Below are 72,089 nucleotides of genomic sequence, written 5' to 3'. Positions count from 1 at the left end.
TACAAAGAGCTGACTCATTGGAAAAGACCTGATGCTGGGAAAGACTGAGGGCAGGAGGAGAAGGGGATGACAGAGGATGAGATGGCTGGATGGCATCACCGACCTGATGGGCATGGGTTTGGGTGGACTCCAGGAGTTGGTGATTGGACAGGGACACCTGGCATGCTGCAGTTCATGGGGTCACAAAGAGTCAGACATGACTGAGCGACTGAACTGAGATACATAAAACAAACATCAACAGAACTGAAGGGAGAAAGACAGGAATAGTAGGAGATATTAATACCTGACTTCCAATATAGAATGTGCAAACAAAAAACTTTAAGTACACAGTGGATTTGAACAATAACAGATCAAGTAAACTTAACAGGCATATACAGAACATTTCACTAAAATAGAATACAGGTTTTCACAAGTGAGCACGTATCATTCTCCAGGATACATCACATTAGGTCATAAAATATTTATTTAAAAAATAAGAAGGTTGAAATTATATCAAGTATCTTGGTTGACCACAATGTAATGAAGCTAGATATACATTTTAGAAGGAAAACTGGAAAATTCACATATGCGGAAATTAAATAACACTCTCTTGAACAATCAGTAGATCAAAATGACAGTTAGAAACTATCTTTGGATAAATAAAAATAGTAACAAGACATACCAAAAACTGGTGGGATGCAGCAAAATTTTCACTAAGAGGGCAGTTTATTGTGATTAATAACTTCATTTTTTTAAAGTACATCTCAAACAATTTAAATTTACACTTCAAGGAGGCAGAAAAAATAAGAAATAAGGTCAAAATTAGCAGAAAGAATAATAAAGTTTAAAGTAGAAATAAAATAGGGAATAGAAAAATCAATAGAACTAAGAATTTTTACTTGAAAAATAAACAAAATTGGAAAGCCCTTAGCTAGATTCATTAAGAAAAAAATGAGAGAATGAAAAATGAGTAATGAAAGATGGGAAATTATAGCTGATAACACAGAAATGGACAGCATTAAAAGAGAACACAATGATCATACACCCCAAAATGGACAACCTGTAAGAGATAGATAAATTTTTTTGACTCTGTGGGAGAGGGAGGGGGGGATGATTTGGGAGAATGGCATTAAAACATGTATAATATCATATAAGAAACGAATCGCCAGTCCAGGTTCAATGCAGGATACAGGAAGCTTGGGGCTGGTGCACTGGGATGACCCAGAGGGATGGTATGGGGAGCGAGGTGGGAGGGGGGTTCAGGATGGGGAACACATGTACACCCATGGTGGATGCATGTTGATGTATGGCAAAACCAATACAATATTGTAAAGTAAAAAAAAATAATAATAATAATTAAAACATTTAAAAAAAAGAAACATACACCCTACCAAGACTAAATTATGAATAAATAGAAGATTTGCAGAAACCTACAACTAGTGTGGAGATTGAATCAGTGATCAAAAATTCCAACAACAAAGAAAAGCCCAGGAGGACTGGATGGTTTATCATGAGAATTTTACCAAACATTTAAAGAATTAAGGCCAATGCTTCTCAATTCTTTCAAGAAAAGAAGAAAGAGGAATACTCCCAAAATTATACATGAAATCATATCCAATTAATAAAGCCAGACAAAGACACTGCAAGAAAACTAAACTACATGCTAATATCTTGATGTATGCAGATGCAAAAATCTCCAACACAATATTAGCAAACTGAATTCAACAGTACATTAACAGTATACACCATGGACAAGTGGAATATTTCCTTGGGATGTTGAGCTGGTTTAGATTTTGCAAATTAACTGTTACAAATCTGGTACATGATACATTAACAGAATAAAGGATAAAAATCATATGAACATCTTAATAGACACAGAAAAGTCATTTAACAAAATTCTACATCTTTTCTTGGATTTCAGTGTACAAATTTTTCACTCCTTGTCTGAGTGAAAACCACAAAATATGGATGAACGGACTTATAAAAATATATCTGCATACCCATGTTCATTGCAACATAATTCTTAATAGCCAAGACATAAAAACAATGTAAGGATCAATATGTGAATGGAGAAAGAAATGTGGTATAGATACACAAGGGAAAGCTTTTCAGCCATAAAAAGGAAGGAAATTCTGCCATCTGTTTCAGCATGCATAGACTGTGAATAAAATGCAAGTAAAATAAGTTAGAGAGAGAAAGACAAATGCTGTATGATTTCACCTATACATGGAATGTAAAAAAACTGAGCTCATATAAATAGTGTATAATGGCAGGGGCTGGGGGCTAGCTATTCAGTTATGCAACATGATTAAATTCTACAAACATATTGTATGAGTTTATGCCTATAATTAACAATACTGAAATTGTGCACTTAAATAACTCTTGAAGTAGATCTTAAGTGTTCATATATATACAATAGGTAGGGTCTGAGATATGCATATGCCTTCTCATTTTGTCTTACCTGTAGAAATGAAAAACAAATGTTTATTTTAAAATAATGCATTAAAACATTATCGTTAAATAATATAATACAGTTTGGATAAAATTTAAGACTATTCTTATTCAACATGTTCTAAACATACACACAATACAAGGACTTCATAGTAATTATTGAGACAAATAAATGACATTCCTGCCATGGAATTATTAGATCACTAAAAGGATCATGACTACACTGTGCTCAAAGGTCAATTATAGCACTGGGGAGGTTGCACTGAATTTATGTCAAGCTGTAATAGGCAATCAGGAAGGTCAACCTTGATGAGGACTGGCACAGAGAGAGATTAGCAGTGACATTTCAAATGGGCTTGATTCAAACCTCTCCCTTTGTCTAAGTTCAATGTTCTTATGAATTTGCATAAACAGGTTAGTATAACAAGTAGAATTTGTACACATTAAGCATATGTCTTATTAGCAATATATTTATTGTATCCATCTTATTTTTATATCACATCAAGCAGTACATCTCAGATTTGATGAAGACTAACTTGATAAACACTGAAATAAATGTATTTAATTCAGAAAATTGGGCATTTTAACAGATAGAAATAATAAATTTAATAATGCCTGCTAAAATATATCTATCTGACAAATATGATGATTTTTCATTAAAAAATATTTGAGATGATTTGACATATAACACATATGTGATGCATACTCAGTCACTTAGTCATGTCCAGCTGTTTGTGACCACATGAACTGTAGCCTGCCAGGCTCCTCTTGTCCATTGAATTTTTCAGGCAAGAATATTGGACTGTGTTGCCATTTTCCTACTCCAGGGGGTCATCCCAACCCAGGGGTTGAACCTGCATCTCCTGAGTCTCCTGCATTGGCAGGCAGATTCTTTACCCCTAGCGCTACCAAGGAGGTCCACTCACATATTATATCATAACAAATATTTTAAAATATAAAAAAATTCCCCCCATTTGAAATTCAACCAATTAACTTTTGGCAAGAACTGTACACAATAGCATAATAATATCAAGGATACTAGATAGATATCTTTACAAAATAATTACATAAGTATTGTAAGTGTGCCCAGAGTATCAATATGTTAAAAAGTTCACACGTGATTTTCACATGTCACCTAACATGAGAATCAACATTCTGTAAAAATATAGAAATCATGAGGAATCCAGAATAAACAATTGTCATTTTTTCTTAAGAATCATTCTTCTCATCATTTTTGTACTCAAAGTGAGACTGTGGGTTTAATACAAATATAAATGTGTGCCAAATTATTAAGTATCTCCATTTTACATGATAAATGCATTATAATATGCTTATCTCATATTGAGAGGGAGTTCAATGATCAATGAAAAATGGTAGTCTGTGAATGATTTTTTAAGCTAAACTAAAGTAACTTATTTTCATAGAGAAACAGGTTATATCATGATAAAGAGAAAGTGAGATGCAGGATAATGAAGAAGGTTTGCTGCTGCTGCTAAGTTGCTTCAATCGTGTCAGACCCTGTGCGACCCCATAGACGGCAGCTCACCAGGCTCGGCCATCCCTGGGATTCTCCAGGCAAGAACACTGGAGTGGGTTGCCATTTCCTCCTCCAATGCATGAAAGTGAAAAGTGAAAGGGAAGTCTCTCAGTCGTGTCCGACTCTTAGCGACCCCATGGACTGTAGCTACCAGGCTCCTCCATCCATGGGATTTTCCAGGCAAGAGTACTGGAGTGGGGTGCCATTGCCTTCTCCAGAAGAAGGTTTACTGACATATTAAACAACTTAGTAGTTTAGCAACAGTTTGTCAAATTGTCAGAACTCCCACTGCTACAGTTCATAATTAAAGCTTCCTAGAGTTCTAAAAAAGCCATGGTTCGGGGCATAGCATGCACAAATTTCACAGTTTCAGGAGGAGAAACAAATGTGGGTAAAGTAGTTTTCTTCCTTCTTGTTTCTCAAAAGACTACTTTTAGTTTAAAGTACATATGTACGTATGTGTCAGGGGACTGTGTAATTTCCTCAGTTCTGTCTCATCACAATAAAAATTTGAAGTGACATCGGGCCAGCGTTACAATTCAATCTTATTTAGAAAGTAAAGGAAAATGCATCCTCAAGGCGTTAGGGCATGCCGACCCAAAAGACGCATAAAGCAGAGGCCTCTGGCTCAATTTTGGCTCTTCTTTTTATATGTTTTTTGTTTTTTTTTTTTTCCTCCTCCCCCTGAGCCTGCCCTGTGTAAATTGGGGAAACCAGGAGTCTGTTTGCTTCACTTGAGTTCCTGACTACTCTGGTCCTCAGACCTTCCTTTGTTCTATTTTTGCAGGCTTTTCCCTTTGTCTTTTAGCCACCACCACTCTGGACTCCTTTTTCCTATTCTAACTACCTAACATATGGATGAATGAATTATTGATTTGGTTGGCTCCTATTAACAAGGACATGCTAGAATTCTAACAGAATGTATAACTGAATAGTCTATCATAGAACCAGTCTGACAGTTCACAATATTTTAAAAGTGGGTATCAATACATTTGTTTTGTGATAATTTTCAACTCGCCATGAGAAATTTCTCAAAGATTTAGAGTTACAGGTCCAAACTGTGCATAAGTAACTTTACTCTCATGCCAGAACAAAGACTATAATTATCATGTGTAGTTCAAATATAGCACAGTGAGTAGAGACCTAGCAAAAAAAAAAAAACAAAACAAAACACTGTTTTCTTAAAAAAAAAAAAATAGTCAATGATTCTTTATATGTAGCTGCTGCTGCTGCTAAGTCGCTTCAGTCGTGTCCGACCCTTTTCGACCCCATAGACAGCAGCCCACCAGGCTGCCCCGTCCCTGGATTCTCCAGGCAAGAACACTGGAGTGGGTGCCATTTCCTTCTCCAATGCATGAAAGTGAAAAGTCAAAGTGAAGTTGCTCAGTCGTGTCCAACTCTTAGTGACCCCATGGACTGCAGCCCACTAGGCTCCTCTGTCCGTGGGATTTTCCAGGCAAGAGTACTGGAGTGGGGTGCCATTGCCTTCTTCAGTTTATATGTAGTGTCAACTACAAATTGGTGCTTACCATCTACCTTTACTATGATTAAACCCCAGATGCATGTCATGAAGGGAGTTCACAGTGGAAATCAAGAATGAGGCACTCTTGCTCTGGAAAAACTGGCAAAACAGGGTAGATAGTTAAATATATTCAGGAGCTGATTTTATGAGCCCAATTCTTGAATCTCCTCATATTTACAAAATAATTAAATTCCTTCACAGTGACGTTTGCTCCTCATGACTAATAGAAATCTTCTGCAAAATGATGTGCTTGATTTCATGTATTCTCCCTTCCCCAAAATCATGTATATTGGCCTTCCCCTACCTCTTTGGGGGCTTCCTTGATAGCTCAGTTGGTAAACAATCTGCTTGCAATGCAGGAGAATCCGGTTCAATTCCTGGGTTGGAAAGATCTGCTAGAGAAAGGATAAGCTACCCAATCCAGTATTCTTGGGCTTCCCTTGTGGGTCAGCTCATATAGAATCCGCCTGCAATACGGGAGACCTGGGTTTGATCCCTGGGTTGGGAAGATCCCCTGGAGAAGGCAAAGGCTACCCGCTCTAGTATTCTGGCCTGGAGAACTGCGTGGACTGTATAGTCCACCGGGTCACAAAGAGTAGGACACAGCTGAGCCACTTTTCACTTTACCTCTTTGGAGCAGTTTCTTAGAGCGATATGAAATGCTGCCTCTTGGGCAAAGTTCCTCATTTTGCCCCAAATAAAACTCAGCTCACACACTCATATTGTGTATTATTTTTCAGCTGATAGTCGAATTTACATAACGTTCCAGAGAACATTTTATTTTAATAAAAAATATAAATTTATTTTATTTTCATGTGTTGATTTATGAAACAGGCATCCATAAGTTTTTTGTATTTTAATATTCTAACTATGGAATTTATGTGTAGTCACAAGAAATACTTTTTTAGGTCTTCCCTGGTGGCTCATAGGTTAAAGCGTCTGCCTGCAATGCAGGAGACCTGGGTTTGATCCCTGGGTCAGGAAGATCCCCTGGAGAAGGAAATGGCAACCCACTCCAGTACTCTTGCCTGGAAAATCCCATGGAGGGAGGAACTTGGTGGGCTACAGTCCATGGGGTCGTAAAGAGTTGGACATGACTGAGTGACTTCACTTTCACTTTTACTTCTTTAAGAAGTGCATGTTTCTACCTAGATCCACATTGAAATTTTTTTAATTGACTAACATTTATTGGGTGTTTACAGTAATGGGGATATTATATTTAGAAATAGGTGTTAAAATTGTTTTTACGACCATTCTGTTTTTGTACATGTATCCTGATTATTGATTAGTATTCCATGAGTCCACTGGTATTTTCTGATACAGATTACAATCTCCGCAGTCAAGGAGCCCATGTTTGTGTCTATATCTGTAGATATAGATATATAATAAGACTACAACATCCTTACCACTCTTACATTTTGTCATCTTTCCTCAATCACTTTGTTTTCTATTCTCTGTGCTACTCATATTTTCAATTGCATGGTAATATTTCTACCTAAGGGTTTTTCTAGAGTGTTAATATTTCATATGAGAGAGACTGAAAGGGCAAAAATGATGTGTTCAGGTGATAAATCTAGAAATTTTACAGCTGACTGCATGGGGATGGATATTCAGAGAAGTGGTAAAGAAATAATCACGTCAATGTTGGATCTATAAATAATTGTAAGCCTGGTGACACTATTAAGTGAGACAGGGAGTTATCAAAGGAAAACAAACAAACAAAAAGTGAATTTGCCAAGACAAACTACAAGTTGTTTAAAAAAAAATGAGGCATTTTCACTGCTTCCTTATTTTATAAGAAGTGAATTGAACATACAAAGATCATTTTTTTCCTTTGCTGTATAATAGAAAGTTTTGAAATCTCTATTGAATGACTATGACATCATTTTTTTACAGGAACTCTATTATAACAATGGTTTCTTTCAAAACATTTACTTTAAAACATTTCTGTCTCAAAATCATATATGTTGGAATTAGGCTATTTTTCAAATTTACTGTGGCATGAATACTCTAACATTTAATTTTGCATTAATGTATGGTATTTTACATGAAATTATGAGTGTTTTGAATGAATATAAAATACTGAAAAATAATTACATTCACAAAAAGGGGCATAGAAGATGTGAATAACCAAATTATATTCCTTCAAACAACTGTTATGTGGCATGCATTAAATTAATCTTGCCCAAAGTCCAGTTAATCCTGAGCAGATAGACTTTGATATGAAAATGATATACCTTTTACTTCAAAAACATGTTGTTTTGGGAACACAGGTACAAATTATCTTGGTATTTGTTAAATGTATTCAGAACCAAATATTTGTATGTGTGTTAGTCATTTAGCTGTGTCCAACTCTTTGTGACACCACGGACTGTAACCTGCCAGTCTCCTCTGTCCATGGGATTCTCTCATGGAGAATACTGGAATGGATTGCCACTTCCTTCTCCAGTGGATATTTCTGATCCAGCGATCAAAACCAAATTTCCTGCACTGCACACATATTCTTTACCATTTGAGCTATAGGGAAGTCCAGATATATTTGTATAATCCTTTTCAATTAATATAATTCTAGGTTAAGCAGAAGGAACAGATGTCCAATTTATCACCATTAATATTTATTAGAATACCAGTAATAGCTTAACTGAATTCTGACAACTATGACTATGCCCATAATTAACTATGTTTCACTAAACTCTGTACTTTATGCAACGATGACTATAAATGCTTATCTAAAGTTTTCAGTAATTTGCCAACCCTGATGGAAAATATACTCAAAATATTGGCCTTTTGCAAGACAAAGAGATATTTGTAATATTTCATGAATGATAAATAAGTTTTAAATTAGATATGTAGGTAGCCAACATAAAACATAAAATACATTTTAAATCAATTTATAATAAACATACCTCATAAAAATTAAACACAATTTTACATTTAATGTTTAGCCCTATATATCTATACACATATATGCGTGCATATATGTATATTTGTGTGTACATGCATATATACGCCAGAGAAGGCAATGGCAACCCACTCCAGTACTCTTGCCTGGAAAATCCCATAGACTGAGAAGCCTGGTGGGCTGCAGTCCATGGGGTCGCTAAGAGTGTAACACGACTGAGCGACTTCACTTTCACTTTTCACTTTCATGCATTGGAGAAGGAAATGGCAACCCACTCCAGTGTTCTTGCCTGGAGAATCCCAGGGACGGGGGAGCCTGGTGGGCTGCCCTCTATGGGGTCGCACAGAGTCGGACACGACTAAAGCGACTTAGCAGCAGCAGCATATATATGTGCACATATGAGTATGTCTATACACACACACACACACACACACAAACACAAATATATAGAAAGACACATAATAAGGGAGGGATGGAGGTAAGAAGGATGGGATGAAAAAGGCTTTATTTTCCTTTGAGTTACTTTTCATGTAATGACAAGATATATTTATATACATACTTGGAATTGACATTCCTATGCCATTCCAGGGACATCATTATCAATATGTTAGTTTGCAAGTTTTTTTCTTTCCATTTTACCTCAATCGGAAATAAGCCACAAAGTAAATATCAGCCAAAGATTTGAACACATATTTTGCTAAGGTAATAATACATGAATGGCTAATAAGCAATAAGAAAGTATCACCAGTTATCTAGTGGTTTTCCCTACTTTCTTGAATTTAAATCTGAATTTGGCAATAAGGAGTTCATGATCTGAGCCACAGTCAGCCCCAAGTCTTGTTTTTTGCTAACTGTACAGAGCTTCTCCATCTTTGGTTGTAAAGAATATAATCAACTTGACTTCAGTGTTGACCATCTGGTGATGTCCATGTGTAGAGTCTTCTCTTGTGTTGTTCAAAGATGGTGTTTGCTATGTCCATTGCGTTCTCTTGGCAGAACTCTATTAATTTTTGCCCTTCTTCATTCTGTATTCCAAGACCAAATTTGCCTGTTCCTCCAGATGTTTCTTGACTTCCTACTTTTGCATTCCAGTCCCCTCTAATGAAAAGGACATCTTTTTGGGGTATTTGTTCTAGAAAGTATTGTAGGTCTTCACAGAACCATTTAGCTTCAGCTTCTTCAGTGTTACTGGTTGGAGCATAGGCTTGGATTACTGTGCTTTTGAATGATTTTCCTTGGAAATGAACAGATATCATTCTGTTGTTTTTGAGACTGTATCCAATTACTGCATTTTGGACTCTTTGCTGACTATGATGGCTACTCCATTTTTTTTTTAAGGGATTCTTTCCCACAGTAGTAGGTATAATGGTCATCTGAGTTAAATTCACCCATTGTGGTTCATTTTAGTTCACTGATTACTAGAATGTCAACGTTCACTCTTGCCATCTCCTGTTTGACCACTTCAATTTGTCTTGATTCATGGACTGAACATTCCAGGTTCCTGTGCAATATTGCTCTTTACAGCATTGCTTCCATCACCAGTCACATCCTCAACTGGCTGTTGTTTTTGCTTTGGCTCCATCTCTTCATTCTTTCTGGAGTTATTTCTCCACTGATCTCCAGTAGCATATTGGGCACCTACCAACCTGGGGAGTTTATATTTCAGTGTTCTATCTTTTTGCCTTTTTATACTAGTTTTAATATCAAGTATATATTATCTCAACTTATCAATGAAAAATGCATATGATATCATTAGTATAAAAACAACAACAAAAAAGAGTCATTGTGGCTATAATCATTAAGATCGTATTTGAGTATGATGAGCTCCTTTTCTGGTCTCCCTAGACATAAACTAGTCTCCCTACATGGGGAAAGAGCACCATGGAAACCAAAAAACTATCTGCCAGTCAAAGAGACAGGCCTGGAACAGATATTTCTCTCATCACATTCAAAGTAATTAACTCTGCCAATAACTTAATTTCAGATTCTACTTTCAGAACTGTGAAATGATACGTTTCTGTGGTTTAAGCCACTTAAGTAAATTACTTTGTTACAGCAGCACTAGCAAACTATTATAATATACTTATTTAACATAAAATAGATATATGTGGAAACAGGAAACATACATCAGACTTAATGGTGAGAATGAGTACTTCTAAGACTGAGAATAAGACTAGGATGTCCTTCTTTATCACCAGCACTTTCAAAAATTTTTGAGAAGTACCAGTTAGGGCAGTAGGGAAAGAAAAGTAATCAAGTCATTCTGATTTGAAAGCAAGGAAAAAACTCACTGTTCATAAACATGTTGTTTACTTAGAAAACTACGAATCTACAATAGAACTCCTAGAACTATTAAGCAAGCAAAGTACATAAGATACATAACCAATATACAAAAAAAGGTTGCTTTTCTATCTGGTAGACAGAGTGCCTAGAGAACTATGGACAGACGTCTGTAACACTGTACACAGGGCAGTGGCCAAAACTATCCCCCAAAAAAAGAAATGCAAGAAAACAAAGTGGTTTTCTGAGGAGACTTTACAAATAGTTGAGGAAAGAAGAAAAGTGAAAGAAAAGGGATAAAGGAAAATATATAATCAACTGAATGCAGAGTTACAGAGAATAGCAAAGAGAGCTAGGAAGGCCTTCTTAAGTGAACAATGTTAAGAAATAAAGGAAAACAATAGAAATGGAAAGACTAGCTATTTTTCAAGAAAACTGGCAATATCAAAGGAACAGTTCATGTAAGGATGGGCATGATAAAGGACAGAAATAGTAAGGGCCTAACAGAAGAATAGTTTAAGAAGAGGTGGCAAGACTACACAGAAGAACTATACTAAAAATTCTTCTTATGGTCTTCTTATTTCACTGCATATATGTACCACAACTTACTTACCCATTCATCTGTTGATAGACATCTAGGATGCTTCCATGTCCTAGCTACTGTAAATAGTGTTGTAGTGAACATGAGGATACATGTATTTTTCTTTTCTTCATTATGATTTCCTAAGGGCATATGCCTAATAGTGGGATTACTGGGTCATATGGTACTTTGGTCAGGAGCAGCAGCTGTGGGGAGATACTCCATGTCCAAGGTCAGGAGTGGTGGCTGCGCTTTGCTGGACTGGCCATGTGGAGATACCCCATGTCCAAGGTCAGAGAAATCCCAGTAAGACGGTAGGCACTGGAGCAGCTGTGAGGAGATACCCCATCCCAAGTGCAAAGGAGAAACCCCAAAAAGATGGTAGGAGTGGTAAATTCGCATTTAGAATCAAACCCCATTCCTGCCAGAAATGCTCAGAGGGCTCAAACTAACCTTATGTGCACCAGGACATAGGGTCCCCACAGAGACTGAGAACGAACAATGTGTGAATGGCTCCTGTGGAGGTACAGGTAGGCAGTGGTCTGCTGCAAGGACAGAGGCTCTGGATGCCACAGGCTTGGGTATGGCATAAGCCCTTATAGAGGAGGTCGCCATTAACCCCACCATAGAGCTTCCAGAACTTACATGGGACTGGGAAATAGACTCTTGGAGTGGACAACAGAACCCTGTGCACCAGGGCCCAGAAAAAAGGAGGAGTGACCACACAGGAGACTGTCCTGGACTTGCCTGTGGGTGTCTGAGAGTCTCTGACAGAGGAGTGGGTTGGTGGTGACCTGCTTCAGGGTTGGGGGCACTGAGTGTAGCAGTGCATGCATAGATCTTTTGAGGGAGGTCACCATCATCTTCATTACCTCCACCATAGTTTGGCCCCAGGTAAATAGCAGGGTAGGAAGGCCCTCCTGGTAGCTCAGATAGTAAAGTGTCTGTCTGAAATCCAGGAGACCTGGGTTCGATCCCTGGGTTGGGAAGATCCCCTGGAGAAGGAAATGGCAACCCACTCCAGGATTCTTGCCTGGAGAATTTCATGGACAGAGGAGTCTGGTAGGCTACAGTCCATGGGATTGCAAAGAGTTGGACAAGTGAAAATTGAATAACTTCACTTCACTTCTTCACTTCAAATAGCAGGGTGGGAACACAGCTCCACCCATCAAGAGAAAATTAGATTAACGATTTACTGAGTATGGCCCCACCAATCAAAACAAGACCCAGTTGCCCCCTCAGTCAGTCTCTCCCACCAGTAAGTTTCCATAAACCTTTTATCATTCTCCATCAGAAGGCAGACAGACTGATAAACGCAATCATAGAAAACTAGCCAACATGTTAGTTAGTTGATCACAAAACTAATCACATGGAGCACAGCCTTGTCTAACTCAATGAAACTATCAGCCATGCCCTGTAGGACCACCCAAGACGGACGGGTTATGGTGGAGCGTTCTGACAGAATGTGGTCCACTGGAGAAGGGAATGGCAAACCACTTCAGTATTCTTGCCTTGAGAACCCCATGAACAGTATGAAAGGGCAAAAAGATAGGACACTTAAAGATGAACTCCCCAGGTCAGTAGGTTCCCAATATGCTACTGGAGATCAGTGGAGAAATAACTCCAGAAAGAATAAAGAGACAGAGGCAAAGCAAAAACAATACCCAGTTGTGGATGTGACTGGTGATAGAAGCAAGGCCCAGCGCTATAAAGAGCAATATTGCATAGGAACCTGGAATGATAGGTCCATGAATCAGGCAAATTGGAAGTGGTCAAACAGGTGATGGCAAGAGTGAATTTTGACATTCTAGAAATCAGCAAATTCAACTGGACTGGTGGGTGAATTTAACTCAAACGACCATTATATCTACTACTCTGGGCAAGAATCCCTTAGAAGAAATGGAGTAGCCATAGTAGTCAAGAAGAGTCCAAAATGCAGTACTTGGATGCAATCTCAAAATCAACAGAATGATCTCTGCTCATTTCCAAGGCAAACCATTCAATATCACAGTAATCCATGTGTACACCTCAACCAGTAATGCAGAAGAAGCTGAAGTTGAATGGTTCTGTAAAGACCCACAAGACATTCTAGAACTAATACCCCCAAAAGTTGTCCTTTTCATTAGAGGGGACTGGAATGCAAAAGTAGGAAGTCAAGAAACACCAGGAGTAACAGGAAAATTTGGCCTTGGAATACAGAATGAAGCAGGGCAAAAACTAATAGAGTTCTGCCAAGAGAATGCACCGGACAGAGCAAACACTGTCGTCCAACAACACAAGAGAAGACTCTACACATGAACATCACCAGATGGTCAACACCAAAATCAAGTTAATTATATTCTTTGCAGCTGAAGATGGAGAAGCTCTATACAGTCAGGAAAAACAAGACCAGGGGCTGACTGTGGCTCAAATCATGAACTCCTTTTGGCCAATTCAGACTTAAATTGAAGAAAGTAGGGAAAACCACTGGACCATTCAGGTATGACCTAAATCAAATCCCTAACGATTATACAGTGGAAGTGAGAAATAGATTTAAGGGACTAGATCTGATAGACAGAGGGCCTGATGAACTATGGACAGAGATTTGTGACACTGTACAGGAGACAGGGAGCAAGACCACCCCCATGTAAAAGAAATACAAAAAAGCAAAATGGCTGTCTGAGAGACCTTACAAATAGCTGTGAAGTGAAGAGAAGCCAAAGCAAAGGAGGAAAGGAAAGATATAAGCATCTGAATGCAGAGTTCCAAAGAATAGCAAGGAGAGATAAGAAGCCTTCCTTAGTGATCAGTACAAAGAAATAGAGGAAAACAATAGAATCGGAAAGATTAGAGATCTCTTCAAGAAAATTAGAGATACCAAGGGAACATTTCATGCAAAGATGGGCTCAATAAAGGACAGAAATGGTATGGACCTAATAGAAGCAGAAAATAGTAAGAAGAGGTGGCAAGAATACACAGAAAGTGAAGTGAAGTCACTCAGTCGTGTCCAACTCTTTGCGATCCCATGAACTGTAGCCTACCAGGCTTCTCTGTCCATGGGATTTTCCAGGGAAGAGTACTGGAGTGGGTTGCCATTTCCTTCTCCAAGAATACACAGAAGAACTGTACAAAAAAGACCTGCATGACCCAGAAATTCACGATGGTGTGATCATTCACCTAGAGCCAAACATCCTGGAATGTGAAGTCAAGTGGGCCTTAGGAGGCATCACTACGAACAAAGCTAGTGGAGGTAATGGAATTCCAGTTGCGCTATTTCAAATCCTAAAAGATGATGCTGTTAAAGGGCTGCACTGAATATGTCAGCAAACTTGGAAAACTCAGCAGTGGCCACAGGGCTGGAAAAGGTCAGTTTTCATTCCAGTGCCTAAGAAAAACAGTGCCAAAGAATGCTCAAACTACTGCACAGTTGTACTTATCTCACATGCTAGTAAAGTAATGCTCAAAATTCTGCAATCCAGGCTTCAAGATTTTGTGAACTTCCAGATGATCAAGCTGGATTTAGAAAAGGAGGAGGAATCAGAGATCAAGTTGCCAACATCTGCTGGATCATCAAAAAAGCAAGGGAGTTACAGAAAAACATCAATTTCTGCTTTATTGACTATGCCACAGCCTTTTACCATGTTGATTACAATAAACTGTGGAAAATTCTGAAAGAGATGGGAATACCAGACCACCTGGCCTGCCTATTGAGAAACCTGTATGTAGGTCAGAAAGCAACAGTTAGAACTGAACATAGAACAACAGACTGGTTCCAAATAGGAAAAGGAGTACGTCATGGCTGTGTATTATCACCATGGTTATTTAACTTATATGCAGAGTACATCATGAGAAACACTGGACTGCAGGAAGCACTAACTAGCTGGAATCAAGATTTCTGGGAGAAATGTCAATAACCTCAGATATGCAGATGACACCACCCTTATGGCAAACAATGAAGAGGAACTAAAGAGCCTCTTGATGAAAGGGAAGGGGGAGATTGAAAAAGTTCCTTTATAGCTCAGCATTCAGATAACAAAGATCATGGCATCCGGCCTCACCACTTCATGGCAAATAGATGGAGAAACAGTGGAAAGAGTGGTTGATTTTATTTTTCTGGGCTCCAAAATCACTGCATATGGTGATTGCAGCCATGAATTTAAAATACACTTACTCCTTGGGAGAAAAGTGATGATCAACCTAGACAGCATATTAAATATCAGAGACATTACTTTGCCAATAAATTTCTGTCTAGTCAAGTCTATGTTTTTTCCAGTAGTCATGTATGTATGTGAGAGTTAGAGTATAAAGAAAGGTGAGCACTGAAACAACTGATGCTTTTGAACTGTGGTGTTGGGGAAGACTCTTAAGAGTCCCTTGGTCTGCAAGGATATCCAATCAGTTCATCCTAAAGGAGATCAATCCTGAATATTCATTTAAAGGACTGATGTTGAAGCTGAAATGCCAATACTTTGGCCTCCTGATGCAAAGAGCTGACTCATTTGAAAAGACCCTGATGCTGGGAAAGATGGAAGGTGGGAGAACGGGATGACAGAGGATGAGATGTTTGGATGGCATCACTGACTCAATGGACATGAGTTTGAGTAAACTCTGAGAGTTGGTGATGGACAGGGAGGCCTGGTGAGCTGCAGGCCATGGCATGGCAAAGAGTCAGACATGACTGAGTGACTGAACTGAACTGATGGCAGTTTTTTTCCTAGATTTTTTTTTTTTTAGCAATAAAATATTTTTATTTTTTTTTTATTTTTAAACTTTACAAAATTGTATTAGTTTTGCCAAATATCAAAATGAATCTGCCACAGGTATACATGTGTTCCCCATCCTGAACCCTCCTCCCTCCTCCCTCCCCATACCATCCCTCTGGGTCGTCCCAGTGCACTAGCCCCAAGAATCCAGTATCATGCATTGAACCTGGACTGGCAATTCATTTCATACATGATATTTCACATGTTTCAATGCCATTCTCCCAAATCTTCCCACCCTCTCCCTCTCCCACAGAGTCCATAAGACTGTTCTATACATCAGTGTCTTTCCTAGATTTTTTTAAGGAATCTCTATGCTGTTCTCCATAGTGGCTGCATCAATTTACATTCTCACCATCAATGCAAGAGTGTTCTCTTTTCTTCACAGTCTCTCCGGATTTTCTGTTTGTAGTTTTTTGATGATGTCCATTCTGACCCGTATAAGATGATACCTCATTGTAGTTTTAATTTGCATTTTTCTAATAAAGAGTGATGCTGAGGATCTTTTCAAGTGTTTATTAGCCATCCATATGTATTCTTTGGAGAAATCTCCATTTAGGTCTTCTGTCTACTTTTTGATTGGGCTGTTTGTTTTTCTGATATTGAGCTGCATGTGCTGCTTGTATATTTTGGAGTTGTGTAATTTTTTGTGTAATTCTCTTTCAGTTGTGTAATTTGCTATTATTTTTCCACATTCTGAGAGGTGCCTTGTAACCTTGTTTATAATTTCTATTGCTGTGGAAAAGCTTTTAAATTTTATCAGGTCCCATTTTAAAATTTTGCTTTGGTTTTCATTATTCTTGGAGGTGGGCCATAGAGGATCTTACAGTGATTTACATCAAAGAGTCTTTTGTCTATGTTTTATTCTAAGAGTTTTATAGTTTATCAGCTTACATTTAGGTCTTTAATCCATTTTAAATCAGTTCTAATAAGGTGGATAAACCCAGAGCCTATTATACTAAATAAGTCAGAAAAGAAATATTGGTTATTAATGCATATATATAGAATCCAGAAAGATGGTACTGATGAACTTATTTGCAGGGCAGCAGTGGGGATGCAGACATAAACAGACTTGTAGACCCCGCAGGGGAAGGAGGCAGTGGAACAAATCAAGAGAGTAGCATTGAAATATATATATATGGCAATATTTAAAATTAGATAGTCAGTGGAAATTTCCTGCATGATTCAAGGATTTAAAAATCTAGTGCTCTGTGACAAGCTAGGACATGAGGAGGGAGCTTCAAGAGGAAGGAAACACATGTATACATATGGATGATTTATGAGGATGTATGGCAGAAACCAAAAAAACATTGTAAAGCAATTATCCTCCATTTTTTTTTTTTCCTAAAAAAAAGTCATAATGACCTGGATAACCATGATGGTGTGATCACTAACGTAGAGCTGGACATCTTGGAGGGTGAAGTCAAGTAGGCCTTAGAAAGCAATACTACAAACAAAGCTACTAGAAGTGATGAAAGTCCAGCTGAGCCATTTAAAACCCTAGAACATGATACCATTAAAGTGCTACACTTAATACATTAGCAAATTTGGAAAACTCAATAATGGCCACAGGATTGGAAATGGTTAATTTTCCTTCCTATCCTGGAAAAGAACAATGCCAAAAGGTGTTCAGACTATCAAACAATTGCATTCATTCCACATGCTACTAAGATTATGCTCAGAATTCTTCAAGTTAGGCTTCACTAATAGGTGAACCAAAACTTCCAGATGCACAGGCTGGGTTTTAAAAGAGGCAGAGGAATCAGAGGTCAAATTGACATCATTCATTAGATCACAGAGAAAAAAGAAAAAAAAAAATTCCAAAAAAGCGTCTACTTCTGCTTCATTGATTATGCTAAAGCCTTTGACTGGATCACAACAAACTGTGGAAAATTCTTAAAGAGATGGGAATATCAGACCACTTTACCTATCTCCTGAGAAACCTGTGTGTGGGTCAAGAAGCAACAGTTAGAACCAGACATGGAACAACAGACTGGTTCAAAATTGAGAAAGGATTATGTCAAGGCTGTATATAGTCACCCTGCTTACTTATATGCAGAGCACATCATGTGAAATGCTGGGCTGGATGAATAATAAGCTGGATTCAAGGTTGCCAAGAGACATACCAACAACCACAGATATGCAGATGATACCACTCTTGTGGCCAGATGTGAAGAGTAAATAAAAAGTCTCTTGTTGAGGGTAAAGAGGAAAGTGAAAACACTTGCCTGAAACTCAAGATTCAAAAAACTAAGATCATGGCATTTGGTCCCATCTCTGTGACAAATAGAAGGGGACAAAGTGAAAACAGTGACAAATTTTGTTTTCTTAAGCATCAAAATTGTTGTGGATGGTGTCTGCAGCCATCAAATTAAGACACTTGCTCCTTGGAAGGAAAGTTATGAGAAACCTAGATAGTGTATTAAAAAGCAATGATATGACTTCACCAATAAAGGTCTGCATAGTCAAGCTATGGGTTTTTAAGTAGTAATGTATAGATGTGAGAACTGGATCATAAAGAAGGCTGAGCACTGACATATTGGTGCCTTTGAATTGTAGTGCTGGAGTAGACTCTTGAGAGTCCCCTGGACTACAAGGAGATCAAACCAGTCAAATCTAAAGGAAATCTACCCTGAATATTCATTGGAATGACTGTTGCTGAAGATGAAGCTCCAATACTTGGGCCACCTGATGTAAAGAGTTGACTTATTAGAAAAGATCCGACTGCTGGGAAAGACTGAAGGCAAAAGGAGAAGGGGGAGTCAGAGGATGGGAGGAATAGATAACATCACAGACTCAATGAACATGAATTTGAGAGGAGTTTAGCAAGTTACCGTCCACGGAGTCACAAAGAATTGGATATGACTTTGTGACTCAGCAACAGCTTTCTACCAACAATGAACAACTGAAACGTGAAATCAAGAACATACTACCACTTATTATAGCAGTAAAGAAAGTATGTAGGTATACGTTAATAAAACATGTAATATCTGCATATAGAAAACTAGAAACTACTCTTGAAGTAATTAAAGAAGCTCTAAATCATTGGAGAGACACTGTTTTAATTGAAGAAAGGGCTCCTCCATATTAACATTCTCATCATTCCATATTTAATCTATTCATTCAATGCAACCTCAACCAAAAACCCAGAACATTTTCTGTAAGCACTTGAACACTGTTTCTAGCACGGGGAACTCTGTTCAATGTTACATGGAAGCCTGCTTGAAAGAGGAGTTTGGGAGAGAATTGATACCTATAAATGTACGGCTGAATCTCTTTGCTGTCCACCTAAGACTATCACAACATTGTTAATTGGCTATACTACAATATAAAATAGAGCTTCTTAAAAATTTTAGATGGAAGGACAAAGGTATTATAATAGAAAAATAAGCTTTTGAAAAAATCACCTGAAAAAGAAAATCAGTGAGAGGGTTCACATAGTCTGATTTTAATACAGGTACAATAATGAATAGAAAGTGATATCAGCTACAGAATAGACATATAAATCAACAGAAACAAGATAGCAAAAAAAAAAAAAAGATGAACAAAAATAAAATGTATTGATTTTTGACTAAAGTACAAAGAAAATTCACTGTAGAGAGATAGTGGTTTTAATACAAGATACTAGACAAATTTGATGATTCTATATGCATAAAAATCAAGGAAAACCTTGACATCTTACACAAAAATTGACTCCAACTTAAATATAGTCCTAAAGGTAAATTCAAAACTATAAAAATTCTAAAGAAAAATTATAAGAAAATATGTGATTTGGGGTCCAGTTATGAGTTTTTAGATATAACACCACATTTACAAGGTGAAAAAAAGATGATAAATTGAAAACCAAAGGATTTGCTCTGGGAGCGACACTGTTACCAAAATGAAAGGGCACATCACCAATTAGAAGAAAATAATTGCACATGTTACAAAGAATAAAGGAATCATATACAGAAAAGCAAATAACATAATTTAACAAAAGAAAGCAAAAATTACAATTTAAAATGATCTAAAAATTTGAACTCATACAAATAAGTATGCTGAAGGCACATAGCATATTAACAGATTCTCAGTATAACCTGAAATGCAAATCAAATACAAATTAAAACCACAAGAAGATACTACTTCATATCTGAGTGGCTAAAACCCAAAGAAGTAACAACTTCAAATGCCAGCAAATATTCACACTAACAGAGACTTTTCTTCATTGCTAGGAAAATGTAAGATGGTAGAGCCACTTTAGAAAAGCTTGGCAGTTCCTGTCAGTGCTAGATACAGACACATACAGTCTGTCAGTTGAGCTCCTACATACTAACCCAACTAATTAAAAGACACCTGTGCACACAAAACTTGGATATGAGTAGTTATAGTATTTTTTCATGATTCTTAAAAACAGGAAGGAATCAACATGTCCTTCAACAGATAAGTGAATAAGCAAACTATACCTTACCCATATAATGTAAAACTACACAGCATAATAGCATAGGGAACCCTGCTCAATAAGGAATGGCAGCCTGGGTGAAAGGAGAATTTGGGAGAGAATGGATACATGCATATATATCGCCGAATGACTATGCTATGCACCTGAAACTATCACAACATTGTTAATTGGCTATAGTCCATCAAAAAAGAAAAGTTTTTTAAGTGAGTGAGCTATTCATTTCAAAAACAACATGTATGCTGGATCATAAGGCAGTTCTATTTCCAGTTTTTTAAGGAATCTCCACACTGTTCTCCGTAGTGGCTGTACTAGTTTGCATTCCCACCAACAGTGTAAGAGGGTTCCCTTTTCTCCACACCCTCTCCAGCATTTATTACTTGTAGACTTTTGGATCGCAGCCATTCTGACTGGTGTGAAATGGTACCTCATAGTGGTTTTGATTTGCATTTCTCTGATAATGAGTGATGTTGAGCATCTTTTCCTGTGTTTGTTAGCCATCTGTATGTCTTCTTTGGAGAAATGTCTATTTAGTTCTTTGGCCCATTTTTTGATTGGGTCATTTATTTTTCTGGAGTTGAGCTGTAGGAGTTGCTTGTATATTTTTGAGATTAGTTGTTTGTCAGTTGCTTCATTTGCTATTATTTTCTCCCATTCTGAAGGCTGTCTTTTCACCTTGCTCCCACTGCTGGGCATACACACTGAGGAAACCAGAAGGGAAAGAGACACGTGTACCCCAATGTTCATCGCAGCACTGTTTATAATAGTCAGGACATGGAAGCAACCTAGATGTCCATCAGCAGATGAATGGATAAGAAAGCGGTGGTACATATACACAATGGAGTATTACTCAGCCATTAAAAAGAATACATTTGAATCAGTTCTAATGAGGTGGATGAAACTGAAGCCTATTATACAGAGTGAAGTAAGCCGGAAGGAAAAACACCAGTGCAGTATACTAACGCATATATATGGAATTTAGAAAGATGGTAACAATAACCCTGTGTACAAGACAGCAAAAGAGACACTGATGTATAGAACAGTCTTATGGACTCTGTGGGAGAGAGAGAGGGTGGGAAGATTTGGGAGAATGGCATTGAAACATGTAAAATATCATGTAAGAAACGAGATACCAGTCCAGGTTCGATGCACGATACTGGATGCTTGGGGCTAGTGCACTGGGACGACCCAGAGGGATGGTATGGGGAGGGAGGAGGGAGGAGGGTTCAGGATGGGGAACACATGTTATACCTGTGGCGGATTCATTTTGATATTTGGCAAAACTAATACAATTATGTAAAGTTTAAAAATAAAAAAAAATTTAAAAAATGAACTAAATAATTAAAAAAAAAAAAAACATGTATGAAACTTCACTGTATTTGACAAATGAAGGAAACTAGACAGAAGAGCCTCTATACTTTATAAACCCATCCATACTCCACTTTGGAGAAGGAAATGGCAACTCACTCCAGTATTCTTGCCTGGAAAACTCCATGGACAGAGGAGCCTGGTGAGCTACAGTCCATGGGATCACAAAGAATCAGCCAAGACTGAGCACATCAGTAGTATTATTCTCCACCTGGAATAGGCAAAATGATAAGGATGGAAACCAAATGAGTTGTTGCCAAGAAGCTGGCCAGAAGGTACTGTCTGACTAGGAGTAAAGGGTTTATTTTAGGGTAGTTAAATTAAAATTCTTATTGTTTGTGGATTTTGTATTTGAAAAGTCATCTAGTAGCTAACATTTATTGGAAACCCCTAAATGAACACTCCAAACATTTCCAAGTTCACTGGAGACATACACAGTGATGAAAAATTTGTCACCAAAGCATACATTCCCAGCTATCAAAGTTCAGCTCTGCCTTTATGTTTTAGTTCCCATACTGTAAACAACTCCTTTTTTGTTGTCTATTCAATGCCACGTTCTTTATGTTGTGCTTTTTCATGTGTGTGATTTCAGTACTGAACACAGACAATGAGGGGCTGAAGTAGTGTTCCTAAGGCAAAAAGGCTGTCCCGTGTCTTACTGAGAAAAGAAAACACGTTTATCAGAAAAGCCTCACTGAGTTATTTTGGGGCCACATATTTAACATAAAGATGTATATGACTTATATAACTTCAAGAAAAAACTGTGCCACATGTGGCACAGTGGTAAATAATCTGAATGCAAATGAAAGAGACTCAAGAGACATGGGTTTGATACCTGGGTTGGGAAGATCCCCTGGAGTAGGAAATGGCAACCTTTTCGAGTATTCTTGTCTGGAAAATTCCATGGACAGAAATCTTAGTGGCCTAAGCCCACTGCGATGGCAAGTAGTCAAGCACACCCTCCACCCAACAAATAAATTATATAATGCTAAGTGATTCATATTTAATTAAAAATATAAAGAAGAGTTGATTTTCAGCTTTTTAAAATGCATGTTTTGTAACTTCTTATTTTTGGCTTCACTGCTAATGATTACTGATGCCATTATACTTTGTTTACCACGGGAAGGTAAAATTTCTGCAACTACAGTGGAATTGACAAAGGATTTAATTACTACCTCAGTTCATTCAGTTCAGTTCAGTTCAGTTCCTTTCAGTTGCTCAGTCATGTCCAACTCTTTGTGACTCCATGAACTGCAGCACAGCAGCCTCCCTGTCCATCACCAACTCCCAGAGTTTACTCAAACTCATGTCCATGAAGTCGGTGATGCCATCCAAACATCTTATCCTCTGTCATCTCCTTCTACTGCCTTCAATCTTTCCCAACACCAGGGTCTTTTCCAATCAGTCAGCTCTTCCCATCAGGTGGCCAAAGTATTGGAGTTTGAGCTTCAGCATCAGTCCTTTCAATGAATATTCAGGACTAATTTCCTTTAGGATGAACTGATAGGATCTTCTTGCAGTCCAAGGAACTCTCAAGAGTCTCCTCCAACACCACACCAAAAGCATCAATTCTTCCGTGCTCATCCTTCTGCACAGTCCAACTCTCACATCCATACATGACTACTGGAAAAACCATAGCTTTGACTAGATGGACCTTTGCTGGCAAAGGAATGTCTCTGCTTTTTAATATGCTGTCTAGGTTGGTCACAGCTTTTCTTTCAAGGAGCAAGCGTCTTTTAATGTCATGGCTGCAGTCACCATCTGCGGTAATTTTGGAGCCCCACAAAAAATAAAGTCTGTCACTATTTCCACTGTTTCCCCATTTACTTGCCATGAAGTAATGGGACCAAATGCCATGACCTTAGTTTTCTGAATGTTGAGTTTTAAGCCAACTTTTTCACTGTCCTCTTTCACTTTCATCAAGAGGCTCTTTAGTTCTTTGCTCTCTGCCATAAAGGTGGTGTCATCTGTATATCTGAGATTATTGATATTTCTCCCGGCAGTCTTGATTCCAGCTTGTGCTTCTCTCAGCTAGCGTTTCTCATCATGTATTCTGCATATAAGTTAAATAAGAAGGGTGACAATATACAGTCTTTACATACTCCTTTTCCTATTTGGAACCAGTCTGCTGTTCCATGTCCAGTTCTAACTGTTGCTTCCTGACCTGCATACAGACGTCTCAAGAGGTAGGTCAGGTGGTCTGGTATTCTCATCTCTTGAAGAATTTTCCAGTTTGTTATGATCCACACAATCAAAAGCTTTGGCATAGTCACAAAAGCAAAAGTAGATGAGTTTCCTAGGAATTCTCTTGCTTTTTCAATGACCCAACAGATGTTGGCAATTTAATCTCTGGTTCCTCTGCCTTTTCTAAACCCAGCTTGAACATCTGGAAGTTCACAGTTCACGTACTATTGAAGCCTGTCTTGGAGAATTTTGAGCATTATTTTACTAGCTTGTGACATGAGTGCAATTGTGTGGTAGTCTGAGCATTCTTCAGCATTGCTTTTCTTTGCGATTGGAATGAAAACTGACCTTTTTGAGTCCTGTGGCCACTGCTGAATTTTCCATATTTGTGGGTATAGTGAATGCAACACTTTCACACCATCATCTTTTAGAGTTTGAAAGAGCTCAACTGCACTTCTATCACCTCCACTAGCTTTGTTTGTAGTGATGCTTCCTGAAACCCACTTCACTTCACATTCCAGGATGTCTGACTCTAGATGAGTGATCACACCATCGTGATTATCTGGGTCATGATTACTACCTCAATCTGGATTAAAACTGTTCAAATGATGATTGATTGGCATCAGCACCAAAACTAGGACAGTCATCAAAATGAACCTAGATTCAAATATTCCTTTATTTGAAAAAATATTTATATATTTATATATGTTAGCTTCCCATAAAATTAGAGAAATTAAAAATAAATAGCAAGTACTTATTTCCATAAAGATATACATATTTTATAATATATAAATACTATATATATATATATATATATAATATATATTTTTTAACCTAAGGTAAATAGCACAGTGATAAGAAAGAAAATTCAGAAGTTATATAATTATTTTTAAAGAAGTTGATCAGTAACTGATTTCCCTAAATGAAGTGAGGAACAATACTGTCACCTTCGTAAAAGCCAGGGAATCATTACATTAGCAGTAATACTGTCTTGTTTTCTTGAATCTGATAGCAATGATAGAAGATATAGGTCTTGGAATTAGGTTCAAAATGTCCTATCATAAAAGTGAGTTTCTGTCAATCATGTCCTGACTATATAATATGATGGACAAGAATAAGTTAGGTTATAAAAGCTCAAAAATGTATCTGAACCCATCAGGATTGCTCAGTCGCTCATGTTCAACTCTCTGTGACCCCATGGACTGTAGCCCTCCAGGCTCCTCTGTCCATGGGATTTCCTAGGCAAGAATGCTGGAGTGGGTTGTTCTAAAACCAGCAGGTCCAGGTTCGATGCACAATACTGGATGCTTGGGGCTGGTGCACTGGGACGACCCAGAGGGATGGTATGGGGAGGGAGGAGGGAAGAGGATTCAGGATGGGGAACACATGTATACCTGTGGCGGATTCATTTCGATATTTGGCAAAACCAATACAATTTTGTAAAGTTTAAAAATAAAATAAAATTTAAAATAAAATAAAATAAAATATTTCTGTTGGCATAGCAACAGATTAAAGATTAAAAAAAAATAAAAATAAAACCAGCAGGATTTGGAAGAGTAAGTATCCATCTGTATACCTTTCCAGATTTTTCTCCTCTTTAAATTAGGACTTAAGGGAAAACTTGGTTTCCTAGTGGGAAATATAAAAATATAAGAAATATAGATAAAAATATTGTATCTTGGCTCCATCTAACTCACTTCTTTATTCTGTACACTTTATCTGAGAGAGATTTGTCTTTAAATTTGGCAATAATTTTTCAGATACCATGGTATATCTGATCATGTGTATGGCTCCAGTAAATTCAACATTCTCTGAAGAATTTGTTAAGAATTACAGTAGTTACTGTGCTGTGCTGCCAAATATTTTTACCTCTCTGCCTTCCTATTCAATGTTATTTTACCATTTATTACTTTATATTTGCTTGGTTCATTTGACTAATTTAAGCTAATTAACTGTAAAAAGCAGTGGTGTGAATCACTACCAGATAAGAAAATTTAATTGCCAATAATAATATATATATAAAAAAGTAAGATCTCTGTCTTTGCCACAGTGTCTGAAAAATGTCAGCCTACTGGCTCCTCCAATAGAATGGATGCCTAGAGTGAAGATATGTGGAATGTAGAAACTCATTTGTCTGAAATGGACAGTGCTAACAATGGTGATGGTTTAGTCACTAAGTCATGTCCGACTATTGCGATCCCATGGACTGTAGTCCGCCAGGCTCCTTTGTCCGTGGAATTCTCCAGGCCAGAATATTGGAGTGGGTGGGCTTTCCCTTCTCCAGGGGATCTTTCCAACCCAGGGGTAGAACCCAGGTCACCCACATTGCAGGTGGATTCTTTACCAGCTGAGCCACAAGGGAAGCCCAAGAACAATGGAATGAGTAGCCTATCCCTTCTCCAGGGGATCTTCCTGTCCCAGGAATCAAACCAGGGCCTCCTGCATTGCAGGTGGATTCTATACCAACTGAGCTATCAGGGAAGCATAAAGTTAGATTGAAGAGCAAGATGGAGCCAGTTGGTATTTAGGACCATGTACTAGGACATTCCACTTGCAACAGGAATTTGTTGGAAAGTCCCAATGAGCAGTCAAGTCTGACTGTATCTGCATTTTGAGGAGATTATCTGCTGCTTTGTAGAAAGCTAACTCTGATCAGGCAAAAATAGAAGGAAGAACATTAGGTCCTTCCATAAAGGGGCAATGTGTAAAAGGCTGTTGACACCAAATAGCTACTTATGATGGGAAATAGTAAAACAAACAAGCAATCAAAACCAGAAGAGTTTGAACTATATTTGGAGAGAGCACATAAAGCCCATTCCATTGTATGGGATAAATGATTTTAGCAGATACAGAAAAAGAACCAATCACAGGGTTAGGCCTGGGCAATTGTGCACATAGTGATATAATTTTAGAGAACAAGAAGTAAGGTGGAAATTTAGTTTCATTGTGTATCTATTCTAAAAATAATTCTCTTTAAATGTTAATAATAGATATAAATTCACAGCAAGAAAAATGGTATAACTTTTCTTCTTCTAAGTGCCCACCAGAGATATTACTTAGCAAAATATAAAAAGGTCTATCTCAAGAACACGGAGAAGGCAATGGAAACCCACTCCAGTACTCTTGCTTGAAAAATCCCATGGACAGAGGAACCTGGTAGGCTGCAGTCCATGGGGTTGTTAGGAGTCAGACACAACCGAGCAACTTCACTTTCACTTTTCACTTTAATGCATTGGAGAAGGAAATGGCAACCCACTCCACTGTTCTTGCTTGGAAAAATCCCAGGGATGGGGGAGCCTGGTGGGCTGCTGTCTATGGGGTCACACAGAGTTGGACATGACTGAAGCGACCTTGCAGCAGCAGCAGCAGCAGCAGCATCTCAAGAACACCCACCCTTCCAGAATATGTAAGTGAAAAAAAAAAGTGAAGGTGTCAGTCACTCAGTCGTGTCCAGTTCTTTGCAACCCCATGGACTGTAGCCCACTAGGCTCCTCTGTCTACAGAATTCTCCAGGCAAGAATAATGGAGTGGGTTGCCATTCCCTCTCCAGGAGATTTTCCCAACCCAGGGATAGAATCTTGGTCTCCCACATTGTAGGTGGGTCCTTTACCATCTCAGCCACCAGGGAAATCCTTGATTTATTAAGGACTGATTGACATAAAAGCACATCTAGATTCATCAATATGATAAAATATATATGCATTCAAATGTATACCATTAAGATCAGTGTTAAAATATAACAGCAATATTAACATTAAATAAAATTTTTATATTGCTATTAATTACTAATATATATTTGGAGACAATTTTTTCCTAATACTTTTATATATAGTTTACTAGCCTTTTCAACTCTACTATTAGGCAGGGATAATTAGCTTCATATGACAATTGAAAGCACCATCAGATAGTTTTAATGATTTGTTAATAATCATTTAATTTGGTAGAAGATATGCTATAAAGATTCAGAAATGATGACTATTAAACTAGCAAATATAGTTGCATAGCATGATGTATTTACTAAAATTCATCCATGGAATACAATCATAAACTGGAGAATGGAAGGTAAGTTCAAAAGAAAACAAAAATGAGTTTCATTCATCACAAAGTGTCCCATTTAATTTCTTATTTTCAGATCAAATTGTACAAGCATCACTGTTCCAGAAGGTAAATAGATATCAGTATCTCAGAGGAAAGAAATGACTAGAAACATGTGACAGATGAAGGTGTTTTTAGAGGATATTCAACAATGCTACACTATCTCTATTCTGGTGAAATCAGGCATGGCATATCCAAAAATAACTCTAAACTTTATTTTTCTGAGTGGCAATATTTATCAAGGGGAATATGGACATAATAATTAGCTATCCAAACTTATTTACCTGTGGGTGAAGCAAGAAGAAGGTTTTGTGTGATGGAAAATGAGAGGATGACACTGTTTCCTATTTATTTCTAATTTCACAAGATGATAGATTTGAAGACTTTCCAAATTCCAAATTCTCTAAAACTCTAAGTCTTACTTTGCTAAATCATAGTTCAGTATATCCGAAGGCCTTAATGTAGTATTGTACATGGTAGTAAGTATATATGCAATTGATGACAATACTGTTCATAGTCTTTGAGAAACCAGTTAGCAGATAAAAGGAAGATCATGTTGCCAAAAGTCTATCCAACATCCAATCTTTTTATTTTTGTAAGCAAGACAATATTTTTGTCAAGGTTATTTAAAATTCAGTTGTCATTTACTACCACATACTTCTAATTAAAATAAATTAGACAAGCAATTTTATTTCCAACAAGGAAAACTATTACATCTGCGAAGTCAAATGTGAGAATTTAATATTAAATATAGAACTGTAAATAAACGTATTGAAATAAAAGATTACTTGCAAAACTCTGGAGTCAGGAGAGGCAAAAGATCATGCATTTAACTACAAGTCATCTTGAATAGTGTTTGTTAGTGATATGCTTGTGATCAAAGCTAATTTTTTTCTGTAAGGGTATCCAAAATGCTCCAGTCATTCTTGGTTGAGAATAGCAATCATCATCCATCTCAACTTCACTGACAACGCTACTAGAAATAAAGGGAAAGTATATGTGCTTACTATGTTCCTTAGGTCAATTTACATGAAATTTCATTCAAACCAATTACTCTTCTTTCACTGAACTTTTAAATCTGGTAATACCTCTAAGTTTGGTTCTTAAATTGCTATTATAAACTTTAAAATTAGATTGTAAATTAGGAAAAAAGGTTTCTGATGATTTGAGATTGTACTGAGTCTATTGATCAATAAAATGAAAATTCAGCAAGAGCTTTAAAACAGTTAATTAACTATATTGAACCTTTTAATGCTTGAACATGACATGTTTCATTAGATTTTAATTTTCATTGAAAAATTTTCTAATGCACATTTTATTATTTGACACAAGAATTAATTGAATCCATTGTGGTCAAAGAGTATGCTATGTGAAGGTGATTTGCTTTGTATACCCAGCATATGACCAAATAAACAATTTTAATGAGTGAAGGAAGAGCTTTCAGCAAGTAAGTTTTGGATGTAAAGTTCAAAATATGTAAACCCATTAGTAAAGAAGTTCATTAATCACGCATTCAAATGCTAAACATCATTGATATATTTTTCTACCTCATTTATCAATCACTGAAAAAGTTTGATTAAAATTTTCAATTATGTGTCTTGATCTTCAGATTTCTCTTTTTTAATACTGCCAGTATCTTTGTTTTACAGAATTCAAACCTATATTATTAGGAACATATACATTTAGTAATGTCATGGGCTTCTGTTGATTGAAACTTAAGTCATTATCTCCCAAATATATATTCTTAAGATTCATTTTGTCCTTAATAGAATCACAGAACCTCTCATTCACTGGTGTTTACCATACAGAACTTCACAGTAGTTTTGGTCCTTTTAATATACGTTCTTATATTTACAGTATTCCTTGTAACCAGTATATAGTTGAGTCTATTTTTATCTTATCTGGAAATCTTTGACTTAAAACTATATCTTTAGATAGGTTTAGACACTCAAAAAAAGACAGAACTACTAGAGAGTTGCTATTTGCTTTTACTCAGTTTCCTCTCCTAAAGGTTGTACTTGTCAAAGACTGAGCTGAAAATCTCTTCCCTTAGTTCCTCTACATGTTGTTTCTTCCACAGACCACTAATGCCTTAAAAATGTGACATATTTCAATGTTTCCATTTATTTTTAGTTACTGAGGAAGGGAATTTAGCCTGATTACTACCAACAGCACCCTATCAGAAAATAAAATATATTCGTATTTAAACTAAGATTCAGGAGCCTTTCTATATTGTCACACAATTAATTTACAGTATAAGGGAAAACACTTGAGATCCTTATGAAGTATGTCCCAAAGTAATATATAATAATTCAAAGGGTAGATTATTCCACATAATAAGTATTGTTAATATCCCTTACAAAGGCACCAACTTTTTCTTACTTGGTATATGTAAAGGCATAATTTCCAACTGTGTAAGCAGGTATATTATTATATGTGCTTATTTTCCCACATTTTATTAGTTTTGCCAAGTAGTCAATCATGCATTAAAAGGGTAGCAGAGTTTTTGTAACCACCAAAGCAACCAACCTCAAATAGTGTCTTTAGAAATCACAAGTAATCTTCTTTATAAGTACAGCAAATTGTTTCTATATCTTTTTCACTATCTTCAAGATGCTTGAAATTTCATATGAAAGTCTTATTTATTTAGATTCAATATACTATGTGAGGTTATCACATGAAATAGAAAATAAACCATTACTTAAGCAATGCTGTCTGTGGGGACAAGATGAATGATAAACAGTTGTGGGCTGGTAAGACTAACTAAGCGAAGAAACAGGAAAATTTGAAAGCAATGAGAAAGGTGAATTAGTAAAAGAGGCTGGAGCCTTGAAAGCAGAACTTTCTCGTGTCCAAAGTGATAACCTGGGTCTTATTGGCTAATTCATCTGTCACTAGTTAAGTTTTCAACAGTTCTAAAAGACTGAGATGACAGATGCAAAACATTAACAAGAAATTCAAAGCATAGAAATAAGTGAAATATTTTCTGCCACTGATTGTAAAATAAAATGGGAATAGTTTTATTACAAGCACGAGTCACCAGTCCAAGTTTGATGCACGATACTGGATGCTTGGGGCTGGTGCACTGGGACGATCTAGAGGGATAGTATGGGGAGGGAGGTGGGAGGAGGGTTCAGGATGGGGAACACGTGTATACCTGTGGCGGATTCATTTTGATATATGGCAAAACCGATTCATTTTGATATTTGGCAAAACTAATACAATTATGTAAAGTTTAAGAATAAAATAAAATTTAAAAAAATAAAATAAAATAAAATAAAAAAAATATGGTGCAAAGCCAAATTTGTTTACTGTTACTGAGTTCTCTTGAGATGGTGAACATAAGCTGGAACAAGTGAATTTGCTGAACTGAGGTAACACTGAGCATGAAAGAGAGAAGAGAGATGAAGAGAAATTGGCAGTGAGAAAGATTCCTAACCTAAAATTTTAAATAACTTTTTATTCTTGAGATTACTTTGTGACGTGTTTCTATTTTTTTTTCTTAAATTGGCACACTGTTATTATTAACTCCACTAGATATTTTTAAAATAATTTTATTATTTGTGATTATTTTCACATATGGAAACTTTACACTCCAGATTATTATTTGGGGGGAATTTAAATGGACCGTATGTCTCTATAAACAGACTTAGTAGCTGAATTGCTGTCACTTTAAAGGTTGGCTTCTGATATTCTTCAATGTCAATTACCAAGTCATTTGCTTTCTCAGCTGGCTTTCTTTTCCTTTTCTGTTAAATCACAACTTGTTGTGCCACACTGTGATCTTCTCATTAACACTTTAGACACATGATTAGCACATTATTTATTGCTTTTATCTAATTGACTATTCAAAAAGATTAACACTTTATATTTTCTGTTGTAGTAATCAAAGATTAAGCTTGTCTCTTTAGCCTAAAGAAACTTTAAAGAGAGCTTGTCTCTTTAAACTTTCTTTAGGCTATCAGCTTGTCTGAGGGCAAGCAATATACCAAAAATGATTTATAGCTGTAATAAATGAACCATGATTTGATAAATAAAAATATATATCATAATATATACATATAAATACATAATATACATAGATATACAAATAAATATAGAGCTATAGACATATATAAAGATGAATATCTGTATATCTATATATATACTAGAAATTTATCTCTACATAGATATATATAACCTCTTTTACTGAATTTTCTTCAATAACGGTTTCATGTGCCTTCATATTAAAAGACAATGCTTGAAACTTTGTTAGGAATTCAGTGCACTTTTATATAAAATAAAATTGTATGACTATCTCATTTTACACAAATTCAGGGTAATACATACAGATAACCTTTTTATTAGTAGTATATGAATATTTTATGTATTTAATATTGATGCTGAAGACAGAGTCCTTCCTGTGTTATACTTTCCCATTAATAATTTGTTAATTGTTTTAATAGAAAGAGTCATTTAAAATGTGGCTTCTGTAAGTTTCACAATTACCACGTCTATATAAACGTAAGAACAGGGACTCCCTTAGTAATCCAGTGATTAAGAATCCACTTGCAAATGTAGGGGATATGGGTTTGATCCCAGGTCTTGGAAGATCCCCCATGCCATGGGGAAATTAAGCCAGTGCACCACAACTACTGAGCCCATACTCTAAAGCCTGCAAGCTGCAACAACAGAGCCCATGTGCCACAAGTACTGAAGCCCACACACCTAGAGCCCAAGCTCCACAATGAGAGGAGCCAGCACAATGAGAAGCCCCCACACAGCCACCAGAGAGCAGCCCCCACTCTCCACAATTAAGAGATTGCCCAGCACAGCAGCAAGACTCAGCACAGTCAAAAATAAAGAAAATTTAAAAAATTATACATGTTCTTAAGCAAACATGTAAAATAAAGATATTTATACTTTTGTATAAATTAAATAATAAAGGAACATAAAGAAATAAGAAAACAAATAACTTGCAAAATGGTTAACAAGTATTTCAATTTAGAGAAAGCTTTAAAAGAACAGAGTCCATATAGACAATTTTGGTTTAAATAAAAAACTGTGCATGGGAATGTAAATTGATACCACCACTATGAAGAAGAGTATAGAAGTTCTTTAAAAATAACTAATAATAGAACTAACATATAACTCAGCAATCTCACTCACTCCTAGGTATATATTTAGAGAAAACCAGAGTTCCAAAAGATATATGCACCCCAAAATTCACTACAGCACTATTTACAATAGCCAGAACATGGAAGCAACCTAAATGTTCATCAATAGAGGAATGGATAAAGAAGATGTGGTGCGTATTACTCAGCCACAAAAAGGAACAAAACTATGCTATTTTCAGAGACATTGATGGACCAAGAGATTGTCATATAGAGTGAAGTAATTCAGAAATAAAAAAAATAATATTGTATATTAATGAATATATGTGAAATCTAGATAAATGGTACGGATGAACCTATTTACAAAGCAGAAATAGAGACACAGATATAGAGAACAAAATGCATGGACACCAAGAGTGCAGGAAAGTGAGGTGGAATGAATCGGGTGATTAATATTTAAATCTATACACTGCTATGTATAAAATAGATACCTGAGAGACCTAAATCAAATCCCTTATGATTATACAGTGGAAGTGAGAAATAGATTTAAGGGACTAGATCTGGAAGAGAGAGTGCCTGATGACCTATGGACTGAGGTTCGTGACATTGTACAGGAGACAGGGATCAAGACCATCCCTGTGGAAAAGAAATTCAAAAAAACAAAATGGCTGTCTGGGGAGGACTTACAAATAGCTGTGAAAAGAAGAGAAGCAAAAAGTAAAGGAGAAAAGGAAAGATATAAGCATCTAAATGCAGAGTTCCAAAGAATAGCAAGAAGAGATAAGAAAGCCTTTCTCAGCGATCAATGCAAAGAAATAGAGGAAAACAACACAATGGAGGACTAAAGAGCTCTCCAAGAAAATTAGAGATACCAAGGGAATATTTCATGCAAAGATGGGCTCAATAAAGGACGGAAATGGTATGGACCTAACAGAAGCAGAAGATATTAAGAAGAGGTGGCAAGAATACACAGAAGAACTGTACAAACAAGATCTTCATGACCCAGATAATCATGATGGTGTGATCACTGACCTAGAGCCAGACAGCCTGGACTGTGAAGCCAAGTGGGCCTTAGAAAGCATCACTATGAACAAAGCTAGTGGAGTGATGGAATTCCAGTGGAGCTATTTCAAATCCTGAAAGATGATGATGTGAAAGTGCTGTACTCAAAAATAAATAAATGAAAAAAAAAAAAGAAAGTGCTGCACTCAATATGCTAGCAAATTTGGAAAACTCAGCAGTGGCCACAGGACTTGAAAAGATCAGTTTTCATTCCCGTCCCAAAGAAAGGCAATGCCAAAGAATGTTCAAACTACAGCACAACTGCACTCATCTCACACGCTAGTAAAGTAATGCTCAAAATTCTCCAAGCCAGGCTTCAGCAATATGTGAACCGTGAACTTCCAGATGTTCAAGCTGGTTTTAGAAAAGGAAGAGGAACCAGAGATCAAATTGCCAACATCCACTGGATCATCGAAAAAGCAAGAGAGTTCCAGAAAAACATCTATTTCTGCTTTTTTGACTATGCTAAAGCCTTTGATTGTGTGGATCACAGTAAACTGTGGGAAATTCTTCAAGAGGTGGGAATACCAGACCACCTGACACGCCTCTTGAGAAAGCTATATGCAGGTCAGGAAGCAACAGTTAGAACTGGACATGGAACAACAGACTGGTTCCAAATAGGAAAAGGAGTATGTCAAGGCTGTATATTGTCACCCTGTTTATTTGACTTATATGCAGAATACATCATGAGAAACGCTGGGCTGGAAGAAGCCTAAGCTGGAATCAAGATTGCCAGGAGAAATATCAGTAACCTCAGATATGCAGATGACACCACCCTTGGGGCAGAAAGTGAAGAGGAACTAAAAAACCTCTTGATAAAAGTGAAAGAGTAGAGTGAAAAGTTGGCTTAAAGCTCAACATTCAGAAAACTAAGATCATGGCATCCGGTCCCATCACTTCATGGGAAATAGATGGGAAAACAGTGGAAACAGTGTCAGACTTTATTTTGGGGGGCTCCAAAATCACTGCAGATGGTGACTGCAGCCATGAAATTAAAAGACACTTACTCCTTGGAAGAAAAGTTATGACCAACCTAGATAGCATATTCAAAAGCAGAGACATTACTTTGCCTACAAAGATACGTCTAGTCAAGGCTATGGTTTTTCCAGTACTTGTGTACAGATGTGAGAGTTGGACTGTGAAGAAGGTTGAGTGCCGAAGAATTGATGATTTTGAACTGTGGTGTTGGAGAAGCCTCTTGAGAGTCCCTTGGACTGCCAAGAGATCCAACCAGTCCATTCTAGAGGAGATCAGCCCTGGGTGTTCTTTGGAAGGAATGATGCTGAAGATGAAACTGTGGTACTTAGGCCACCTCATGCGAAGAGTTGACTCACTGGAGAATACTCTGATGCTGGGAGTGATCGGGGGCAGGAGTTAGGGGAAGACAGAGGATGAGATGGCTGGATGGCATCACTGACTCGATGGACGTGATGATGGTAATGGACAGGGAGGCCTGGCGTGCTGCAATTCATGGGGTCGCAGAGTCGGACAGGACTGAGCAACTGAACTGATCTGAACTGACTGAATGAGAGCCTGGTGTATACCATAGGAACTCTGCTCAATGATCGGTGATGACTTAGATGAGAAGGAAATCCAAAAAGAGTGGATAGATGTATGTGCATAGCTGATTCATTTTGCTGTACAGTCAAAATGAACACAATATTGTACAACAATTATACTACAATAAAAAAAAATTTTTAGAGTGTTTTTATATATATTATTGTTGCTTTCTTGGAATATGTTAAAATAGATTGACCTCTGTGCTCTTTCTGGCTATGTTTATTTACAGGGTCAAGGGAAGAAAATATTTTTAAAACAGAGAAAAAAAAAAAAAGAATGAGTAAGTCTGAGTAGGGTGGGGAAGGTGGGGAAAGGGGGTCAGAGTGAAAAGACAGTTCTGTTTCCAGAAGTAGTGATTTGAACCTCACTCACTGTGACACAGCTATCTTCTATGTGCTCTCCGGTGGCTGAACAATTTAGGATCCATAAACTCTCACACTATAGCTGGCATATTAAGATACTATTAATTTTATTATATTTTAAACATTATCTTTCTTAGATGACTTTGCATCTAGTTTTTTTTAATCTATTCTATTTTTCTTTAAGTCAACAATTTCAATCTTAATAAGCTATCGTAACTTTTTTCTTACTTCTGAAAACATATTTTCTTTAGATTAACTGAACATAAATTACCATTAAAAATAAATTGCACCTTATATTTTTCAATGGAAACAAAAGACTTCACCTTATCTTCTTTCTCCTCTAAATTTTCAGCTGGCTCATAGTAACATATGCATCTAAAAAATTTGTCAACTCACATGTCTTCTGTGAAAAGATTGACAGTATCAATAGTGACAGGTTCTGAAAAATCCATATAATACTCTAACAGCCATGTAACACACAAATCTAGTGAGCAGGTGGTAACACACAACAGCTAAATGTGCATCTCAAACTCATTAAGAATGTTAAGGATGGGAGAGAAATCAAGAGAAAAATTATAGATAATAAACAAAAATAAATGACCATTGGGTGTAACTCTTCTCAAAGGCCAGAACAACTTATTGTATTATTGAAATATTTTGCTATACTCAAAAAGACAGTGTTTTCAAATTATTTTAATATGTATTAATCACAGATTAATACTATCTAATTCCCCAACTAAAATATAGTTTAATATGTTCATTATTTTTAGAAGTGGCATCTCTAGCTTTTATAATTCATTATTTAAAGCCATTGAGGTTAGTCACTTTTGCATTTTAATTCAAAATAGCAATTGTTAAAATAATTGTGGCATCAATTACCTATACAATACTGACAAATCACATAATAGCATTGTCATTTTAGGTTAATTCAAGTCATTGAAATTTTTCATATGGTGGTTTCCACACAATAATGGCAATTACCATTAAGTATTATGGTTAAAGTTGTTTAGGATAAATTTCACTTTGTGCAGAACAAGTGAATTCAATATTCTAAAACATAAGTTCCTTAAACAAGGGTACTAATATTTTAGAGTATGGTTCTAGTGAGCATTACATGGAAATGCATGCATAAAGCTTAATAGACTGAATAGCAAAAACAGTGAAAATATTGCTCAAACAAATTAATGCACTGATCCGCTAAGTGTTGTATTTAAAGTTGTCCTCAGATTCTGTACCTGTAAATTTCCCTAATTTATTACATAATGCACAAAAATTTTTCCTGAATATTGAATTTAACTTAAATTTTCATTTATATTTATTTTTATACATAAATTTTGATTTTATTGAATACTTATACATGAAATCTTGCCTAATTTGAATACTGTTATCTCTGTTTTAGCTACTGAGTTACTTAAGGTCTGTCATTTGATACTACACAATCCTTGAAATGTTCTTTTTAAAAAACATATTTTTGGCTTATAGTTGACACATTATTTTTTTAATTTTATTTTAAAATAATTTCATACTTACTGGAAGAATGTTACAGGAATATACATATATATAGCTCTCACATAGAATTCTGAGATCCCACTCAGGTTTTGCAAGTTGCCCCAATGTCTGCAGCACAAAGATCCAATCCTGCATTATGTGCTATACTTAGACACACTTTTTCATCTCCTTTCATCTTGAACAGTTCCACTGTCTGTCTTGACCTCCATGACCACACCATTTCTAACTACTGCAGACTAGCCACTGTGAAATGTTCCTCAATTTGGATTTGTTTGACGTCTCCCTGTAACTAAGTCCAAGGTATGAATTTCTGGCACGTAGATCACAGGAGTCATCCTGTTCTTCCCAATACATCACACTGAGGGCACATAATGTTAACCAGTTCTGTTTCTGATGGTGCTAACCTGAAGTTCCATTGATAATATTTTCCAGACTTTTCCATTGTACAGTTACATTTTTCCTCTCATTTTCCATCCACATTATTAAGACTATTTTTTGAGCAGTTTTAGGTTTACAACAAAGTTGAGAGGGAACTACAAATGTTTAACATGTATATCCTGCCCCCACACTGCATGACCTCCTCCATTATTTATTTGTTTGTTTTCTGTTTTTGTTTTTACAAACCCACATAAACACACCATATTGGCACAAAGTCTACAGTTTACCTGAGTGTTCACTCTTGGTGTCATACATTCTCTGGGTCTGGACAGATGTGTGTGTGTGTGTGTGTGTGTGTGTGTGTATGTGTGTATTCATGCATCATAATATCACACACAGAATTTTCATGGCCCTAAAAATGTCTGTGCTCTACCTGTTAATCTCTTCCTTTCTTACATCCAACTTCCCTCTTGGCCAACCACCAATCTTTTAATCATTTCCATAGTGTCTTTTCAAAAAATTTGTAGTTAAAATCATAAATAGTGCAGGTTTTTCAGATTGATGTCTTTTACTAATATCTTCTCATGGCTTGATAGCTCATTTCATTTTAGTACTGAGTTATTCCACTATCAGAATGTACCAGTTTATCTGTTCACATACTGAGGTGAGCACTGGCACTTCCAAGTTGTGGTAATTGTGAATAAACCTACAGTCAGTATTCATTGGCAGGTTAGTTGTGTGGACATAAGTTTCAAATCCTTTGGGCAACTGATAAGGAACCTGATTACAGGATCACATAGGATTGTTTTGTTTTGTAACAAACTACCAAACTGGCTTCCAGAGTGGCTGTAACATTTTGCATTCCCACAAGCAAAAAATGATAGTTCTTGTTAGTCCACATCCGCTTTAACATTTGGTGTTGTCAGTGGTCTCAACTTTGGCCATTCTACTGGTATGTGATGGAATCTCACCACTGTTTTAATCTGCATTTCCCTGAGGACTTATGAGGTGGAGCATCTTTGGCTCATTTTTTTTTTTTTTAATGGTACTCTTTTCTTACTGTTGACATTTACAGCCCTAATCAGATATGAGTTTTGCAAATATTTTCTCAGTCTGTATTTTGTCTTCTAACTCTCTTGATGTTGCCTTTTTCAGAAGAGAAATTAACTTTGATGAAGTCCAGTTTCTTGATTCTTTTTTTCACTCATCATGCCATTGATAGTATATCAAAAAGTAATTGCCAAGCACAAGGTCATGTAGATTCTTTCCTATGTTGTCTTCTAGATATTTTATAGTTTTGCATTTTTCAATTAGGTCTGTGATCTATTTTTGAGTTTATTTTTGTGAAGAACATGAGATCTAGCTGAAAAGAACATTCAGTTCAGTTCAGTTGATCACTTGTTTCCAACTCTTTGCAACCCCATGAACTGCAGCACGCCAGGGCTCCCTGTCCATCACCAACTGCCAGAGTCTACCCAAACCCATGTCCATTGAATCGGTGAGGGCATCCAAATATCTCATTCTCTGTCGTCTCCTTCTGATCCTGCCCTCAATCGTTCTCAGGATCAGGGTCTTTTCAAATGAGTCAGCTCTTTGCAGCAGGTGGCCAAAGTATTGGAGTTTCAGCTTCAACATCATTCCTTCCAATGAAAATCCAAAACTGATCTGCTTTAGGATGGACTAGCTGAATCTCCGTGCAGTCCAAGGGACTCTCAGGAGTATTCTCCAACACTATAATTCAAAAGCTTCAATTTTTCAGCGTTCAGCTTTCTTTATAGTCCAACTCTCACATCCATATGTGAGTACTGGTAAAACCATAGCCTTGACTAGATGGACTTTGTTGACAAAGTAATGTCTCTGCTTTTTAATATGCTGTCTAGATTGGTCATAACTTACTTCCAGGGAGTAAGCACCTTTTATTTTCATGGCTGCAATCACCATCTGCAGTGATTTTGGAACCCCCCCCCCAAAAAAAAAATAAATAAGGCAGCCACCATTTCCACTGTTTCCCCATCTATTTGCCATGAAGTGATGGGACCGGATGCCATGTTCTTAGTTTTCTGAATGTTGAGCTTTAAGCCAACTTTTTCACTCTCCTCTTTCACTTTCATCAAGAGGCTTTTTAGTTCTTCTTCATTTTCTACAATAAGAATGATGTCCTCTGTATATCTGAGGTTATTGATATTTCTCCTGGCAATCTTGATTCCAGCATGTGCTTCTTCCAGCCCAGCGTTTCTCATGATGTACTTTGCATATAAGTTAAATAAGCAGGGTGACAATATGCAGCCTCGATGTACTCCTTTTCCTATTTGGAACCAGTCTGTTGTTCCATGCTCAGGACTTGGATGCAATCTCAAAATCAACAGAATGATCTCTGTTTCCAAGGCAAGCCATTCTATATCACAGTAATCAAAGTCTATGCCCCAACAAGTAATATCAAAGAAGGTGTAGTTGAACAGTTCTATAAAGACCTACAAGACTTTCTAGAACTAACACCCAAAAAAGATGTCCTTTTCATTATAGGGGACTGCAATGTAAAAGTAGGAAGTCAAGAAACAACTGGAGTAACAGGCAAATTTGGCCTTGTAATACAGAATGAAGCAGGGAAAAGGCTAATAGAGTTTTTCCAAGAAAATGCACTGGTCATAGCAAACACCCTCTTCCAACAACACAAGAGAAGACTCTACACATGGACATCACCAGATGGTCAACACCGAAATCAGATTGATCATATTCTTTGCAGCCAAAGATGGAGAAGCTCTATACAGTCAACAAAAACAAGACCAGGAGCTGACTGTGGCTCAGATCATGAACTCCTTATTGCCAAATTCAGACTTAAATTGGAGAAAGTAGGGAAAACCAATACACCATTCAGGTATAACCTAAATCAAATCCCTAACGATCATACAATGAAAGTAAGAAATAGAATTAAGGGACTAGATCTGATAGACAGGGCCTGATGAACTATGGACAGAGGTTTATGACATTGTATAGGAGACAGGGAGCAAGACCATCCCCAAGAAAAAGAAATACAAAAAGGCAAAATGGCTGTCTGAAGAGACCTTACAAATAGCTGTGAAAAAAGGAGAAGCAAAAGGCAAAAGAGAAAAGGAAAGATATAAGCATCTGAATACAGAATTCCAAAGAATAGCAAGGAGAGATAAGAAAGCCTTCCTCAGTAAACAATGCAAACAAATAGAGGAAAACAATCGAATGGGAAAGACTAGAGATCTCCTCAAGAAAATTAGAGATACCAAAGGAATATTTCATGCAAAGATGGGCTCAATAAAGGACAGAAACGGTATGGACCTAACAGAAGCAGAAGATATTAAGAAGAGGTGGCAAAAATACACAGAAAAACTGTACAAAAAAAGATCTTCATGACCCATATAATCATGATGACTTCACCTGGAATGTGAAGTCAAGTGGGCCTTAGGAAGCATCGCTATGAACAAAGCTAGTGGAGGTGATGGAATTCCAGGTGAGCTATTTCAAATCCTAAAAGATGATGCTGTGAAAATGCTGTACTCAATATGACAGCAAATTTGAAAAATTCAGTAGTGGCCACAGGACTGGAAAAGGTCAGTTTTTATTCCAATCCCAAAGAAAGGCAATGCCAAAGAATGCTGAAACTACAGCACAATTGCACTCATCTTACACGCTGAAAATTCTCCAAGCCAGGCTTCAGCAATACATGAACCGTAAACTTCCAAATGTTCCAGCTGGTATTAGAAAAGGCAGAGGAACCAGGGATCAAATTGCCAACATCTGCTGCATCATTGAAAAAGCAAGAGAGGTTCAGAAAAACATCTATTTCTGCTCTATTGACTATGCCAAAGCCTTTGACTGTGTGGATCACAATAAACTGTGGAAAATTCTGAAAGAGATGGGAATACCAGACCACCTGACCTGCCTCTTGAGAAACCTATATGCAGGTCAGGAAGCAACAGTTAGAACTGGACATGGAACAACAGAGTGGTTCCAAATAGGAAAAGGAGTATATCAAGGCAGTATATTTAACTTATATGCAGAGTACTTCATGAGAAATGCTGGGCTGGAAGAAGCACATGCTGGAATCAAGATTTCCAAGAGAAATATCAATAACCTCAGATATGCAGATGATACCATCCTTATGGCAGATGGGGAAGAGGACCTAAAAAGCCTCTTGATGAAAGTGAAAGAGGAGAGTGAAAAAGTTGGCTTAAAGCTCAACATTCAGAAAACTATGATCATGGCATCTGGTCCTATCATATCATGGGAAATAGATGGGGAAACAGTAGCTGACTTTATTTTTCTGGGCTCCCAAGTCACTGCAGATGGTGACTGCAGCCATGAAATTAAAAGACCCTTACTCCTTGGAAGGAAAGTTATGACCAACCTAGACAGCATATTCAAAAGCAGAGATATTATTTTGCCAACAAAGGTCCATCTAGTCAAGGCTATGGTAGCCATGTATGGATGTGAGAGTTGGACTATAAAGAAAGCTGAATGCAGAATAATTGATGCTTTTGAACTACAGTATTGGAGAAGACTCTTCAGAGTCCCTTGGACTTCAAGGAGATCCAACCAGTCCATCCTAAAGGAAATCAGTCCTGGGTGTTCACTGGAAGGACTGATGCTGAAGATGAAACTCCAGTACTTCGGCCACCTGATGCGAAGAGCTGACTCATTTGAAAAGACTCTGATGCTGGGAAAGATTGAGGTCAGAAGGAGAAGGGGACAACATAAGATGAGATGGTTGGATGGCATCGCCGACTCAATGGATATGGGTTTGGGTGAAATCTGGCAGTTGATGATGGACAAGGAAGCCTGACGTTCTGTGGTTCATGGGGTCACAAAGATTCAGAAACGTCTGAACAACTGAACTGAACTGAAACAAACGTGATAAAATAAATCTATTTTCATACCTAAAAATCCTCTGAATATCTTCATAAAATGTCAGACTAACTTTGAAGGAATAGATTTTTTCCTAATTCTAATACTTCTATCTCTTTGGAATATAAGGACTACAGATTTAAATTATATTGTCTCTGTTTAGGGAAAGATAATTAAAATCTATCGTTCCCAACTCCAATTCAGTGCTCTTCTCAACACATCTTTATAAATGTGTTTGTCTTTGCAATTCTGCCCTAGTTAACTGCCTGACAAATTGCATGTTCAACATGTGGGAAATGCATTTAAGAAATCTTTCTGAAAAGATAACTGTCTCCTTTACATATAACATTCTTAAAGAACAACAATCACAAAAACTCCTGTGAAGAATGATTTCCTTTTTTAGTCTTTAGATCACTTGGGTTTAGTGAAATAGATTCAGTATTTTAATCCCAACATAAACTACATAATCTTTTTCATCTCTGTTTTATTCCTCATTGCCCAAATGTAATTGACTAAAATAAAATTAGTTAGCAGATTTTTATTCACATTGTTGAAGCTGCAAACCTTGATTCTTGAACTAATAGCATTTTTTATAATAATGATACAGATAACGATCAGCATCATTAGATTATGGAGTACAATTGCACAAATATTCTTAGAAAAAATAAATTGAAAGTGATTATTAAGACTATCCTCACTACAGTTTCTTGAAAACATCGAATATCCATTGCAAACTTGGATACAAACCATTACTTTGATATTAAACAATTCTAGTCTAAATGTCTATAGTTTAACATAATTATTATTGCATTACACAGGATGTTTATTTTATGTAGTATACAGCTCAACTTATTTTCTATTTCAAAAGTGAAACATAAATTAGAACTTCAATAGACAAAATGTACAATAATTAAGAGGAATTAAATCTTTGAATAAGTGAAAATTAATTTGACAAAGTCCTTTATGATGCTATCTGTTTTAAAGTAACTAAAATAATCAAAATAACTAAAATAAGTAGCCTCATCACAGAATAAGTCAGTTCAGAAAACACTATGAATGAAACACTTTAAAATATCAGCATATCTGCTGCAATTACTGATGAAGTCTTCGATGTATTCATTGTCGTTAAGAAAAAACTATCCTTAATTTAGTTGAGACACCAAATTATGAATATACTGAAGAGAAATATGAACACTGTATTATAGTTTTCTTACACTCAGGGACATTGCTTCAATTTGTGGCATAATTAAAATGAATTTCTACAAGTGGTCAGTCATTAATTTATTTTAATTTTACATCTCAGAGGAAAGAGAAAAATCTCCATAGCAGATGTACTGTGTGTTTAACAAAATAGCCTAAATCTTCACTTTTTGTATAAGTGGTCTTTGAAAATTAACATGAAACTACTTCTTCCTGTACCTGTTTATACATTTTGCTGAATAAAAAGCTAACTTATTTCAAGCATAACTGGTGTTATAGATTAAATTGTGTAACAATAAAGGCAGAGACTAGAGTTAGGCAGTTGCAAGCCATGAAATCCCAAAGACTTCCAGCAAACCTCTACAAACTAGTGAAAAGCAAAGAATGATTCCTCTTCAGAGTTCAGAGGGCTCATGGTCCTATGAGATCTTGATTCTGCACTTCAAGCCTCTAACACTATGACACAATAAATATTTACACTTTTAATCCATCCACTTTGTTTCCGAAGCCCTCAAAAACTGATAAAACTATATTTTTAATTCCCATGCCTCAAAAATACTATGAAGTCCTATATAACTACCTACAAAATTGAAAGTGAAGTGATTTATTGCTATAGAAATGGTTTGCAATTCCTTTACAGAGATGTTTGTAATCAAGTTACCATTGCTATTGTCTTTTCTTGTGTTTCAGACCTAGCCTAGTACAAATGCTGCAGTAATAACATTTAGCTTCAATAGTCCATTGTTTGTGTCATTACTCCAAATCTCTCTCCTAAAGATAAGACTTTAAAATCAGTTGTATAACTGGTATCTTTATTTAGATGTCTATAGACATCTCAAAGTCTAATAGATTTCTCAAAGTCAACATGACCAAAGCAAGATGTCCATACTTCCCTGATACTTCTTCATCATATCGCAGTAGATTACATACTCTCTGCTCTTCTTCCTGCTCAGGTCATGAGAGCATAAAGGGCTTACTTCTATTTTCTAACTTCACAGGTTCACATTATTCAATATATTAAAAAATATTATTGGCTTAATCTGAAAATGTTATACAAAATCCCTTTTCTCCTGCAACTAGTACAATCCACCAATATCTCCCAATAGAATATCCTGATATTCTTGTAGCTGGTCTCTCTACTTCCTGTGTGCCATTTTTATTCTCAACATATCCACCAGAGGGAGCCTTTAAAATGGAAGGTTACTGCTGCTACTGCTGCTAAGTCACTTCAGTCGTGTCCAAGTCTTTACGACCCCATAGACAGCAGCCCACCAAGGCTTCACCGTCCCTGGGATTCTCCAGGCATGAACACTGAAGTGGGTTGCCATTTCCTTCTTCAATGCGTGAAAGTGAAGTCACTTAGTCGTGTCCGACTTTTTACAACCCCATGGACTGCAGCCTACCAGGCTCATCCGTCCATGGGATTTTCCAGGCGAGAGTACTAGAGTGAGTTGCCATTGCCTTCTCCGAAAATGGAAGGCAGGAGCCCTCAAGTCTGGGGAAGATGTCAGGGACTCATTGCTTTCTGCTTGTCCCAATTAAGTATAAATCTTGGAAGTAATGCAGGAGAGAAGCAAAGAACTCCTCTGACAGTTGAGGGAAAAAGGTAAAAGAGTTAGAATGACCATCATCAAAATGTATAAAAACAATACATGCTAGAGAGAGTGTAGAGAAAATGCAATCCTCTTATACTAATGGTTAAAATGTAAATTGTGCAGCCACTATAGAGAACAGTATGGAAGTTCCCTCCCAGATTGAAACTTGAATTAATATATGATCTAGCAATCTTATTCCCATGCATATATCCAGAAAAAATGAAATCAAAAAGATATATGTACCACAATGTTCATAGCAGAACTATTTATAAGCCAAGACTTGGAAGTAAAAATAAATGTCCATCAACATATGAGTGGATAAAGATGTGGTATATGTGTGTGTATGTGTGTGTGTCACACACATACACACACATATACTATATAAAATGGTCCTTCCCAGGGGGTGCAGTGGTAAAGAATATACCTGCCAATTTAGGAGAAACTCAGGAGAGCCAGGATTTGATTCCTGGGTTGGGAAGATCCCCTGGTTTAGGAAATGGCAACCGACTCCAATATTCTCACCTGGGAAATCCCACTGATAGAGGAGCATGGTGGGCTACAGTATATGGGGTCACAAAAGAGTCAGACAAAATTTGGTGACTAAACAGAAACAATATATACATATATACCATGGACTATTACTCAGTCATAAAAGAGAAAGAAAAATGACATCTTCAGTAAATTAGATAGACCTAGAAATTATCATATGTGAAGTAAATCAGACAGAGAAGGGCAAATATCACATATCACTTATTGTGGAATCTTAAAAGGCAATAAAAATGAACTCTTTATAAAATAAATAGCTCACAGACATATAAAACAAATTTATAGTTGCCAAAGGGAAAAGGGCTGGGAGAGGAATAAAGTAAAAGTTTGGGATTAACAGATTCTCACTACTATATTTAAGTAAGTAAACAAAAAAGGCCTACTATATAGCACAGGGAAATGTATTCAATAGCTTGTAATACTGAAGATTGTAATAAGGAAAATAACCTGAAAAAGCCTATATATATTTGTATACACACACACACACACACATACACGGCAAAGGAACGAGAGATCAAGCTGCCAATACCCACTGGATCACAGAAAAAGCAAGGTAATTCCAGAAAAAATATCTACTTCTGCTTCACTGACTACGCTAAAGCCTTTGACTGCAGCAAACAACAAACTGTGGAAAATTCTTAAAAGATGGGAATATCAGACCATGTTACCAGCCTCCTGAGAAACCTGTATGAAGGTGAAGAAGCAACAGTTAGAAATGGACACAGACAACCAACTGGTTCAAAATTAGGAAAAGAGTATGCCAATGCTGTATATTGTCACCCTGCTTATTTAACTTATATGCAGAGTACATCATCAGAAATGTCAGGCTGTTCTATTTCCAGTTTTTTAAGGAATCTCCACACTGTTCTCCATAGTGGCTGTACTAGTTTCCATTCCCACCAACAGTGTAAGAGGGTTCCCTTTTCTCCACACCCTCTCCAACATTTATTATTTGTAGACTTTTGGATCGCAGCCATTCTGACTGGTGTGAAATGGTACCTCATAGTGGTCTTGATTTGCATTTCTCTGATAATGAGTGATGTTGAGCATCTTTTCATGTGTTTGTTAGCCATCTGTATGTCTTTTTTGGAGAAATGTCTATTTAGTTCTTTGGCCCATTTTTTGATTAGGTCATTTATTTTTCTGGAGTTGAGCTGTAGGAGTTGCTTGTATATTTTTGAGATTAGTTGTTTGTCAGTTGCTTCATTTGCTATTATTTTCTCCCATTCTGAAGGCTGTCTTTTCACCTTGCTGATAGTTTCCTTTGATGTGCAGAAGCTTTTAAGGTTAATTAGGTCCCATTTGTTTATTTTTGCTTTTATTTCCGATATTCTGGGAGGTGGGTCATAGAGGATCCTGCTGTGATGTATGTCAGAGAGTGTTTTGCCTATTTTCTCCTCTAGGAGTTTTATTGCCAGTCCAGGTTCAATGCACGATACTGGATGCTTGGGGCTAGTGCACTGGGACAACCCAGAGGGATGGTATGGGGAGGGAGGAGGGAGGAGGGTTCAGGATGGGGAGCACATGTATACCTGTAATGGATTCATTTTGATATTTGGCAAAACTAATACAAGTATGTAAAGTTTAAAAATAAAATAAAATTAAAAAAAAAAAAAGAAATGTCAGGCTGAATGAAATTTAAGCTGGAATCAAGATTGCTGGGAAAATATGTCAGTAACCTGATGTGCAGATGACACCAACCTAATGGCAGAAAGTGAAGAGGAACTAAAGAAACTTTTGATGAAGATGAAAAAGGAGACTGAGAAACCTGGTTTAAAACTCATTCAAACCTGGCTTAAAACTCATTCAAAAAATGTGTCAGTAACCTGATGTGCAGATGACACCAACCTAATGGCAGAAAGTGAAGAGGAACTAAAGAAACTTTTGATGAAGATGAAAAAGGAGACTGAGAAACCTGGCTTAAAACTCATTCAAACTTGGCTTAAAACTCATTCAAAAAATGATTATCCCATCCAGTCCCATTACGTCATGTCAAATAGGGAAAAAATAGAAACAGACAAACTTTATTTTCTTGTATCCAAAATCACTGCAGATGGTGACTGCAGCCATGAAATTAAAAGACACTCCTTGAAAGAAAAGCTATGACAAACCTATACTGTGTCTTAAAAAGCAGAGACATTATTTTGCTAACAAAGGTCCATCTAGTCAAACCTATGGTTTTTCCAATAGTCATGTATGGATGTGTGAGTCGGACATAAAGAAGGCTGAACAGTGAAGAATTGATGCTTTTGAACTGTGGTCCTGGAGAAGACTCTTGAGAGTCCCTTAGGAGCAAGGAAATCAAATCAGTCAATCCTTTAGGAAATCTACCCTGAATATTCATTGGAAGGACTGGTGCTGAATCTGAAGCTCAAGCTCCAATACTTTGGTCACCCGATGAAAAGAGTTGACTCATTAGAAAAGACCCTGATGCCGGGAAAGATTAAAGGCAGGAGGAGAAGGGGACAACAGAGGTAAGATGGTTAGATGGCATCACAGACTCAATGAACATGAGCTTGTGCAAGCTCTTAGAGATGGTGAAAAAGACAGGGAAGCCTGGCATGCTGCAGTCCATAGAGTCGCAGAGTCGGACATGACTGAATGACTGAACAACAACAAAAAGGCTTAATACTGTTGCAGAAACTACAATAATTAAATGTAACAAAAATAATTATCAGTGGTTTTATTAAAATAGACACATTCAAAGATCAAATGTAGATCAAGAGATTTGATCACAAAAAGAGAGAAAATTGCTAGACAGAAATTAAACACAGCAACAACCTATAGGTGTTTTCACTGGAAATAGGAAAACATTTGGTATGAAATAGCATTGGTAATTTTTTTTAAAGGAGTATATGTTGGTAAGATCCCATATATTTTAGTATTCATTAAACCATACCCTCAAATTTCTTCTAATGTGATAATAGAATAAAAGAATAAGAGAGCTACTATTCATAGAAATCAGATTGTCAAGAATCAAAGTTTTAGGGGCTTCTGTAGACTGTGGAGTCTGCCTTTCCTTTCTGTGTAAATTCAGAAATGGAAGTTCAGTACACTTGTGACCATCCTAGGTTGGAAAGCATCCTGTCTGTGCCAAGGCCAGTCTTCTTCAGCTACATGTTATTTTATTATTATACAAGTAAACCAAATACCTCAGCAATTACATTTGGATTATCTTCAAAATCCATTCTATTTAAGAAACATAAGTAAAATCTAAAATTTTATTTAAATTCATTAATACTCAATATTTATATGTGTAAATAATAAAAAATCAGATTTTTTACTTTAAAATACATTTACCATTACTTCATATAAAATTAAATTTTGTGAGTAATACAAGTAGGAGATTATAACAAAGTATATTTCAGTACCAAAAGCACATACTGTTCCTGATAGACATGGCAGTAATAATAATATGGATCTAATAAGGGTAAAAATGAAACACTGACTCCACTGGTTCTTTTTCCTAACTGTATACATTAAAATGGAGTTCAAACTCATGATCAGCATGTCTTTAGCTTCCTATCAGATATTTTTAACTCCATGAGTAATTACATTCATAGTCTTTCTGTCATGCTTTATTTCTTTTTCATACTCAGTATATACTCAGTCACTTAGATGATTATCATAAGGAAAAAATATTAGCCATTAATATTACACAATGGAATTTGAATTTGAGAAATGACAATTAACATTTTAACATTGATCTATATTATTTTGCTTAGAAGAATACATTACAACAGAATTGTGCTTATTTACATAAGTCTACAAACCTAGTTGTAGCACTTTATCAATGGATTCTTGAGAAGTATCTTAGAAAAATCCCTTCTGTTATAAAATATGTAACCTTATTAATTCAGAAAATGTCAATTACAAATATTGCTATAAATATAAATGTACCTGGAATCAGACATTTGATTTTCTCTTCAAAGAAAATCACTAACAATACAGGCTTAATGGAATTCATGAAGAAATTTTGCAACTTTGGTAATTATTAATTAACACTTATTACATTAAAAACTATATGGGAAATACTGGGTAGTTTTATGCATATAATCAATGAACTTCATCAGTCAAATTTACATTCAGTTGAAGATGAAAGTGCTCTGCAAGAATCATTATAAATTAATTAATGTTTAACACTTAATTGAAATGAACACATTGAAACTCAAATTTCATTTTCAGATAATAAGCTTAACAAGGTTTATTTGGTTTGCTGTTCTCTCTCCATTTTACTTCTAAAATATTTTTCAAAACTTACTCTTCAAGCTAAAATCAGATCAGATTGTCACTTGGTTTTACCAATTTAACACTCACCACCACCAAATGCCCAATAGGCTATAGTGAAAATTTGGTTTATGAAAAATATGAAATCAAGGAACAACCCTAAAGTCTAATTCTATTTCCATAATTTATACTTCCTTCACTCAAGGCTTACAGTCACCTCTGTTTTCCTGAATTGGGCCTTTCCTAATCATTTAGCATGTATAAGAAAATTCCTCCCAAATTTGCCTAATCGTTGGGGAAATTCAACTACAAGAGGCTTATCTGATAAGATTTTATGATGTACTTGTAGAAACACAAGAAAGATTTATTACAAGAGAGTAGAAAGTGTTTTACCAGTTAGTGATATATTCAATTTCTAGTCTATGTTAGTTACGCTTATTTGTAATAATAGAGTTCAAGAAAGATTAATTCACTATAATGATAGGCATATTGGACACTGGAGAGTTCAACATAATCAGCCTTATGTTAGTCTTATCTCTACCAAGCCATACCTTCTCCACTGTAATTAGACCACATATAAAATCTAGGGCTCTAGGGTTATCAGATATTCTCATGGTATAATTCCAGCTGATTAAGCAATGTTTATTTGTACCAATGGTGCTTGAATAACTCAAACCCACTACAAGTGCAGCTTCAATGACAGCAACACAATTTGAGAGGCATCACCACAAAATCTGAGAATATTGAGAAAAAGACAGAAGTCCAGAGATTCAACTTGCAGTCTAGACATAGACTTAATATGAATCTTCCCCCTGCCACTTAGGTTTTCAGGGCCTTAGATTTTTCATTTGTACTATGAAGATATGCTTTCGATTATTTCTAAGACCTATGCAAATAAAAATCACATATCCTTTTTAGGGCTTCCCTAGTGGCTCAGATGATAGAGTCTGCCTGCAATGAAGGAGACCCAGGTTCAATCCTGGGTCAGGAAGATGCCCTGGAGAAGAGAATGGCAACCAGTATTCTTGCCTGGAGAATTCCATGGGCAGAAGAGCCTACAGTCCATGGGATCACAAAGAGTCAGGCACAGCTCAGTGACTAAGAATGTACACATGTTGTAGGGCAGTGACTTTTAGACCCATTATTTATCATGCCATGCAGTGATATTTATCAGTGTAAGTGATGTAGCTATCAAGTTGAATGTTTCACCAACTCCATTGATTAGAAGATATGGTAGAGAATAAACTAAAATATTTTTCATTAGATAAATATTTTAGGCTTGATGATGTATTTCTTATTTTAATACCTATGAGATGCACACATACACAAACACACACACAATATTTCCAGCATTATTTTAAGCACCTACATATTCTTAGCATTTTAATATTCTTACAATTAGGATTTCAAGGCATATTTCTTTTACAGTGATGCATCTTAAGTTTATTTCTCATTGAATTACAAATCAAATTACATTTTGCAAATAGTGAGGTGAACACTGGAACAATTTTTTGCTTGGAAATTGTAGCTCATGACTTTTACTGACTTCTGAGAATGAGACTAACAGGCTGCCTTACAAATAGTACTGCTTATTGATTTTGCCAAGGTTGGAACAGAAGAGGCTGTACTCTTTTCTGTAACTGAAACAGGCCCTACCTACCTATATTGATTACTTACTCTCCAGTGTTACAGTAAATTGCTATTGTGGAAACATAATGACGCTGAACATTTGTAGCCCAGATGATAGGGTAATGTTTACACATAGTGTGCCCTGTTCTTTGTAGATTCACTAATAGCCTCTTTAATCATTTCTGTTCAAAATACCATGGACTCTGAAGCAGAAATCAGCCTAATGATACAGCTAATATGTGGAGCATAACATTTAATCATTTGGAAGTAAATCACATCAATTATTTTTCCATCCTTTAGACAGTGGGCCAAATTTTTTTGCTAATCCTATTCCTAATAAACCCAAAATAAATTCATAGAAACTTGCATTCTATTCCCGTCCTTTGGTTCTTAAACCAGAGTGGGACAAGGTAATTGCTTCTATTGATATTTTATAACATGAATTATATGTTTGAGGAGTATTTTCCTATCTCAAGAAAATAAATATTTGATAAATAAGCACATTTAAAGATCTATCATCCCACATATAGTGCAATAAGGAGTCAATTGAAATAAGCTCAATATAGGGGATATATAAAGGTTATCATGAACAATATTATATCTTATTGTAACAAATGTATTTTTTATAAAACACTCCTCCCTTCAAGAAGACACCAGTATCTCATCTATTACATGGATTGAGTTCAAATAAAAGTGATTATTGAGGATAAATGCCATCCTGTAGATATGAAATACAACTGAGAAAGATTTGAGCAAAATTAGGAATATTATTAGAGCCTGTGAACACTGAAAGCAAATTTGAAAACTGAAAAAAATGATATAATGTTAAAAATTAGAATTTTTCATACCAGTATTCATTTCTATATGTGTAAAAGAATAGAAACTCTAGGTCATTTTCTAGAAGGAGCAGTCATTAAAATTAGCATTTTTTTCATTGTTTACTTTCTTAATTTTCTATTGAATAAAACCATTTAGAATAAAAATAATGACTATTTCAGTATCATCATGCCCTTGGAAACTAAAAATAAAAAAAAGGTTTAATTATATTAACCTGAGCAATAAAAACATTTTTTTAATCACATTTGTTATCCTCAGTCTTACATTCATCCTTTCAAATTACTCATATTTTTAAAATTCTCTAACAGAAATATTAAATAAAATATCTGTAGGGAAAAAATAGAAATATATTTAATTAAATTTGCCTTAAGAATTCAGACCAAACTTCCAAGATAAGGTGATATTTAAGCTGACCTTTATTGTGCTTTTTCATTTATCAATTGTTTAATTTTCTATATTAGGCTAAGTGTTTGATATCTTCAAATTCATACAGTGTAATTTTCTTTTTTTTTTAATTTTTTTTTCTAATTTTATTTTATTTTTAAACTTTACATAATTGTATTAGTTTTGCCAAATATCAAAATGAATCCACCACAGGTATACATGTGTTCCCCATCCCGAACCCTCCTCCCTCCTCCCTCCCCATACCATCCCTCTGGGCCGTCCCAGTGCACCAGCCCCAAGCATCCAGCATCGTGCATCGAACCTGGACTGGCAACTCGTTTCCTACATGATATTTTACATGTTTCATTGCCATTCTCCCAAATCTTCCCACCCTCTCCCTCTCCCACAGAGTCCATAAGACTGTTCTATACATCAGTGTCTCTTTTGCTATCTCATACACTGGGTTATTGTTACCATCTTTCTAAATTCCATATATATGCGTTAGTATACTGTATTTATGTTTTTCCTTCTGGCTTACTTCACTCTGTATAATAGGCTCCAGTTTCATCCACCTCATTAGAACTGATTTAAATGTATTCTTTTTAATGGCTGAGTAATACTCCATTGTGTATATGTACCACAGCTTTCTTATCCATTCATCTGCTGATGGACATCTAGGTTGCTTCCATGTCTTGGCTATTATAAACAGTGCTGCGATGAACATTGGGGTACACGTGTCTCTCTCCCTTCTGGTTTCCTCAGTGTGTATGCCCAGCAGTGGGATTGCTGGATCAGTGTAATTTTCAAATGACTGCTTTTGTGCAGACTTCGTAGTAAAACTGAAAGTGTTAGTCATTCTGTCATGTCCCACTCTCCAACCCCATGGACTGTAGCCCACAAAGCTCTCTGTCCATGGAATTCTCCAAGCAAGAATACTGGAGTGGGTAGCCATTCTTTTCTCCAGGGGATCTTCCCAATCCAGGGATCAAACCTGAGTCTCCTGTATTAGACGCAGATTTTTTACAATCTGAGCCACCAGGAAAATCCAAGACTTCATAAGACAATAGAGAGTGTTCCATGTAAATAATTGTTTTAGTATGTTTCTTAATGTACATGATATATTTGCAATTAATTTTATGTGAAACTTGAATAATAAAATTAAATATAAAAACTGAATGTATGATGTGCATAGAATCATTCTTAACAATTTATATGGATTAGTTTTTAAAATTTTATACATTGTGATTATTATATACATTATTTGTTCAAAAGTTTTCTTCTGAAATATTGTTTTACATGATATTCAGCAGTACTTCTAACATGGACAATTATTCACCTTAGCTTTATAAGCCCTTTAACAGAATTTCCACTTTACACTGACAATGAAAGCATGTTGACATTATCATATTATATTGATGATTTTAATATTTTCTTTTTCTAGAGTGGTTTGAGGTTCACACCACAATTGAGCAGTAAGGTCAGAGTTCTCATAAACCACTGTCCCCACATATACGTAGCCTCTTCTATTGTCTATCCATTTTATCAGTTTATAAAATAGTCAATGGCTAAATGTTAATTTTTAAAAACTAGATTTTCCTCAATGATTTGACAGAACTATATATATAATTAGAATTCTAACACTAGAATGCCTATGTACTATATATAAATAAAATTTGCAAGTTGTGTGATTATTTATAGTCAAGGTGAATGTACTTAAAATTCAGTTCAACAGCTTCACCTGGATAAAATATCAAAATACATGAACCATTAGTAACTTTTTGTTAAAGACACTTTGCACGTGTATTCATAATTTGATGGTTTGGCCATTCTTTTAACTATATGTTTCTTTTCACACTTGCATGTTTCTTGAGAAGTTCAGATATGTATAATCATTAGCATTTTTATATTGCTAAGACTCAAATATAAAATTCACTTTCTAGAGGCTTTTATTTATAAGTGAGTTGAATGGTAAACAAAATTTTAATGCGTGTGTGTAACTAGAAATTGTATATGATTAGAATTCTAAAACCAAATAATGTCTATTAAAATTTAGTTAAGAACTTATCTCCAAAATAGAAACTGACCCACAGATAGAGATCAGACATGTGGTTGCCAAGGGGGAGCAGGGAAATGAGAGGGAGGGACTAAGAGGTTGAGGTTAGTAGATGCAAAATATCACATTTAGAATGGATAAACAAGGTCCTACTATTTAGCACAGTGAACTATATCTAACCTCCTGGGATAAATCATAATAGAAAATAACAGTAAAAAAATGTGTATACATGTAAAACTGAGTCACTGTACTTACTGTACAACACAGGTTGGCACAACACTGTAAATCAGCCATACTTCAATTAAAAAAAAATTTAAATCCATCCACCAAACATTTTCTATCAAATCTGCACTCTTCGCTCATCTCCTATTCAATGCTCTGTATTAATTTTGAAATGCTCAGTCATGTCTGACTCTGAGACCCCAGGAATTGAAGCACAACAGGCCTCCCTGTCAATCACCAATTCCCAGGGTTTACCCAAACTCATGTCCACTGAGTTGGTGATGCCATCCAGCCATCTCATCCTCTGTCGTCCCCTTCTCCTCCTGCCCCCAATCCCCCCCAGCATCAGAGTCTTTTCCAATGAGTCAACTCTTCGCATGAGATGGCCAAATGAGTTTCAGCTTCAGCATCAGTCCTTGCAATGAACACCCAGGACTGATCTCCTTTAGAATGGACTCGTTGGATTTCCTTGCAGTCCAAGGGACTCTCAAGAGTGTTCTCCAACACCACAGTTCAAAAGCATCAATTCTTCGGCACTCAGCTTTCTTCACAGTCCAATTCTCACATCCATATATGACCACTGGAAAAACCAAAGCCTTGACTAGATTGACCTTTGTTGGCAAACTAATGTCTTTGCTTTTGAATATGCTATTTAGGTTGGTCATAACTTTCCTTCCAAGGAGTAAGTGTCTTTTAATTTCATGGCTGCAGTCACCATCTGCAGTGATTTTGGAGCCCCCCAAAAATAAAGTCAGCCACTGTTTCCACTGTTTCCCCATCTATTTCCCATGAAGTGATGGGACCAGATGCCATGATCTTAGTTTTCTGAACGTTGAGCTTTAAGCTAACTTTTTCACTCTCCTCTTTCACTTTCATCAAGAGGCTTTTTAGTTCCTGTTCACTTTCTGCTATAAGGGTGGTGTCATCTGCATATCTGAGATTATTGATATTTCTCCCGGCAATCTTGATTGCAGTTTGTGCTTCTTCCAGCCCAGTGTTTCTCATGTGGGATTTGTAATAATATGTGAATTTTAAAATATAATTTATTCCATTCTTAATAGTTAATTTTTATTTCAAATACTGTTTTAACTGATCTTCACATCAAATTTTTACAAGATTCAGAATTCTACCCTTAAAAAATATTGAAATTAAGCCTACCAAGCTTTACCTTTTATCAACTTCACATTATCTGTCATCCTAATATTCTTTACCTCAATTCCCATTCACAGCTCAAGCCATTGTAATCTCATTTCACTTATCGTTTAAGTAGTTCTCAATAATGTCCCTAATAAACCCAAACATTTTCAATTTTTATTTGAATTTTGAGCAGATGCTCCATAGTGATCATACTTTTCACCTTCAAATTCTCTCTTTATTTGGTTTTCATGTTAATGAAAACAACTCTTATTGATGGGGATTTTCAGGACTACAGTATAATATATGTGAATCAAGTCTGACAAAATGTACATTTAATTGACCAACTAGTGTTTCACATCACCACATAAGCAGGGTAAACTGTAACTACTGATTGATTTTAAGAAGAAACCCTACATAAATCTTTTACATAGGCATCAGCCCATGATGAATCTGTATTTGTAAATGACTTTCTAGTTTAGCTCTTTCTGTGCATCAAGATAATGAACAGGTAAGAGTCAGTAAGATTTTTGTGTCTACATTTTAATGGTATTGGCAGATGGTTAAAAAATTGTTCCTCTTTTTCATGAGAATTTTATCTTCAGTCATATTTCCTAGCTTTGTTTCCCTTGAAAAGCAGGTAATGATGCTACTTGTCAACTAAGTTACTAAGCAACTTTGCTTATGGTAAAATGACTGCTTAATTGAGGACTGACTTAAACCAGGGGACAATAAATACTGGGCAGGAAGCCCTATTGTGAAATTCCTCTGAGTATGAAGACTCATAATTAGGCATGTACCTTGTAAGGTCAATGAAAGGTCTTTCTATGCAGATGGTACAAAAGATGCCTGGCCCCTTTGGAATGTGAAACTTTTAATCAAGTGTGGTCCCACACCTGTAGATCTGCACCTTTATACCTGAGCTGTTACCTGGGTAGAATAGAGCTCAACACGGCTCTATGGGTTTACAAGAACTACTCCAAGATTACCACTAAGAGGAATACCTCCTCAGGTTCTCCTGGCAAGATGAGGTTCCCACTGTATATATCCTTTCCGTTATACTGGTATGATTGAAATATTGATTCAATTTCCAGATGGTCTGATATTTCCAGATTTTCAGCATCTATGAAATTTCATTCAACATTTTCCTCTATGTGTATATTTGTATGTCAAATTTTCAAATTATAAAAACCCATAGTAGGGCTAACATGTTTAAACTCACTCAAGAATAACAATACCTATTATGATATAGGGAATTTATTTAGATCATTATATTATGAAAACATACTTTTTCATGCAGATTCAGAGTTGAAGCCTAGAAAAAGTAGGAAAGGAAACAGGAAAATATTACATCTTTCATCATATTATTGGGTTGGCAAACGTTCCTTAGGGTTTTTCTGTAACAACCAGTTTTTTAGTCAATCCAATATATGAATTAACAGTCAATACCATGATTCATATGTTTTATAGAAATGGAATCATGTTTTAATTTTCAATATCTAAATGCTAAAAATGCATTTAATGAGTTCAAGTTTTTATATAAAATATACAATTTGCCATATGGCTGTTTCCAAATGTGCTTTATTAATTAAGTATATGATTCTTTTAGTAGTCATTTTTTTTCTCTATTACTTTAAATTACAATTTGGAAATATAACATATGTACAAAATCAAACACTTTCAGAGCATGTTTGATAACAATGTCAGAAGTAGTCGAAATCTTAGGCAATGAAATATTCATACTTGACATTATAAACTGAACATAAATTTGCCTACTTTTAAACATGGAGACAATCCTATGCTGCTCTAATTATAAATTAAACTTATTTTCAAAATTTAAGATGCAAATGACCTTTCTCCTAACTTCGATTTCAATATTTAAGATGTTTTATTAACACTTTCCCATTTTTTTTCTCCATTCTGTTTCTCTTATTTGCCTTCAGCCATTTTTTAAAAACGAAACTTTTTTTAATTTAATTTTATTTTTTAACTTTACAATATTGTATTGGTTTTGCCATATATCGAAATGCTTATGGGCTACATCAAGAAATATCCATAAACATGTCTATGCTTAATTTTGTGCATTTAATACACAGTGAACAAAGACATATATTTGACAAATGCCTGGGTTGCTTGAACAATTATTTCTTTTCTCTTAGTGAGTATTTATGTAATTATTCTTTTGATATTATCATAACTGTCTTTTTTTTTTCTAATTTTATTTTATTTTTAAACTTTACATAATTGTATTAGTTTTGCCAAATATCAAAATGAATCCACCACAGGTATACAAGTGTTCCCCATCCCGAACCCTCCTCCCTCCTCCCTCCCCATACTGTCTTATGTTACCTGCCCACAAGTTCTGCAATATTTTTTTACTTAATTAATTACTTGATGAAGAGATAACATCCTGGACTTCTGAAATGCAAACAAAGAAATAGAAAGTATGGTAGATTTCAAGGACAATATTTTAGAATAACAAATGGTTTTTCATTCCCAGAACCAGGTAATTCATTCCATCATAAAATAAGGATCCAAGGAATGTTATCAATCACACTGCCTGATAAGCTTTTATTGCAGAGATAAAGAACTAAACAGATTCTAATAAACACAAATTTCATATTTTTCTTAAAGGTAAACTTTTGTTTACTTTTTCAACCTAATGTATAAAAACTAATGATATAATTAGCAGAGATTATATTAAACTCCTGGACCAAAATGTATGCAAAAGAATGCTTTCCAATCTGTTTGAATGTAAGTTAAGTGAATGTATTCAAGAACAAATGATCCCTAGTTATAATTATAGTGGACTGTAATAGGTTTAATATATTATAACATAGTTTGTATTTGACTTCACCACACTTTAGTATCAATTTAAACAATCTTCAAAGAAATATAATACAGTCTTTTTGAACTATGTATAGTAATAATAATGATAGTCTGGGCAAAGATACATGAATAGAAATTTACTAAGAATTTAACCACACATTCAAAATAAAACTATTGTTGGTAATAGCTTAAAAAAATAACTACTAAGGCATGGATGATAAAAGATGAATCCTCAAATAGTGTCTCATGTTCAATTTTTTTAAAAAAGTATGAATTACAAAGCTATGTATTCACGTTACCAGAATCATGCTCTAAAGAACAACTTAGAAATGGAAGTAAAAATCACCACGGACTATGACAAATATGTTATGATCCAATGTGGTGGTTAATATTATGTGCCAACTTGACTCGGAGAAGGCGATGGCACCCCACTCCAGTACTCTTGCCTGGAAAATCCCATGGACGGAGGAGCCTTGTAGGCTGCAGTCCATGGGGTCGCTGAGGGTCAGACACGACTGAGCGACTTCACTTTCACTTTTCACTTTCATGCATTGGAGAAGGAAATGGCAGCCCACTCCAGTGTTCTTGCCTGGAGAATCCCAGGGATGGGGGAGCCTGGTGGGCTGCCGTCTATGGGGTCGCACAGAGTCGGACACGAATGAAGTGACTTAGCAGCAGCAGCAGCCAACTTGACTGGGTGTGTCTGCAAGGGTGTTTTTTTCAGGAAGAAATTAGCATTTGAATTATAGGACTAAATAAAAAAGATCCACACTCACCAATGTGGACATATTGGTTGAGGGCCTAAACAGAACAAAAAGGTGGAGAAAGGGCAAATTCTCTCTTAATCTTGGACACTATTTTTTTCATCCTGGGTCCTCCCCTACATTGTAAGTTCTCAGGTCTTCAGCCTTAGACTCGGAGTTCCAGCATGGATTCCCCCTTGTTTCTCAGGCCATTAGAGTCAAGTTTTGAATTATATCACCAGCTTCCCCAAGTCTCTAGTTTACAGTCAGTAGTAGTGAAAGTCACTCAGTCATTTCCGACTCTTTGACATCCCATGGACTATAAAGTCCATGGAATTCTCCAGGCCAGAATACTGGAGTGGGTAGACTTTCCCTTCTCCTGATCCAGGGATTGAAGCCAGGTCTCCTGCATTGCAGATGGATTCTTAACCAGCTGAGCCACAAGGGAAGCCCAACAGTCATTAGATTATTAATACATTTCAGCTTCCATAAACCAGTTCCCTTAATAAATTTCTTCTCACAAGAATCTGCCTGCAATGCAGGAGGACTGGGTTCCATTCCTGGATCAGGAAGATCCCCTGGATAAGGGAATGGCTATTCACTCCAATACCTTTGCCTGGAGAATCCCATGGACAGAAGAGCCTGGCGGGCTATAGCCCATGGGGTCTCAAGAGTTGGACACGACTGAGAAACTAATGCTTTAACATTCTTATTTTTCTGTGAAACTATCTTATTGGTTCTATTTCTCTAGAGTATCATAACACATCCAACTACATCAGTTATCCAGTGTCCAGTTTCTAAACTGAAAAGGAACGAGACCAGAGTACTTCTGTGTTTGTCTTTCAGCACATCTGAAGTTCTCTTTTTCTATCCTGGAGAACAAGATGACAAAATGTAAACTGGTTGATAGTACTGTAGACCAGGATGATGTTTTTACTAAACAAGATATAACAAGTAATATTAAACTGAATGGAGACCTTCATTATGCGGTACAGGTTTCTATTATTGGTGATACATTTTTCTAAAATGTTGTTAATAGAATTTTTGTAAAATTATCCTTTCTTACTGTTTTTAGAACAAAAGAGAAAATAGAAGAGTAGTCAAATCAACAGCTAACAGTGTAGCCTTGTTAGTCTTTCATGGATCTAACACTCTTCAGTGGGTCCAAAAGTTCAAAACTATATACATAATGTTAATAGTACTTGGACATTATTTACCTTTAGGCTCTCGTTCTCTCATTAGTGCCAGCGAACATTTCCAGAGGCTGCAATAGTATGTGATAAAATGCAAATACTTTTGACAACCCAAATTTCTTATATTAAGCATTATATACAGGAGATTTGAAAAATGTAAAGAGATAGTATGGGCTTCTCCATTGGTTCAGAAGTACAGAATCTGCCTGCAATATAGGTGATGTGGGTTTCATCCCTGGGTCAGGAAGATCCCCTGGAGAAGGAAATGGCAGTTCACTCCAGTAATCTTGCCCAGAAAATCCTATTGACAGAGAAGCCTGGTGGGTTACAGTCCATGTGGTCACAAAAGAATCAGACATAAATGAGTGACTAAATAACAACAACAAAGAGATACTACTATTCTCAATTATTTTACTTTCAAAAATACAATCATCTTCAGGGAAAAAGGTATTATCCTTGTTTATGGGAAATAAGATTATTGTTATATTTAAATCAAGTAAAATTAATGCTTTAAATTAATAGTTTTACTTTCTAATTTAGTAACTACTATTAGAGATAATCTACAAAAACAGAATCTTTCAGAATTCTCAAAAATATTTAATTATTCTGGTTCCTGAGAAACAAACACTCTATGAAAAGATAATGTTTGAGAAAAAATGACTTAACTCATTAGATTTATAATTTATAATTCAATAATATCAAAGTAAGAATGATAGCAAAATGTGAGTAATGTCTAAAGAGCAATTATAAAGTCTCATACATGTAGAAGACCAGGGAAGTAGCATCTATGCCCACATCAGGTACAATCATAAGACTACATGTTTAAATACATAATTCCTGTCAGAATTCAAGACACCCATTACTGGACTTTACAGGTGTTACTAGTGGTAATGAATCTGCCTGCCAAAGGAGACTCAAAAGACAAGGGTTTGATTAATGGGTCAGGAAGATACCCTGGAGTAGGGAATGGCAACCCATTTCAGTATTCTTGCCTGGAAATTTCCATGGACGGAGGAGCCTGGTGGGCTATAGTTCAGGGGCCTGCAAAGAGTCAGACATGACAGCAACTGAGCACATGTTACTGGAATTGAATTAAATAATAAATTCTCTGAACTCCAAACGTATCTGATATGCTATATATCACTAGAATACTATTTCTGAATTATTTAGGGCCTCACACTTTTTAGCTGAAGTGAAGTGAAAGTCACTCAGTTATGTCCGACTCTTTCCTAACCCATGGACTGTAGCCTGCCAAGCTCTTCTGTCCATGGAATTCTCCAGGCAAGAATACTGGAGTGGGTAGCCTTTCCCTTCTGCAGGGAATCTTCTCAATCCAGAGACTGAACCCAGGTCTCCTCCACTGTAGATGGATTCTTTACCATCTGAGCCACCTGGGAAGCCCAAGAATACTGCAGTGGGTAGCCTATTCCTTCTCCAGAGAATTTTCCTGACCCAGGAATTGAATCAGGGTCTCCTGCATTTCAGGTGGATTCTTTACCAGCTAAGCTACCAGGGAAATCCCTGCTTTTTAGTTAAGGTAATGTTTTTGAGAACTCTTATTAGTCTGCATTAACAAATTATGACAAAAATAGCATCTTATAACATCACACATTTATCATGTCACAGCTTCTGTGGGTCAGGAATCTGGGCACAGCTTAGCTACATCCTCTTCTTTAGACTGTCACAAGTTGCAAAGAGTCTGTCATCAAGAGCTGGCCTCTAAACTGAAAGATGGCCTGGGAAAGGATCCACTTCAAAGTGTATATTGTTGCTGAGAGAATTCAGTTCCTAGAGACTGCAGACTGCTGTTTCTGATTCTTAGAATGCAGGGAATGAGGATTGCCCTCAGTTCCTTGGCATAAGGACTTCTCTAACTTTGCTTCACCAAACTGGGATAGCCAGGAAAGCAACAGGGAGTCTTAGAAAGTCACAGTCTTCAGGCTAATGGTCTCCCAATTGAGCTATTTCAGTCACATTATAAAGTACAACCTTATGTATCCCAATTACATATATGATATCTTATCCACTGTGCCATATTTTATTGCTTAAAAACAAGTCACCAGACAGCCAACTCAACTCAATGCAAACAGGACAAGATAAAACAAGGGTGTAGATACCAAGAGACAGGGATCACTAAAGTCACTTTAAGTAAACCCAGTAATACCTGACTATATTCCCAAGCATGGGGGGGGGGGGGGAATCTCTGGTTAATATAAAAAAATGTTTTAATTTATACATACATTTTATGATCAATTTGGTGATAAGTTCAGTTTATGATATGATTTAGGATGAAAAGATGGCCATGCATTTACTTCCTATTCTACATAAATCTGAATTTCCTAGATGAAAAATAATAGTTAATACTCTTTTTTAACAATTCTAATAACATGCTATTGGTCCACTCGGGAATTGTGTATCCAGTTTACTGAGGTCATTATAAAGGTGGCACTATAATTAAATCATAGAGGACTAAGGAACATTATGAGGTAAAAAGCTGTCTTTGAGAAATAAAGGCTGTCAGGAAGATTCACAGAATGAATTAAGTCAAAACTTCCTAGAAAGTGCATCACTGGGCTATATCATTGGATGGGTTTGTCAAAGTTAGGAAGGGATCAGATCATGAAAGATGTGTCTGCTAATAAAAGTCATTTAATCTTTTCACCTGAAAATTATTGAGAAATACAGCTTTAATTATGATGTTGTATTTTCACAATGTAATGCATCAATCAATTAATGATAATATTTAAGGATACTATAATGGAGTTGATGGTATGAAATTATTTGAGGAATTCAGATTATTATCAGCAGAAAATTAAGAGGCCCTCTATAATTATCCAGGTGAGAAGTTTTGAAGATGTGAAGATACAATATCAGAAAACAGAAATAAAGATCACGTAAGGTAGAAAAGATCACATATTTCCAAAGTGGGCTATGTTAATTAATAGGTATTTGAGATAGTGGTAGAATAGTATACACAATTACCTTCCCTTAACTCTGAAATCAGTGTAATCCCATCATCAGATCAGATCAGATCAGTCACTCAGTCGTGTCCGACTCTGTGATCCCATGAATCGCAGTATGCCAGGCCTCCCTGTCCATCACCAAGCCCATTATAGTAAACTTTTATTTTATTAAAATCTGACTTTATATATCTGAAGTAGGACGTGATAGTCTCCATTTCTAACAAACTCCAGGCAAGAGAGGGCAAGAGTAAACATGGACATTTCAGAAACCAGTGAACTAAAATGGATGGGAATGGGTGAATTAATTCAGATGACCACTACTCTACTACTGTGGGCAAGAATCCCTTTAGTAGAAATAGAGCAACCTTCATAGTCAACAAAAGAGTTTGAAATACAGTACTTGGGTGCAATATCAGAAAAAAAAAAAAAATTGACAGAATGATCTCAGTTTGTTTCCAAGGCAAACCATTCAACATCACAGTAATTAAAGTCTCAGTTCAGTTCAGGTCAGTTGCTCAGTCGTGTCTGACTCTTTGTGACCCCATGAATTGCAGCATGCCAAGCCTCCCTATCCATCACCAACTCCTGGAGTTCACTCAGACTCACATCCATTGAGTCAGTGATGCCATCCAGCCATCTCATCCTCTGTCGTCCCCTTCTCCTCCTGCCCCCAATCCCTCCCAGCATCAGAGTCTTTTCCAATGAGTCAAGTCTTCACATGAGGTGGCCAATAAAATCTATGCCACAACAAATAATGCCAAAGAAGCTGAAATTGAACAGTCCTATGAAAACCTATAAGACCTTCTAGAACTAACACTGGGAAAAAAAAAAAAAAAAAAGATGTCCTTCTCCTCATAGGGGACTAGAATGCAAAAGTAGGAAGTCAAGAGGTACCTGTAGTAACAGGCAAGATTGGCTTGGAGTAAAAAATGAAGCAGGACAAAAGCTAACAAAGTTTTGCCAAGAGAATGCACTGGTCTTAGCAAACAGCCTCTTTCAACAACACAATAGACAACTCTACACATAGACATCACCAGATGGTCAACACTGAAATCAGATTGATTATATTCTTTGCTGCCAAAGATGAAGCAGCTCTATATAGTCAGCAAAAAACAAGACCTGGAGCTGACTGTGGCTCAGATTATGAGTTCCTTATTGCAAAATTCAGGCTTAAATTGAAGAAAAGTAGGAAAAACCATTAGAACATTCAGGTATGACCTAAATCAAATCCCTTATGATTATACAGTGGAGGTGACAAATAGATTCAAGAGATTAGACCTGGTAGATAGAGGGCCTGAAGATCTATGGACAGTGGTCCAGAACACTGTACAGGAGGTGGTGACCAAAACCATCCTCTAGAAAAAGAAATGCAAGAAGGCAAAGTGGTTGTCTGAGGAGGCCTTATAAATAGATGAGAAAATAAGAGAGGCAAAAGGCAAAGGGAAAAAGGAAAGATATACCCAATTTAATGCAGAGTTCTAGAGAACCAAAACTTCCCTGGTGGCTCAGATGGTAAAGAGTCTGCCTGCACTGTGGGAGACCCAGGCTTGATCCCTGGCAGGCTGGGGAAGATCTCCTGAAGAAGGAAATGGCAACCCACTCTGGTATTCTTACCTGGAGAAGTCCATGGACAGAGGAGCCTGGTGGGCTACAGTTCATGGGGTCACGAAGAATAGGACATGACTGAGTGACTAACTCTTTCACTTATTTTTTTTTTCCTAGAGAACAGCAAGGAGAGATAAGAAAGCCTTCTTAAGTGAACAAAGCAAAAACATAGAAGAAAACAATAGAATGGGAAAAACTAGATATCTCTTCAAGAAAATGGAAGATACCAAGGGAACATTTCATTCAAAGGTGGGCACAATAAAGAACAGAAATGGTAAGCACCTAACAGAAGCAAAAGAAATTAAGAGGTGGCAAGAATACAGAGAAATATACAAAAAATGATCTTCATGACCCAGAAAACAATAATGATGTGGCCACTCCCCTAAAACCAGACATTGTGGACTGTGAAGTCAAGCAGGCCTTAGGAAGCATTGCTGTGAACAAAGCTAGTAGAGATAATAGAATTCCAGTCGAGCTATTTTAAATCCTAAAGATGATGATGTTAAAGTGTTCAATATGCCAACTGGTTTAAAAAACTCACCAGTGGCCACAGGACTGGAAAATGTCAGTTTTGATCCAGTTCCAAAGAAAGGCAATGCCAAAGAATGTTCATACCATTGCATTCAAAAGGTATCTTTGGTGAAGTGTAGTCTATTTTACTACTTCCATTGGTTCAAGAAAATTAACTCCTCATTAATCTCTATAACTGAAAAGGACCAGGTTAATACTGAGAGGTATACTGGAAGAAGAAAAACAATGCCCGTGGCAAATGGCAATTACACCTTTGATTAATACAGTTCTAGCTTGTTTCCTCAATTTCTATAAAGTGGGATTCAAATAAAACTCCAAAAAGAATGGTAACAATGGAATGACTAACAACTATGAGGAAAGACTTAAACTTTATACTTCGAGGAGAATGGAAAAGAAAAGGTTGACTGAAAACAACTGTTATTAGAATCCACAAGTAATGTACATGTGGCTATGGATTCAACTTGTTGTAGCACCAGTGTACATAGACATTTAAATTTATTTTCCCCTTTTAGAACAAATGCTTTTTCTTTTTTCTACCCTACAGTCCTTCTTTCCTGAAGCAGCAGTATTCCTTTCATTCTGGTAATTGTGCTTTCTTCTTGCTCCAAATATATCAATATTTCCCATGTGTGCTGTGCTTAGTCGCTCAGTCATGTCTGACTCTGTGACCCCATGGACTGTAGCCTACCAGGCTCTTCTGTCCATGGGGATTCTCCAGGCAAGAATACTGAATTGGGTTGCCATTCCCTTATCCAGGGGATTTTCCCAACCCCGGGACTGAAGCTAGGTCTCCCACATTGCAGGCAGATTCTTTACCATACCAGGGAAGTCCAATTATTTCCTATATGATCTGTTACTTTCGGATTCAACTATTTATTGGAGACAGTTGATTAGGTATGGGATTATTGATTTGGTGTGGGAATATTTTCCTGGAAACTTCTAAACTGAAGCTTAGATTGCCTATTCTCTGCTTGGATTTCTAATATGTATAATTTGGAACATTGAGCTCCATCAGTTGACAAATTTGGTTAGAAATGAGTGAACAGAGCCAATATGCAAAGAAAACCAAGAGGATGCAATTTTATATAAATATACATTGAAAGGAAAGTGAAAGCCTCTCAGTTGTGTCTTACTCTTTGCAACCATATGGACTATAAAGTCCATGGAATTCTCCAGGCCAGAATACTGGAGTGGGTAGCCTTTCCCTTCCCCAAAGGGTTTTCCCAACCCAGGGATTAAACCCAGGCCTCCCGCATTGCAGGTGGATTCTTTAACAGCTAAGCCACAAGGCAAGCCCAGATATGAATTAGGTATTCTGAATTATTCTACCACACTTTGGCTTTCTTAATCTCCAGGAGTTTTGCTTATCAAATATTTCCAACACTTCAGGCATATCATCACCTCTACCTCCTGAAGTCTATACCAGGGCTGTATAAAAATGTATGGCAGTACCTTTTTTTTTTTTTCCAGTAAAGAAAGGTATGACAAATTCAATCTCAACATTATTCACAGTAAAATACAAAATAATATATTTTCCATTTCTTTCCTTTTCTCAATTTTGTCATAGGCACTACTCTATAGGGTTCAATAAAGTTCATTTTTATGTCAACCAAACTTTATTGATTCAGTTCAGCTTCATGAGTTTACACTGAACTACTGCTCACCCTCAAAGAATGCTAATCAAGTAATTTCATGACATCTATATAACCTTGCAGTAAAGGCACACCAGTGTAAAGGTGGGTGAATTACATTCTATTTGATGCTTGATTTACTCTACAGCTGTCTCCAGCAATGAAATATAGCAGCTAGGAACTAAAGGTTGGGTGGTTTTCAAACAGATTAGGAATTATATGGTGAAGAGGGTAGATCCCTGGGGGAACACTAAGAATGAATTGGCTTACTTAAAAACTCTTGGTTTTGTCAGGATCTGGTTTACATTTGGATTTGTTTCAGACTAAAATAAGTTAGAAATTGGACAGGCACACACACTTGTCTTTCTTTGCTAATCTACTTAGAATAACTAAGAAACATTTCATCTGACTACTGTAGGAAAGGTTAATACTTAAAAATCTTTACTGATACAAAAGAAAAATAAGATGTGCTTAACATCAGCAGAGAGCCAGTTTCTACACGTGCCACTTCCACTTAACAATGCCACTGAGGCACTGTCCAAATACCCCTGAAGATATAGTTGCTCTGAATATTTACTGAAATGAATTTATTTTTGAAAGTGAATAATATTGTCATATTATTATTAAAAAAAGAGGCAAGCTTCTTTTATCTTTAGGTCAAGTTTAGAAAATTCAACAGCGATATAGTTTTCTGACATTGCTACAGTAATAACAATGAAAAAGGTACCGTTATAATATCCAACCAGTATACGAGACAGCAAAAGAGACACTGATGTATAGAACAGTCTTTTGGACTCTGTGGGAGATGGAGATGATTTGGGAGAATGGCATTGAAATATGTATAATATCGTATATGAAAGGAGTCGCCAATCCAGGTTCGATGCGCGATACTGGATGCTTGGGGCTGGTGCAATAGGACGACTCAGAGGGATGGTATGGGGAGGGAGGAGGGAGGAGGGTTCAGGATGGGGAACACATGTATACCTGTGGTGGATTCATTTCGATATGCGGCAAAACCAATACAATATTGTAAAGTTAAAAAATAAAATTAAATTTAAAATAAAAGAAAAAAAAAAATAAATATTTATAATCTGACATTTCAAATTCTTATGCAAAATATTGGTTTGAAATATCTATTAAAAAGTAATATGGCATAATTAATTTAATCATATACAGAACAATGAGGCCATGTACACTTTGTTTTATTATGCAGTGAAAAGGGAATTTAATAGTAATGAATCTAAAATAGTTTTCTTCCCAAGTATCAATTTAGAATCAATACTTATACTTTTCTATAGTTCATCATTTTATACATAGAATAATAGAATTTGCTAATTTTGATGAAGCATATACAATTCACAAAACAAAAAGCAAGTTTAAACATGAACTATTAATATATGATTTAAAAATTGAGGAAAGTTCAACTTTTAATATATTTGCAATTCTACCAGGTATCTGAAAATACAGCATTTGGTGTGTAGGATACATGGGTAGTACTATAGACAACAGGTCATTATTCAACAAAAGAATGATTAAATATGTAAAAGGAGATATAACATTTAATATTAATATAAGATAACCAAGTAAATCATTTAAAGATGAAAAATAGAGGTTATTTTGAATTTTAATTGCACTATAATTTAAAAGAGTCTGACATTATACATGTCAGTTAGGCTACCATCTCCTCTTTCTTCCTTGGGTCACATCACCCTTGTTCTTTATGGAATGTGCTGCATACTAAGTTGCTTCAGTATCCAACTCTGTGTGACCCTATGGACTGCAACCTGCCAGGCTCCTCTATCCATGGGATTATCCATGCAAGAATACTGGAGTGGGTTGCTGTGCCCTCCTCCAGGGGATCTTCTCAACCCAGGGATTGAACCTGCATCTCTTATGTCTAACCTGCATTGGCAGGAGGGTTCTTTTTTATTTTTTTGGCAGGAGGGTTCTTTACCACTAGCACCACCTGGGAAGTTACCTAAAATTATTTCTACTTTTCCTTTCCTATTAACAAGAGATGAAACTTTTTTTTTTCTCTTAAAGTGGCTTACAAATGCTTTTATTAACTTAATAAATTCAAGTTCCCTCCTTTAGAGGTCACTAGAATTAATGATTGTACTTCATGATTATTCAAATTATTGTAATCATCTGAAGCTAATTCTTTGCCAGTAGCTGATCCTTGGTTTTATTTGGGATAGTTCAGAACTGCGTGACCTATTTTCCTTCAAATTTTAGGTTTCATAATCTCTATTGGCCAATTTGGCTGCATGAATAAGTGTTTTATTAATAATACTCCTGATGTAAGAGTATCTGCAACTGCTTTGTGACTAAAATATAATCTGCATAAGTTAAAAATACTCTGAATAAAACTCTTTTTACTTAATAGATCCTTGGCAATGTAAATTTGTCTAAACATTTCAGAATCAACCTGTTTATGTGACCCTTTGGGTAATTCAAACAAACAATCCACATTGGCAATCTGTGTTATATAATTGTTTGAATAAAATGAAAGAATGTGGATACCCATAAAGAAGGATCTCATACCCTGCTAAGTTATTCAGGAGTATCTCAAACATCCCACCATAAATAAATTGTGGTTTATCCATATGAGAAGATATACCTCTGAAATTAAAAACATGATTAAAATATTGATACATGAAACAATATAATAAATCAAAATAGTTATGCTGAGTGAAAGAATCTATGCAAAAAGATCACAGGTTGTACAAAAATTCAAACTGATTGACAGTTCCAGAAATCATAGCAGTGATTATCTGAATTATCTGATTATCAAGGAAAGACATGAGAATTCTGTACGTGACTGACACACCATTAAGTTGACATTTTGATTCTAGTGACCGCCCCCTCAGACCTTCTGTTTTTCACTGGGCTCTGGGTTTTTCCATGAACATGCAAGATCTGTCAGAAATTATTTCAACCTCTTTACAGCTCTCAGAATTCTAAAATCTACTCTTTCAATGTCCACATGTTCTGTAACACCTGAACCTGGCTAATAAAGTTTTTATTATTTAAACTTGGGGAGAAGATGGGAAAATGGTGACAAATTGGCCATACTTAACATAAGACGTAGCAGTCCCTCATGAGTAAATAATTCTCTATTATCCAGTGTATGGAAATAGTGGTGCTAAATAATGCACTACATTTTAAAATATATTATTTGTATCAGGGAATTATCTAATTTCATGCCTCTATAACCAGAAACAGAGCTCCATGAAGCTTTATTTTCACCTATTATAAATATTCCCTTAACTATCAATGTTTAAAATACTGTGCAAAATTGTCAAAATTATGCTTGTTCTTTTCAAAAGATCAATCCACCCAACTATCTCTATCTACCCTCCTTTATCATAATTTTTAAATTAAACTGCATGTGGCTCCTGAAGGAAGAAGTATAATACCCTTTGGAAAAAGATACCCAAAGCATCAGAAACATTCAGTCTTTCTGGTGGTTGCATGGCTAGACAATAACTAGAGACTAGGTTGCATTCAAGGTCTTCTGTTGGACATACTTCAGTGGGTTGCTTTGCTACCATTAAAGCAATGATAACATAGAAGAGACAGGGATAAAGGTTTACATGTGTCCAAATGATTATTTTAAGAGTCTTAGCTTGGCAAATCATGTTCTATAAATCAAAAAACTTCCACATATACATAAAGAGCTTTTAGAAGATGACAGAGCATTTGTATTTTTAACAGAATGATTGTGTCATGAATGACCATATTCTAAAAACAAAAAGATAAAAATGGAAAAAAAAAAAGATGACTTATCTAAGGAAAGTGAACTTATTTTGGTAGCGACGATGACTTTATCATTGAGAAATAAGAATTTAGTCCA

This window comes from Bos indicus x Bos taurus, chromosome 1 (assembly GCF_003369695.1).
Source record: "Bos indicus x Bos taurus breed Angus x Brahman F1 hybrid chromosome 1, Bos_hybrid_MaternalHap_v2.0, whole genome shotgun sequence".
Classification (NCBI taxonomy): Eukaryota; Metazoa; Chordata; class Mammalia; order Artiodactyla; family Bovidae; genus Bos; species Bos indicus x Bos taurus.
The sequence above is the reverse complement of the archived record's forward strand: the minus strand, read 5'-3'. Positions refer to the sequence as shown.